Below are 72,089 nucleotides of genomic sequence, written 5' to 3'. Positions count from 1 at the left end.
AATTGGTCTGGGGATAGGCTCAGGAATTGACATTTTGTCAAAATTCCCCTCCTGGTTCTAATGCTCGGCCTGGACTGAGAACTACAGATCTGGTCAAAACCCCTCATTTCACAGATGAGGAAATGGAGGCTTAGAGAAACCTCATGGTTTTCCTGGGGACACACAGCTGGGGCAGAGCAGACTCTGCTCCGCAGCTTCTGACCCGGGCGGGGGGTGGAACCCCTGGGTCCTGGATGCTGCAGAGCCCACGTCGGTCTCAAAATCGGTGTCCTGTTGGCCAGTTTCCTTATCACAGCTGATGCTCGAGCAGAGCAGGACCACAGCCCTTCAGACAGCCATGGTGCTGCTGCCCCCAAGCCCTGCTCCTGGCACTCCCAAGAACAACGCCAAGCTTCTCCCACAGGCGCTCTACCGCATACCTAGGTTTTTGTTTTTGTTTTTTTTAAGATTTTATCTACTTATTTGAAAGAGAGAGAGAGAACAAGTGGGGAGGGGGAAGGGCAGAGGCAGAGGGAGAAGCAGGCTCCCCTCCAAGGAGGGAGCCCGACACGGGGCTCAATCCCAGGATCCTGAGATCATGACCTGAGCCAAAGGCAGACGCTTAATCGACTGAGCCCCCCAGGCGCCCCCACATAGCTGGCTTTTCATGCTCTTGCTACAGGTGTTACATTGTATTACTTGCTCGCCCTTGTGTCCCTTCATGGCACTAAAAACAATAGTAAAAAAGCAACAAACCACTGTCCCCAAGATACCTTTAAAAAGGTAGAGGAAGAGAATGGGAAGAAGGTTAAATTTGTGGAATGCCTCCCATGTGCCGAGTACTTTACATATTTATTTATCCTCTCAACACCAGGAAGGGAAATGTTATTATCCCATTTTACAGATGAGGAACGGAGGATCTGAGAGGTTAGGTCACTTGCCCAAGGTCACACAGCTCATGAATGGGAGTCAGGATTCAACCCAGTTCTCACTACTGCCCTCTGTAACCTCCTCATTACCGCGGCATGTCCTTGTGCCTTCGAAGGGTATACGGCCCCACAGATGGTGTATTAGTTGCCTGGAGAAAATGGTAAGGATGCAGTGGAGAAACCTGACCACGCAGTGACCGGCTGATCAAAACGAACATTAGCAGATGGACGTCAGCTAACATCACTTACGTTGTCTTCTGACCAGGGCTACGTCACCTGAACCCACTCGCAGGGAACCAAAGTGAGGAACAGTCTATAAAATAACTAGCCTCTGTTCTTCAAACATGGCCGTGTCCTAACAGGCAGCGAACGGCTGAGGAACGGTTCCAGAATAAAGAGAACAAACGGGACACGACATCTTAAGGTGGTCTGTAGTGCTGGATTTGATTCTGCTCCAGACTGGGGGAAATGCTCGGAGGCCCTCCTGGGCCAAGGGACAAACTTGGAATGTAGGGCGTACAACAGAAAAAAATATTGTAATGGTCTTAATTTCTTGAATCTGACAAGTGCTGTGGCCGTGTAAGAGATATCCTGTTCATCGGAAATACGCGCAGGTACTGAGAGAGAAGGGGGCGCCGGCGTCTGTGCCCCTCTCAAATGGCTCAGAGAGAATAAACATTGCCGTGGTATTCCCTCCGGCAGCCGGCAGAGCGCTGAGCCCCAGGCAGATAGGGAATGAAAAATCTTTGTTTTTATGTGATTAAATAATCCCAGTTTCCTGACATCAAGGAAAATGCTTTTCAAAGCAGCTTTCTTGGTTTCTACCACTTCTGCTCGATTTCAGAGAAGGCACAGACGAATTCTGATCCCTCTCCCACACTCCCCAAGTACCCTCAGCTCCTGGGAGGGGAAAGCCTAGCCAGAATCTGTCTTACTGGGGTATCCTTTGTATACACCTCCACGTTTCCTGCAAAGTTATGGAGGTTGGGCCTACTCGTCACCATATTCACGGGGTGAAGCAAACGAACTCAGAACACGGTGAGTACACCGTCGGCTCTTCGGTCCTGCCGCCCCGGGGACAATGTGCCGTCAGAGTCCCGCTCTACCAGATGGGGAGGACGGAGTCGGGCCTCTTACTTGAAAAAGAAAGCGGTCTTTAATCTGGCAAATACTGAGGCAGCCTCTGCAGTGTGGTGTACGGAGCACTTATCCCAGACATTTGAGAGATGAAACACATTCCGGGCTCCTGAGCTAAATGTTTGCAAACTCCGTCCGGGGTCCTGTGAGGCACCAGGTTCATTAAGACAGACTTGACCCTGGCCAGTCGGCAGGATAGCCTGTAGGAAGTAGTCAGGGTCTCAGCTGCACACGACGCAACCTGCCCTGGACGGTAGAAGCGGAAAAGAAGACTGACGACAAAGGGATCCTTGAGAGTTTGTAGAAGCCCTAGGAAGGCCAGAGTCCGGTTAAGGACCGTGCAGGAAGGAGCGGGACCCTCAGCGGGGCCTCCGCCACCTCCCCTCCCGGCAGAGCCTCTGTCGCCCACATCGGACAATGCATACTCGATTCCAGGTGCCCTGCCTGCCAGCGTCCCAAAGCCCCAGGCCCGTGCTGCCCCCTGGCCAGAGAGGATCCTCTGGAGATCTACTCTCCAAGGGGGCGCGAGCACCGATGGGCAGATCTCCGCTGCAAGCAAGGCTGGGACGGGGACAGCAACTTCTGCCTTGAGGCGGCCGCACTGACAATGTAGAAAAGTCCCTAAATGTGGGAAGAGAGTTCAAAAGATGCTTGGCGGCCTCAAGCATCACGGGCAGTGTCCACCAGGAGGGCATGAGCGCGGAGCAGTGAACCCAGGGGACACTCCCAGTTGCCAGGTTTGTCTGCTGTGCTTGGGTTTTCAGTATCTTCACCCTCCTCTTTGCCGCTGCTCGCCAGTCTAAGACTTATTCAAATATGAAAAAAAAAAAAAGGCAAAAGCTTCAAATCTTAGTTCTAAAGTGAACCTTTGAGAAAGAGACTTGAATAATAACTATTTCGGGCACCTTGAAATCTGTTGTTTTCAGAGGAGGAAAAGGACCGCAGCTCCTGTGTCGAAGCTACTGGCCGGGTCCAGCATCCCCCGGGATGGGCTCTGCAGGGTATGAATGTGAGGCGGCCGGAGAGAATAGGAGGCGAGGACGAAGAGGGAGACTTTGCACCGGATAAAGCCCACTCTGTCCTTCCCGCAGGACTTCCCCAAGGCTTTCATATGCTGCAAGGGAGATTTCTTTCCCTCACTCATTGGGACTTGGGTTACACAGAATACCCCTGGGGAAATGCTCCATTACCCCACGTTGCCTTATTTTTTTTTAAAGATTTTATTTATTTATTTATTTGACACAGAGAGAAAGAGAGAGAGCCAGCAAGAGAGGGAACACAGGCAGGGGGAGCGGGAGAGGAAGAAGCAGGCTCCCAGCGGAGGAGCCTGATGTGGGGCTCAATCCCGGGACTCCGGGATCATGCCCCGAAGGCAGACATTTAACGACTGAGCCACCCAGCCGCACCCCCCCATGTTGCCTTAGAACCCCACAGAACATTTCTTTAGATTCAAAACTCTTGGAGATTTCCTTGCAAATACAAGGGATCTTAAATGACACTGGTTTCAGACCGCTTTTGAAGGCTACTTTATAAAGGGAAGGGCGGAGGGGGGGGGGAGGTACACCTGGGTGGCTCAGTTGGTTAAGTGTCTGCCTTCCGCTCAGGTCATGATCCCGGGGTCCTGCACCAGGTTCCCTGCTCTGCGGGGAATCTGCTTCTCCTTCTCCCTCTGCCCCTCCCCCTGCCTGTGCTCTGTGCTTCCTCTCTCAAATAAATAAATAAACTCTTTTAAAAAGTGGGGGGAGGTGAGGGGTAAGGGAGCAGCACAGTCCATAATTGAATCTCTTTCAAATTCTCTTGACTGTCTCCACCACCATTGGATTTAGGAAACACAGCTTGTGATCTTTAAACAAGGGGACCCCTGACCTTACACTCAAGCTGATGGTTAAATAACTATAATTCACACAGAGCATAATAATGTTATCCAGTGCGGAAAAAAGGTATTTCCTGCAAAATGAATGTAATTTCAAACGTGCTTATTTTGCACCAGCTGAAACTAACATTGTCATGAGTTGATTTTTGTTTTGTTATTTTTGTTTTGTTTTTCCTGGTTCACTGTCAAGTTCAACTTCAAGTTAATTTTACACCTATACATGCGCAGAATTTGCAAAAACCCTGGCTCCCACGCAGGCTGGCCCTCTAGCCCCTCTCCAGAACAGCTGCACACGCTGACGACTTCCCACTGCATTGGGCTTAGAAACCCTGGGTGCACCTTACACGGAGAGAAAGTAGCAGCCTCTCAAAATGCCCACCGCTTCTAATTTTTAAAGTATTTGGTGCTGCCCAAAGAGTCATTAAGATGTCGAGAAACCCCATCTATGAGGTGTGACACACAGTATCAGTCCCAAGGAATCTAGTCTTTGAGATCATAGAAGCACTGAATTATGAAGGTTGCCAGGTGCCAACCCCGTTACCCTAAAATGTTATCTGGTGGCGATTTCTTCACTCGGAATGGGGTTTCAAGAGACCATTGCACACTTGTTACAGCATAGTCACTTCTTTTAAAGCCGTTTTTTAAAAAGTGATGAGTTATTTTCAACAAGTCCATAAAACCTATTTAATCCTATTATGAAAACCTAAGGCAAACGGACAATGTGAATGGCCTTATGGTGAAACTTGCTAGAGACAGTTAAAAAGGATTTATAGGCCTTGATAGTTCTAACCACCCAGAAACATAAGAGGAATGTTTCCAGGGCCTCTTCAGACCCAGCCAGGCACTCCGCACTCGGTATTCCGGTTCGTATGAAAGCATTTAATCCAGGTCCTAACCCTCACCCATCCCCTGAGTATGTGAATTACAGATTCCTGCACATCTGAAGTACTTTCTTGCGGCTTTTTTTGGTTTTGCTTTGTTTTGTTTATCCTACACAACTTCCTTCCTTCCTTCCTGCCCTTTGCTCCCCAGGGCTTTGAGAGAGAGAGGCTAACCACTAATCCTGTCCTCCTGCAGCAGCCAGCAGCGACAGGAGACCCGGATCCAGGCCCCTCCCTCCGCTCCTAGCCAAAGGCGGACAGGAGCAAACAATGGCCATTTCCAACAACACTTCCCAGTACGGAGATCCGGGGAACATCCTTGAATTCAGACATCGAACTCCGCTGCTGCTAAGTGCTCCCCCCCCTGCCCCGCTGCTGGGCATGGGAGCAGAGCTAATGCCCCTGGCCTGGTGCATTCTAGCCTCTCCAGCCGGCCTTCCAGTGGGCTGTCCCCCTTGACAATGTGCCCTCCGAAGAGCTTGCTCATGCTCTCGCCACTCTCCGAGCATTCCACACAGGCAAGTTCTTAGCAGACTTAGTGATTCAAAGGGTTCCTCTCCCCAAGTGTTCTTTTCAAGGGCCATTTGGATTCCAAGGGCCACTGCTAACCTTAATAACTGACATTCTTTCCATTTCTCGCCTTCCTGTCATGAGTAGAGATTTTGAGAACTCTCCTGACAAATTTGTCTGATTTAATTCAGAGCCTTGGACCAGAATGAACACACGCAAGGAAAATTTAAGCCTACTAGAAAAAACAAATTTAAGAAACCCCAAACTTGATAAATCCTCAAAGGGTGACAAGCTCCTCTGGACTTCAGGGCCTGCGCCCAGCCGACAGTTCCTTGGTTCACTCCCAAAGCTACCACTGGATTTTCTTCCTGGGAATGGTTTGCTAGAAACAGAAGAGCAAGCTCTCATGGGGCACTTCATATCAAAGCGCTTTTCTAATGGCACTTGGGACGTCAACCACTCCAGGCTGAGGGCACTCTACTCATCTGCCGGAGTTAAATTAAGGCACACAGAAGACAAGTGCTTTTCCCAAGGCCTCGAGTGAGGGCTGGGGGTGGGGAAAGTCAAGATGGGGTCCTCAGCTGATCAAGGCTTCGATGGAGAGGCAGACAGACAGGGATGGCCGTCATGCAGAACCGTGGTCAGGTGCTGAAGAGAAGGTGTAGACCCAGAGACGCGGGAGTCGGACTCTGCCTCCACCACTTCCCAGCTCCGCGTCCTCCATCTGCTTATTTTTCTTTTGCAGTCTGTTTTCTCACCTATGAAGAGCAGATAACAACTCCTAGCTGAACGACACGACGATGCTTGCCAAGTGCTTAAGGCAGAGCCCCGTACTCAGTGGGTGCCCACCACGAGGTGCCCATCACTGCCTTCTGCTGTGTCATAAGGGGACAGCTTCTAGGAGGCTCCCGTAATTAGTGGAGGGCCTGATGACCCCCGGTGGCTCAGCTCACAGAAAGCCAAGGAAACGTAAAAGTTTGATAAACACTGGTTCAAGATGCATTCTTGTTCTCTGAAAGGCAGTAAACCAAGGCAGGAAAAACTCTCCTTTTCCAAAAGGGGTTTGAAACAAAGGCTCTTTCAAATGGATGAGACTGGCAACAATTTTGAGAGTGATAAAGGAAGCCAATTTTCTCCAGGCACACAACAGGAAAGAGGGAGAGGAAGAGACAGAAAGAGGGAGAAACCAGGAGTCCAAGAGCCCCTGGTAGCTAAGTTCTAGGCAGAAAGCACCGGGCTTCACTCTCTTAGAAAACGATTAAGCAGAACCCTTGGGAAAATATACCCAGATTTCTATCATTTAGGCTGCAGCTTACTTCAGTACAAAATACCCTGGTTTCTGACTTAGGTTTTTCCAAGTGCAAAGGAGCTCCTCTTAGCGTGTCACCTCAATTCCTGGAAGCGGGGGCAGGTATCTAGGCTGCAACAGGCCCCCCGTGTTGAGAGCCACTGGCCTGAGCGAGGCCAGAAACACTGGAAGAGGAGGGCCCACGGCGGGGGCGGGAACACCTCAGAGACTCGGAATTCTCTTGGTCTAAATGAAAATAGTTTACACCGGTATTGTCACAAATCCAAGATATCTGGGGCCAATGGTTTCCTCATTTCTCCTCCGTAAATCGGCGTGGAGATTCTTGGCAAGCTCCGCTCCTTGCGGGGTGGGCAGCTGTGAGTCCGGCGGGGGCTCATCTCCTCTGCTGCTTCCTCCTCTCCTAACCTTGTCCTGCCTTTTGCAGAGGCCCTCCTTCCCCCATCTGCCCCACAGCTAACTATTTTAGCAGACAAGCTCGGAGCCTGAAGAAAACAGGACCTCTTCTTTAAAGTAGTAACTGTACTGAAATTTAGTGGGAAAAGTCCCTCCTTTGGTCCCAGCTGATGGCATTCGAGCGACCATTTGGTTTCGTTTGCTCAAAAGTTTTCCAGTCTCAGCGATTCGATGGCGGGGCTGGGGGCCCCATAAATCCAAACCTCTTTAGACTCTTAAACATGGGAATTTCATTCTATAAATCCTTCCCCCCACGTATTTGTTCAAAGGACCCACAAATGCAACAAGACAAACTTTCATTTAGAATGCTCCAGGAAGTCCTTTTTGTTAATTTGAAGGCACCTGAGAGAGGATTTTTTTGGCTAACACCACACATCTTAGCTTTTTTTGAATGGTAGGAACAGAAAAAGGTTTTAAGGTATAAAAGAGCGCTAATATATGAAATGGAAAAGAGAAAGAAAATTTTCAGCCCACTCTCTTCTGAGATTGGTAGAACTAACCAAAACCAAACTTGACATTGTCACGCCACTTTTAAAAGAATAGTAGCTTAAAGTGAGAAGATAGTGTCCCTAACATCACTTCCACCTGTGTGAGAAAAGGCCAATGGTAAACACGGATATCCCCCAAATTCACATTAGGAAACAGCATTGAGATTTTCAGTTTTTATGCGGTAAGAAATGTATGTATAGCCGTCATTAAAATGACTATTGATTATTATGAACATTTAAACACTTCCACTTTGGGACAACTTGCAGGTCGACATTTGGAACAAAGGAGGCTTAGAGACCCCGGATAGGCACTTTCAGCGAACTGCGCCGTCAGAGGTGGTGCGTGAAAGGGCTGGAGGATATCTGTTGTTGCTCTGGAGCGAAACGGAAAAGTTAAGAGAACTTCCGTGGGGAAAACGGCAGGAACGAGATACAGGCGAACACACGGCGAGAACGTGCACCCAGCACAACTACACCTTGTCCAGCTAGAACACTCTAAAGCTTACTCGCATGCGCCGTAGAAGACGGAGGGTCAGAAGGGAAAAGTAACTTTCCACTCACCCAGAGGCTCCATGCAGCTCCCTCGTAGGGGGGTTCCCGCACGGGCGGCCTGCGGCTCCTTGCCGCCGCGGGTTGTTTAATTGCGCCGCGCGTGCGCTCACCTGCGGCCGGCTACCCAACTTTCACCCCCGCAAGGCACGCCCCCTCCCGCCGCCGCCTCACTCACATCGCCCGCTAAGATTATCCTTGCCTGGAAAAGCAAATGCAGGCTAAGTTTCCGTGTTCCTCTGGCAGCTATCAACTACAATAATAAAATGCCGCAAACTTCCAAATTTTGGAGCTGGGTTTATGCTTTCAAAAAGTCCAAACTTAACCCTATATACGCGGGCTCCAAGCTGAATCCAAAAGTTTGCCCGTAGGTCAGCTGCATGGAACTTCAAACAGATTTCCTCTCCAGAAGTAAGGCTACATCTGGTAGGTGGGTTGCTTGGCCAGACGACAAATCATTTTAATCCGTCAAATGGCTGAATTGTAGCACTAGCTGTACTAGCTGGAGTTCAGGGAGCTGGGAAGCACGCAAGGCAGAGTGAGGAGAAAACATCGCTAAAAACAATTCTGAAATAAGCGGTTTGCTCTGGTTATCTCACGACTTCCAGCACCCAGCTCCCATGCGTACGGCCCCTAACAAGTATTAAATACACTAATAACTCCACATTGCCTTGGAGTCTGTTTTCTCCACGGCAGGCTACGGGCCACACTTACAGACCTTCCCTTGCCTTAAATCACAAAGAGCTGGTAATCTTCACTAGGTGTCGGCTTGAGTCCCTGGACTTCGTTTTGATTCACACAAACGTGTAAATGGCTAATGGTGCTTTCACCTTCCCAGAAGAATTTGCATTTTTGAGTAAAGGCTCTTACCACCCACCGGGATTGAGGACTGAGGATTTGTCGGGGAGGGGGTGGAAGCCAGCACAACCGCCACCCAGCACAGCCCCGAGGTGGTTTCCAGGACCTCTTACCATCTCACTTAGCAACCTACTTGCTAAAAGCTCCGTGAGGCCTCAGGAGAACCGGTCAAGGGCAGGCCGGTGTGCGCGCCGGGGGAGCGGCTCATTCCTTGGGGGAGCCTGTCCTGCTAAGATCCTACAGCAGCGGGGTGAGAGCTTTGAGGGGATGCAGGACCGCCGGCACAGCTGGAAAACAGGCTGACCCCTCAGCCCCAAACTCGGTGGGTCCAGAAGGAGGTCAGGAACCTGCATTTTAAACACTCCATGTGACTCTGATTTCCTATCAAGAGAGACACGGAGGAGGCAAGGAACTGGACTGTTTTTGAAATTTAGGTAATCTTACTCCACCTACATAATTTCCTATAGGATGCTCGATATATTAAAGTCCACCTAAAGTTCTAAATGAAAACAAAACAAGTCAAATGGCCTTTTTAACTGATCATCAAGGTCTTTTGAATTGTACCTAGTCATCATACTTTTAGTTTCCAAACCTACATTCCTTTCAACAGTTCTTAAAATTTAATGCCAGAAGCTTTAGATCTAAGAAAGAAAACACATATGTGGAGATAGACTGAAGGTTTTAAATCAAGGGGTCAAATGTATGTTATCAACTTATTTTTGACATTTGAGCCTCACTTAAGGCCCAAATTTGTTAATCTTCAAATATCAAGTTGCCATGAGATATGAAAATGTTTAAGAGCAGTTAATAGCAGTATTCCTCGCTCAGGAAATCCTTAGATTTGGTTAGCCAAGGTAAGACAGACATTTGATGGTACGCCTAGAGCAAAAGCGCCAACCCCTGCACATGTCAAGGCTGACCACAAAGCCCAGCTCAGTACTGCCGCAGGTCTTAACTTGTTTCCTTAACGAATTGCTTAAAATGTCAACCTTTATTTGAAATTAATAACTTTGCATTCAAATATTTACCATTACTTTTTTAGTGCATAGAACGCTTAATTCCTGAGAGTTGGGGCCCTCTTTTCCAAACCCATATTCAAGGAAGAGCAAAGCAGCTTGGTAGAGTCTCCTTTTTACCAACCTCTAAGAAAAAGCATTCATCAGGCAAAAGCTCACCATGATGCTAATGGCCAAAGGCAGTGCTCTAGGGAGTCTACCTTGGGCTTAAAAACCGTACTTTGTTGTTCTTGTGACTGCTTTCTGTACTTCTCAAACCCAAACCTTTCAACCGGTGCGCGCAAGCATAGTTAAAATACTAAGTCTTGGGGCGCCTGGGCGGCTGTTGTTAAGCGTCTGCCTTCGGCTCAGGGCGTGATCCCAGGGTCCTGGGATGGAGCCCCGCATCGGGCTCCCTGCTCTGCTGGGAGCCTGCTTCTCCCTCTCCCACTCCCCCTGCTTGTGTTCCCTCTCTTGCTGTGTCTCTCTGTCAAATAAATAAATAAAATCTTTAAAAAAAATAAAATAAATACTAAGTCTTCTCTTTCAAGGAATATTTGCAAAGTCCTTCCCAGTCTTCTTCCTCTTCCAGGCAGGGACAAATTGAGGGTAGAGAGGAGGGAGGACAGGAACTGTTCTGCCAAAGAAAGTAATCACTTCGATTCCCCCTGCCCAGTTAGGTTACCTTACATCTGCACACAACACAGAATGAGGTACTTAGAACAGGTACAAAGCATTGTGTTTGTCACTGCCATAGTGCAGATGATTTAAACAAAAGTATCTGTAGTGTAACAGCTTCTTTCTCCCTAACTTCAGATGTCCACAATGCAGAGCAAGATGCTTTAGGAGGCTTTTACAGTGTTAAGTTTAATGCGAAAAACTGGTGTGAATTTATACAACAGCTGCCTTATTGACAACCCCAACACAAGTGTTTCTATTCTACGGCTAAGGTTACTTGCAATAGAGCGGTTAACGTCAGTAATTTGGCCTTTACAAAGTATTCAAGCTTTTAACAGGTCAAGGAATTTGAGCGGGCGGAAAAAAGGGACCCTACAGATACCCCAGGTACTGTGGATACTGATCAATTAGATCAAGATTAGATTATGTGTTAAATAACTGAGCAAAAATCAATCCTTAAGCTTCTGGTTCACTTTCGTTGGGTATCCCTTTGGATGGTTCTAAAATTAGCACAGTTCCACACTCAACTGTCAGTGGTCAAAGTTTATGGGTGAAGAAAACCAATGGAGACCACTGAAACATTCTTTCCATCAACGAGGAGTGCCCAGTATCTTCCATCTCTGTAACACATGGAGACGGTTGTCACATTATTCTGGCAACTAAGAAGAGGTTGGAGAAGACACCGGAGGCAAACCTCAGGACATCCTTGGGGGAACGTGGCTATGAAGGGAGCAATGAGATTCAAGCATACAAGCTCATGAAGAAGGATACATGAGAATCCCACCGTCTACTCCTCAGCCCCTATCCTCAAAGGCAAGTACGAAAGCAAGGAAAGGTCATTTTAGTACAGAGGCACCTTACATATACGTCTGTCTAGCATTCTTAATCCGGCAAAGCCGCCCTAAGTCTTCCAGAAAACAAACTGTTCACTTTAGGGGAAAAAACCCTCTAATAAGGCTGTAGCGGTAATTTACTCTGGTTTCTAGTTTTTGTTTTCCTTACATATTTAAAATCATACTAGAAAAAAAAGAGGTTTTTGCTCAAATAATAGAACAACACTGAAACGAACCTCGCGGAACACCACTGAAATGAACCTTGCCTAACAACTAGCAGTGAAGTTGTCAATCCATATTGCATCAGCAAAAATGAAAATATGAACAAAAATAAGAAAATGAAGCTGGAGAGAAAAATAAAGGTAAAACCAAGACAAAATTCAAATTTACTTTCAAAAATCTGATTTTATTTTCTGAATCAAAAAGAAGTGTATTCACGTTAAATGTAGAATGTTTACCTTTCTACTGATCTCTCAAAACACTTTCCAGATATTGTTAACAGTGCTTAGAACTGTGTAAAAAGTCAACATCCAATACCACGTTTTAAAGAAAAAAAGTTTAGATGTAGGACTTATTTTTAAGAAACCTTCTCAAAGGTCAAGGCATTGGTAATTCTAATTTAAAAAGAATTTTAATCATTATTGGAAATTTAAGTGACAATGGTTTTCAAGAGCTAAAAATCAGATCTCTTTTAAAACAGAAAACTAAAATTTTAATTTCTGAGGGACTCCTAACCGGCAACTCCAATTAAACATATTTCCACTACCCCGCAAATTACTTAATGTATTATTTTACCTTGGAATAGGAAAATTAGAAAATGGAATTTTAAAATTATATATATATATAATATATAATATATATATATATATAAATACACCATTTTAACTGTGTTTGTTAGCAGAATGAAATTAAAACCAAATTCTATAGTCAAGGGACAAATGATAAATGCTCTTTTATTGTTCTAGGAGTCCATCCTATTCCTTGTTGTTTTCTGCCCCAATAGATTAAAATAATGACCAAAGGCCAAGAGTTAATCCATTTACCTGAAATGAACAGCTGGTAGGCACTCGTCCTACATGTGTGTCCTTTAACTAGTCCAGGACTCAAAGGCTAGGGGGATTTATAAGAACATGATTTCGGAACACTTTAGAATTCCAAAATGACTGACATGCAAGTCCCTCAAATCTCGCACGTGTTACTCACAGGCTGTTCGTGTGCACGGAAGCATGTCCAGCATGCAGGCAAACTTCTTTTACTTGTTTCAAATTGAGGTAAAACAGACAAAAAATACTTAACATTAACAGAAGCTGCATAATCATATAAATTGATTTTTAAGTTTGCTCACAGAAAAGAGACTCTTTCTAAAGCCAGTAATATGTCCAATTTCAGTTACCTAAAAGTTAAGCTTCTTTGTTTAAAGCCATTATTAGTAAAGAATATTTTGAAATGAAGGAAAACATTTTTTCCCAGAATCTGCATTTTATACTTAGCGTGATACAATTTATTACTTTATTTTTCAAATTTAGAAAGAATTCAAGTCTGAGTACTATTTGATATTTTTTCAGACACACAGCAATACCGATGGGAATCATAAATATGATTTTCTGACAGACGGGAAAGTCTGCTAACATTTACAAAATATCAACAACTCTTCTTTCAAGCATAAAATGACTGAGGCTTACTAGTTATGATTACTTTTTCAGTACAAATACAAATTTAAATCTTGATTTTTTTTTTTTGCCAACATTTTAAGTAGCCAAATTTTATTCCACTTCAGGTTTCAAATTAAAATAATAAAAAAGAAACTAATGAAAATTAACCAACTGGCAACAAGTCCCATATTTCAATGTTATTTTTAACCCAACAATATAACCTACTGCCAGTAATTATTCATCTGTATCTACCTATTTTTATTAAAGAAGCCCTGGTCAGTTATATAAAAGAGAAACTGCAAGAATGGTACTTGGCACTGGATTACCTTAATGCTTCTGGTATAAAAAGAAGCACTCTTAAGCACTTTTTTCATCTGTAATCTGAATTTCCAAAAGCATTTTAAAATTAATAATTTTCCACTGATAGATTCTAGGGAGTCTACTCCCACCTATCATGGTTGATTTAAAAACAAAACAAAACAAATAAATCCCTAAGCCACATGGTAATGGAATATTACACTTGCTTTTTATATCATGGAAGCAGTTCCAGGCAGATTGAAAGTAGAAGAAAACCTGCCAAATCAAAGTACTGTAAATAAATTTCATCTTACATACCTCAGAGCAGAAGAGCTCAAAAATCAAAAAGTTAAAATCAAAAGACCACTCCCTGCCCCCACGCAAAAACCCACCCAAAACACTTTAATTCTGAGCCTAACGTTCCCCTAAAATGTTAATTCCAGAAGCTTTAAGGTACTTCAACTGTGCAGTAACTGTTGAAAGCACCACACCAGAGGAAATGCTGTCAAGGGGTCAGCAGCTGCCCGCCCGTCCCTTACCACCCCCACCCCAGTAATATGTAAAAGCTCCGGTAAAGGTTTTTCATATGCTAATAAAGGCGTACCCCGAGTGTGCCAAGGACTAAAACTAGCAGCGTTAGAGCAGTAAAGTGAAACTAGGAAGCCGACAGGAATGATCTAAATGCCTACTTAGAAGAAACAAAGCAGCAGACGGACCCTTTGCCCTCTCATCGTGTTTGCAGGGAAGTGGTTGAATTAAACAGATTTACCCACATTAACAAAAATTTAACAAAGCTTCCCCGAGACACCAGAATAAAACCTGACCTTTCCAGTCAAAGGGCACAGAGAGGACTCTTCCACGTCCCGGAGTTGAATGAGTTCAGGGATTGGCAATAAAGGAGAAAAGAAAGCACTAGGGGTGTGATGCGGACAAGCTCTGGAGTTAGTTTATCGAACAGTCACGCCAAGTTTCTCCAGCACACGAACACCCTTCTCTTGGTATTCTTGTCGGGTCATCCAGAAGTTGTCTTTGTCTTTCATGATGTCTGCAAGAACGGCGCCACCCAGGAACACCATATGCTTTCTGCGCGGTGGGTCTTCGATGCGGATCTTAAATTTCTAAAAGAGAAAGACAAGATCGTAAGCTGTCACAAGCGCATCACCAGGCTTCTGCTTTATGAAAATGACTTCTTCATATATTCTCCTGTTGAATTCTCGCAACTCCTGTGACGTAAGTAGGATATCATGATTTGGTATCTGAAGTAGAGACATTTTTTTAATTTGCCAAAGCTCACAGAGAGATCATACATCCATCCCCGTGTGCTTAGAACCGTCCTGATTTACACCTGTTGCTCCATCATTATGAACACCCCTTCTCACTCTCAAAATTGTCTTGATCTGAACAATAAATTCCACGATCAGCCTACTGAGAGCCCAAGTACCAGAGTCCTGATTGTGGCAGATTTTCCCATGACTGGGGATGACCACATGAGCAAATCACTTAGCCAGATGTCAAGTCAAGAGTTTGGGTAAGAGGACTTCTTTGGTTTCTTCAGGGTCTAACGCCTCTATGATTGCAGTCCCATGTAAGAGTAAGACTGAAATTCTTTTCTTATAACATGGTCAAATAAACCATGGGGATGCTGGAAAAAATGAACACAGTAACCAAAATTAAAGACAAGTGGGATAAGTTTATACTCTGTAGCCACTATTGTCTAATAAAAGACACACACCTCAATCTGTGTCATCAGTCCACACCTGAAAGAAAAACCTTAAAATGTCATAGTTCAATTTACTGTGTCACAAATCATACAAGACTCAAAGTAACTATTCATTTTAGATTGTCTTCACGTCACATAACTGAACTGCAGGATCAGATATAAACACCAGTTTACTTATATAAAAAAAAATGGGCCTGGCTTTGTTCCAATAAAACTTTATTTACCAAGACAGCCGATAAGATACAGGCCCAGAGTCTGGCTGCCCTGGCTTGGAGCAACCTTAGGGAAACCTGGCCAGCCCCTGAAGAACCGCTGCCCCTGCAGCTCTCAGCTGGCTGCTGTTCCTCTCACGCCACCTGGTTTGCTAACTACCAACTCTTGCTCTCCAGTGCTGCTTCTCCCTCCCGCCTCCCTACAACTCCCAATTGAAACTCATTCTATCAGACCCTTCCATCCACTGCTCCTCTTTGCCAAGTCACCTACAGGAACCCCAGATTATTCCTTCCCGTCCCGGCTCTTACTCTGCACGTGTGTGATCTCCCCAACACTTCCTGGTGTCATCTGTAGTGATGTCGTCCTTCTCTCCCTCTCACACTCATGTGGCACAACACCGACTTGGGGAACCAACTCTCTACTTGGCAGCTGCCCTCAAGCAACTGAACACGACAGGTCTTGGTTTAACTGCATCACTTTCTTCCCTTGAGCCCCTCAGTGTAGCTCGGCAAGCCCATGGCACGTGTCTTCTCTCTTCTACTCTTCAAAACCACCATTTCATACCTCTTCCATCTCATAAACCTTCACCATCTCCTCACTCCCTCCGAGCCTGCTACCGCATCCTTCTACAACCTTCTTTCTTCCTCCCTCCCCCAACAATTCTATTCACCACCCCAGACTTAGGGATCTCTTAAACACAAGTCAGATCCTATCACTTCTCTGCTCAAAACCCTCCCAAGGCTTTCGATTTCACTAGGAATAAAGCTAAACCCTTTGCTGTGGCAAGACCTGCATCCAACCACCTTCCTGACCTCACCACCGAGGCCTCCCCTTTACTCACTCTGCTCCAGCCACACCTGCACACTCCCAACAACCCAGGGCTGCCTTTTTTTTTTTTTTAAGGATTTTATTTATTTATTTGACAAAGGGGGGGGGGAGTGTGCACAGGAGCAGAGGGAGAGGGAGAAGGAGACTCCCCACTGAGTGGGGAGCCCAGCGAGGGGCTCAATCCCAGGACCCCAGGACCATGACCTGAGCCGAAGGCAGAAGGGCAGAAACTTAACTGACTGAGCCACCCAGGTGCCCCAACCCAGGGCTTTTGTACTTGCGTTTCCTGCCTGGAAGATTCTTCCCACAGATGGCTACGTGGCCCACCCGCTCACTCTGCTCAGGCGTCTACTGAGAAGTGATCTCCTCAGAGCCCTTCCGTGACTACATGAAGGAGCAGGCCATGTCCCCAGTCACTGCCACTTCTAGCCCCTCACCTTCACTCTTCTTCATAGCACTTAACTACTGACATATTCATAGAATAAAAGTGGGGACTTGGTTTTTATTTACTACTATTTTGTTTGTTCTAGCACCTAGACAAGGGTTTGGCACCCAGAAGCAGGTCAAGAAATATTTGCTGAATAAGGAAATACGGAGACTAATTTTAAATTATATGTATAACTCAAAAAAATCAAATAAGCAAAGTACTTAGACAACATGGCTCCTTTTGAGTCTTTTAATTTATTTAATGTATGTGAGTCCATACTCAATTTAATTTTCACAATTTATTCACAGATGAAAGATGTGACGTTAGTATCTCTGATATATATAGTCCTCTGTAATCTCATTATCTACAACAGCCAATCAAAGTTGTTGGGACAAAGCTCAGAGAGTAACTCAAATTAAATGACTCCTGGCTGACTGCATAGTATATATAGTGTACTTCGCACACTCCAGTGTTGGTAAAAAAAAAAAAAAAAAAAAAAAAAAAATCAATGCTGAATAACCATGAACTATTACATACTAGTTTATAAATTACTTTCTATTCTACACATAGACAACCACCAATTAAAGTCTGTTTCAAGAGCTAGGATAGCTGATGGGGATGCAAAATATTTGATAATGTTTTACAATTTGATTACGGAAATAAGACATACGCAAGAAACAGCCAGAAAAATAACCTAGAATCAGAAATATGAGACAGTCCAAGAGTAGCAATGAAGGCTGGTTACATATCCAAAATGTAAGTTAAAAAGAACCCAAAAACCCCAAAGAGGCATTTCTTGTTCCATAGCACAGCAGTCCCCCCTTTTATCCGTGGTTTTGCTTTCTGTGGTTTCAGTTACCATGGTCTGGGAGCAGACGATCCTCCTCCTGACAATCCCTACATCACACGGCCTGCATAACTCACGTCACTTCATCTCATCACGTAGGCATTCTAGCCTCACATCATCACCAGAGTACAGTACAATAAGATATTTTAAGAGAGACCACATTCGTAGAACTTTTATTCCAGTACATTGTTATAACTGTCCTATTTTATTGTTGCTGTTAATCTCTTACTGTGCCTAGTTTATAAATTAAACTTTATCATACGTGTTCTTGTATAGGAAAAACATAGTATACATAGGATTCAGCATTATCTGCAGTTTTAAGCATCCACTGGAGGCCTGCAAACGTATGCCCCACAGAAAAGGGTGGTGGGGAGGGAATACTGGATGGCAGGTCCTTCCCGTGCCCTTAGAAGCACCTCTACTCCAGGCTGTCTGTTACAGAAGAACTAGAACATTTGGCCCTGGACCTCATTGCTTCCAGCCACTGAATACAGAGGTGACCAGGCAGCACAACCTTTCTGAAACAGAGCCATTTACTTCTTCATACCTCGAACCATTGACTTCTCCCTAGCTCTTCAAGGCTGCATGTGACTTCATGTTTAGGAAGACTTCTTGCTCCCTCTGGTGGTTGTCAAGATTCACAACCTCCTTTGCAGGGTTTTAAAAGCATGTTAAGAGTTAGATTATTGATTGATACTTACAGAAAGTTTTTCCACATCTCCCTTTAAAACTCGTTCTAAGTAAAGCTGCTTAAGTTCTCGTTCCAGTCGTGATGGCAGCCCAGGGTACATAGTAGATCCTCCAGAAAGCACGATGTGCTTATAGAATTCAGATCTAGAAGGACACAAAAGGTATTCATTTGGGGTTTCAGATGAGAAAGACAGTCTTTCAGAGTTCCTTTTATATCTGTCAGCCTCAAAGGATTGCTGCGAGAATTAAATAAAATTCAACATGGAAATTGTAGGGCTGAATGTTGTTATTAATGCTCTCATTAGATACAAACCCTCTCTACGTGTAAAATACTTATTATAATTTTAATGAGAATACTTCTAAAGCACATGACATGCTCTCTTGCAAATATAATTGAGCCTTTTTAAAAAAAGATTTTATTTTTTTATTGAGAGAGAGAGAGCGGGGGGCGGGGGCGAGGGCAGAAGGAAAGAGACAAGCAGACTCTGCACTGAGCTCGGAGCCGGACAAGGGGCTCAGTCTCATGACCCTGAGATCACGACTTGAGCCGAAATCAGGAGTCAGATGCCCAACTGACTGAGCCACCAAGGAGACCCTGTAATTGAGCATTTTAATAATGACATTTACATTACAAACTCCCACCATTTGGACTGTATCATTACAGTGCTTCCCTGGAGTTTACTATAATTTAACCATTTTCTACTATGATTTCAGTTCTTGCTTTTCAATTTTTCCATTTGCCTTTTGTAGTTTTCCCTTTTGCTCCTTTGCCTTGGGACTAGCTGCTGTTATTTTGGGTGAGACTGACGTGTTTCCTCATTATAGCAGTCCTTTCTTTCTTCCTTAAATACGCTACCGGTTATGATACCAGATAATCAAATCTACAATAACTGCATATGTAGTGAAAGTAATATAACTACGCGAGGGGTCTGAGGAACTCTCCTAGTAAAGCCCAGGAGCTGAGTCACATCTATTTTGGCCTCATTCAAACTGGCTTCCAACGGCTCTGGCTATAATCCCAGCTTATAAAAGAGCGGAGTTTTTATATCTACCTGCAGAAGTATGCACCTGAGTGTAGCATATGCAGGTGAGACATGGCTACACGTGGTACGTACCCACTAGCATTTACATGCACACTTTCAACATGCAGCACACACCGAGTAGAGTTGTGCTACTTCCCAATGCTAGCTCTGTCGTAAGGGCACTGAACTGGCCTCCAATGCTTCGGGAATGCCAAAACTTGAATCACCACCAACAGGCATACACTTTTAAATGCAATTTTACTATTAATGATCATTAAATCAAGGGAGGAAAGCATCTACCTAATCCCTACTATGAGAATTTACTCCCTACTATGAGACGTTTAGATTTTGATCATCTCACATTAAGTTTATAGCTTGTTATAAGCCAACTGCTATTTTTATTACTTTCCATTATTATCCTGCTCCTCAGCCATCCCACAAAAATTAGTTTGGTGGTTATTTAATTCAGGGTTAAACAGACAAGTAAGCCAACACTTGCTTTTTACAAAATGCTTCTGAGTGAATTCCTCAATAACCTGGGTGTACAGGAGGGCTTTTCAACTATGACTCAAACTCCAGATGCAATAAAAGGTTATAAACTTACTTATTAACTACATAAATACAAATTTTTATATAGCCAAAGAACACCATAAGCAAGACACAAATGGAAAATCAGGAGAAGTATCTGCAACAGATATCACAGAGCTATAATACAAAAAGAACTTTTAAAAAACTGAGGGGGAAAATCACAAAAATTTACAGAACAAGCAAAAGCCATGAGCAAATAATTCACTAGAAAAAGATAAAATAGCCCTAAATATAGAAAAATATGTTCAACTTCACTTTTTTAAGATTTTATTTATTTGAGAGAAAGACAGCCAGTGAGAGAGGGAACACAAGCAGGGGGAGTGGGAGAGGAAGAAGCAGGCTCCCCACGGAGGAGCCCAATGTGGGGCTCGATCCCAGAACGCTGGGATCATGCCCTGAGCCGAAGGCAGACGCTTAACAACTGAGCCACCCAGGCGCCCCACTCTTAAGTAAAATACAAATTAAAACTACATTGATTAGCGTTTCACTCACCAGGCTGGCATAAAAGTTAAAAATGGCCAAACTGTGACCAAGCTGTGGGGACACAGGTGCCCTCAACTATTACTGGTGGGAAGAAGGTCCCAACCTCCACAGAGGGGAACTGAGCAGTAACAAAACTACATGCATTTATTTACCCTTTGACCCAACAATTCCCTCTACAAATTTTTTTCAAAATATACATGCCCAACAGTACAAAAATATGGCGTGCACAAGGTTATTAATTGCAGCATTATTTGTCTGAAAAAATATTGGCATCTACCTAAATAACCAAGATTCACTGAATAAACCACGATATGTATACCCTGGAAAAAAGGAGGACAATCCCTAGGAAATGGTACAGGATTGTTTAGGATATATTAAGTGAAAGAAGTGCAAAAAGCATTTATACTGAGCTACCTTTTGTGTAAGAACAAGTAAGAAACACAGAGGATAAACCTGAAACTAATGAGATCATTTACCTACAAGAGGGAGGAGGACCAGGGTGGAGAACAAGGGGCTGGGAGACTAATACTCCAAAGTATGCTTTGTATATGGTAATGTTTTGACTAAATGGTAATGTTTTACCTACCAAATTAAAGATAAGCCAGGACTATCCTATGCCACAAAACAGAATGTGCTCAAAGAGGTAATAGCATGTCAAGGGACACAGAGGTGTGTTTGAAGGGGCTCTCACTGGCCAAATCAGGAACAATCTGAGCATCAAAATAAGTAAAGACAGTAATAAATTATAATCACTAGACAAAATCAAGAGTCCACACTGAAAACAAACAAAAACAAGGAAAAGCACTTCCGTATGATGGAATGCCAATTAATAAATATAGAAGGAGTGACAGAATTAGAAAATCACCTTTTTGTAGCCACAGTAAAAATGGATTTAGGCAAGAATTATCAATAGATACTAAAAGGGGTGGGGGCAGAGTTTAATGAGGAACAGGAGAGCAACACAGTCTCAAAGTACTTTCCCACAAATTGCTTATAAACTAAGAAAGGAAAAATACAAAAACTAAACAGGAAACTTCATTAAGAGCTTAATCCTAACATCACCAACAAGGAACAAACAGATCTCATCTCTGGACGGGACACCCTCAGAGGGATAATCACTAAGTAGTATTCCAGCCCCAAATGCGTAACCTGAATCTAATCATGAGAAAACATTCAAACTCAAGTTGAGAAAAATTCCCTAAAATAACTGGCTTATACTCGAAAAAGATGTCACTGTCACAAAAGACTAAAGAATTGTAACAGATAAAAGCCAACTGAGACATGACAACTGCATAGACTGTGTGATCCTGGACTTCATCATCTCCTGGGGAAAAGAAAAACTGTATAAAGGACATGACTGGGACAGCACATGAAATCGAAAAATGGATGGCAGGTAACAGAAGACCAGTAATCTATCTCCTGAGCTCAATAACGGCACTGCGGCGCTGTTCTCAGGAAATACAAAGCAAATTTTAAGGAGTAAAGAGGACTTCTGACCCTCCAATGGCTCAAGAAAAAAAAAAAGGGAGGATGACAGAATAAACATGCAGAACGTTAAACTGAGTCGAATGTGAAACAGGTTAAAGAACATACATGAGTTCTCTGTATTTTATTCATGAAAATTCTCCTTACGTTTTGAATTATTAAAGAAGCTGAAGGTGGTTTCTGAGACACAACGATATATATTCAACAGCCAGTGCCACCCTCAACAAATTCTTTTGACTTATCTGTTCACAAACGTGAGTGCGGTAATAGACAACTTGGTCGTTTTAACTATCCATATGCCACCTATTGATAAATAACTTCGAAACCATCATTTATGATGTACCTGGTATCAATGTCAGCTGCCTGGATTGTGTTAAAAAGCAATTCAGCAACACCTACTCCCTCAACATTGATCAAGTGAGGCTGAAATAAAGCTTCTGGTGCTTCAAATCTCTCTCCCCCAACTTTGATAATGCGGCCATCTGGGAGCTAGAAACCAAGAATAACCAGGTATTAGTCAGCAAAACATTAAAAAATTTCCCAGTGTTCTCTAGAACACTAGTACTTTAAACACATCTGTTCAATAACCAAAATCATTATCAGCAACACGCTTCTCCTAAAATAAATTTTTGAAAAAGAAAAAAGGTAAAATAAAACACGTTTAGACAGTTGTTACTATCATGCAGTTTTGTTTTTAAATGCAGAACATGCCATCATGCCCCGCTCCAACACATCAGGAATTTCTCGGAAAAGTCACCAACGCGTGAGTGCGTTACGTTCCACTGCTGCGCGCAGCTAAGCATTAACGAACCAGCGCATCTGGATTCCTGCTGCTGTCAAGGCTGCTCCTCTGCTTAACACAGCTGTGATCTAGTTCACGGATATTTTTACCGTGCGGCACAGGCACATTCAGTTAAAATTTTTAAATAACTTCTTTTACCAAGTAATTACACTGTGAAACTTTACTATTTTGCCATCAAAATACTTTATACCACGTGTAAAACTTCTGTCAAATAATTTAATCTGAAAAATGTTTTATGATCAAAAAGTTTAGGAAAACTTGATCTAGACTACTTTTTTTAAGACTACTTTTTATTAAGCAGTTCTACTGTATCCTACTTACTAGACCCTATTAAAGTTTTTTTTTTTTTAAAGATTTTAAGTAATCTCTACACCCAAAATGGGGCTCAAACTCACAACCCCAAGAGCAAGAATCACATACTCTACCGACTGAGCCAGCCAGACTTCCCTCTAGACCCTATTAAATTTTAAATAATGGATAAATACAATTTTAACTTAAGCAAATAAGATTTGTTTTAAGAGAGAGAAAGAACACGTGCGCACATGCACGCATGGGTAGGGGGGCAGGCAGAGGGAGAGGGAGAGAATCTTGACCAGGCTCCACGCCCAGCACACAACCCAACACAGGGCTTCAGGCACAGCTCAATCTCACAGGCATGAGACCTGAGCTGAAGTCAAGAGAGGGTCACTTAACCTACTGAGCCACTCAGGCGCCCCTGAAGCAGATTAAGATTTAAACAACAGGTCAGATATCATTACAACATGACCATGGTACAGAAAACTCTTAAGTCACATCATGTTTATACTTAATTAAATGAGAAACGTTAAGTAAAATCCCTATTTATTTATTTAATCTTTATTTTTTTGAACTAGGCTCTATGCTTAATGTGGGGTTTGAACTCCTGACCCTGAGATTAAGAGTCAGATGCTCCACTGACTAAGCCAGCTAGGCACCCCCCAAAAAACTTTTTTTTTTTTTTAAAGATTTTATTTATTTGAGAGAGAGAGAGAGTGTGAGTGCACAAGCAGGGGGAGGGGCAGAGGGAGAGGGAGAAGTAGACTCCCCAGTGAGTGGGGAGCCCAATGTGGAGCTTGATTCCATGACCGAGATCATGAGCTGAGCTGAAGGCAGACACTTAACCGACTGAGCCACCCAGGCGCCCCTCCCTTTCTTAAAACCACCTCACAACTCATTGGATTGACCTAAATTATAAGCATGACTATGTATGCTGGCATTTGACCCATTTCCATAGGAGATACCAGAATTAGTTGTACATTAACATTTCTAACAGTATATCTGTAACAATATGATTACTGTAATTGTATTTGGATTCTAAAAATGACTTTCCAGTATCACAAAGTACCACAAAGCAAGTTTTTTTTAAAAAACATTTTCTCCATGTTTACAGATCCATGCAAAGCAATCACATCCTTCAAAACCTCCACAACTGTCTTTTAATAAATTGTATCAAGTTAAAAACAAAAAACAAAAAACACCCAAAAAACAAAAAAAACCCCAAGGATGCTGATTCAAACATTTACCCTTAAAAAAATAAAAACCCATCAGGTGAGTTTAGAAACCACATGAAATCACCCAAGATATCTGGAAAAACTTTACACAGTACAGTTATTGGCAAAACCTCTGTAGCTCATACTTAGCCTCTCTGATGGTGTGGTTTTCTTTCCATACTCTGGCTGCTGGTCAGCATGGGGCCACCCGGCCTAGAAGCTACCCACCTCTAGACCCTATCTGTTAAGACTGTAGGATTCTCTTTTTTTTTTTGCGCCAAATCTTATCCTATCCCTTGTCAGCCCTTATCCCTCTTCATTTACTCATCAGTTTCATCAGCCTGCTGTTTTTTATTTGTTGTGCAGCTGACGCTGTAACAATGTGGGTTTGAACTGCACGGGTCCACTGACACATGGATTTTTTTTGACAAATACAGTAGAGTACTGTAAATGTATTTTCTCTTTCTTATGATTTTCTTAGTAACATTTTCTTTTCTTCCTACCCTACTTTATTGTAAGAACATGGTATAAAATACATATAACATACAAAATATGTGTTAGTTAACTGTTTATGTTATTGGCAAGGCAATAAAGGTAGGCTATTAGTAGTTAAGTTTTGAGGGAGTCAAAAGTTATACACTGTATAGGGGGTCAGCGCCCCAAGGGTCAACTATATATATTTTTGTAAGCCACCTCAAATTCTTTGAGAAAGGAGAGGAGGAATTAAATAAAACATTTCTTACGTTTCTTAGTTCCCTCATCTTTTGTCTCATGCCATTTTCTTACAAATAAGTCAAGTGGATGAAAAATTATAAATCTAGAAGGAACTGTGAAAAAAGCTTCAGAAAAGAATCCCCTGGGCAAATCCGGAGACTATTTGGATCAGTACTGCTTAAAAATAAAACAATATAATCTATAAAAATTAACAGTTAATTTTTAAATGACTATTTCATACATATTTGTGATATGTAGAGCTTACATGAATCAAATGGTTTAAGAATACTTGCTTTTATTGCCTATTACTTGATTTCATTTTAGTAATGACTAGATCAAAGATGAGATATGGAAGTACTTTATACCCAGATGAATATAACAGACTTAAGATAACAATACGTTAAAAATTCAAGTAGAATCAACTCTCCTGGTGTAACCTATAACTGGGTTCTCAGCCTTACTAGTTACACTTTCAAGTTAACGTTTGTTTTGAACGTCTCATTAAGGAAATACAAAGTCAGGAAAAGACTGCCACCTATTGAATTATTGGAGGAATACCACAGGAGGAGCACTGCCAAAGTGTGCTCCGTAGAACATGAGTCTCATGAAATGCTGGACACCTGCAGTCTAATGAGGTTGAGAAACAGGCAGTTTACCATATTCTCACAGGCATATACATATTAGCACATCAAAGGTTCTGAGAAGTTCTGAAAGTAAAGTGAAACTGACTCCCAAACTTACTGGATGGTGTAAACTCCACTTTAATTTTTGTGAAATTACTTAATAACATCTCAGGGAAATAACATTCTGTAAAACACATGTTGAAAATGCTATTTCAGATATCAGAATCTCAAAATAACATCTCTTATCTAATTATATCCTAAGGTAGAAGAGCAATTTATGATTCTTGCCTTATTTCACATTATGTGGGGTCCTAAAATAACTAAATCAAAGAATCTTATTGTAGAAAGACATTAAAGGTCACACATACACAAACTCTAACAACTCAAAACAAAAATACTGATTCTAAGAAAAACTACTGAAGCACACACCAATAATCATGGCGCTCCACTTGAAAGCCACGTTATATTAAATACTGGAAATACTTACTGTGTAAGATTCAACTAATACTGTGGTTTCTAAGGCCAGCTTCTGCTCTTGCTCAATATTATACCCCACATAGCACAATTTTTCTTTAATCATGCGAACTGTTTCAAAGTCAGCAGAATGGTTGAAGGCATATCCTCGCAAAAGCAGCAGCTGGTACAAAAAAACAGCAGTAAATTCACAATTAATCTGAATGAGTTCAACTCTGGCAAACTATCATTGTTCACTAAATAGCTCACGTCGATAACAAACGAAATGGACAGTGGATCCTTAGGTCTTACTGGATATTTCAGATATGGGAATAGTACTTTGCATAATTATGGATTTATATTTCAGTTTCATAGAGAGTGAACGAATTAAGAGTTTATGAATAATAAATGGGCAAAACAAGCTTAAAAAACCAAGCTAGTTTTAAAAAATTAGTTCGCTAATGTTTAGGCAGTTTTGATAAATAATCAAAATAAATATTTTGATAAATAATATTTTAGTACTGGACTCCTACAATCTGCCATTTGCTCAGTCAATGCCATATTCATGAAATATCCCCAGGTCTTACAAAGTTTTATCCCTAACTTCTTCTTTTTTTTTTTTTTTAAAGATTTTATTTATTTATTTATTTATTTGACACAGAGAGAGAGAGACAGCCAGTGAAAGAGGGAACACAGGCAGGGGAAGTGGGAGAGGAAGAAGCAGGCTCCCAGCAGAGGAGTCTGATGTGGGGCTCGATCCCAGGACTCCAGGATCACGCCCTGAGCCGAAGGCAGACGCTTAACGACTGAGCCACCCAGGCACCCCTTATCCCTAACTTCTAGTATTATGTCTGACACATAGTAGATGGGCAAGAGCAACTGTCAGTCAAATAAATGATGAGAACTCAAGTTAACAGAAAAAAATTCAAATGAAGAGAATTCAAGTTAACAGGAAAAAAAAACCCCATAATATGCATCATGAACAAACTGGACTTTTTACATAAAAACCTTAAAAATTAATCCCCTAATCTTTGTGAGAAAACCCTCGGACATTCCTCAGAGAGAATTCTGGCCTGGAATGAGAGTATTATAGTTCTCATTAGCTTGATCTCATTATTACTCTAAATGAGACGAAAGGAAGCCGATGTCAAGATAGACTTATACAACCCATTTTGCTGCACAGACATCACCCTAGAATAGTTTCTCAACAGTAGCACCAATGATATTGTGGGCCTTAACAATTCTTTGTCATGGGGGCTGCCCCGTTCATTGTAGGATGTTTAGTAGCATTCCTGCACAGCTGCAACAACCAGAACATGTCTCCAGACATTGCAGAATGTCCCGGGGGGGAGGAGGGCAGCATCACCCCTGGTTGAGAGCCACTGACCTGGAGAGAATAGATTAACTACACATTTTTTTTCAACATTAAAACAGATTCTAAGACCTCTAAATAACAGCCTTATATACTTTCTCCAGCAACATTTTAAAGAAAATTATAACTAATGATAGTCAGAAGTAAACCTTAATATATAGTAAACACTTAAAACTGGATATATTCCATGGACACTACTAAATATTGAAGTCTGGTACAACTGGGTCCTGTTTGTTTTTTTAAAAGATTTATTTGAGAGACAGAGAGAGAGAGAGAGGGCACGCATGCACGAGTTGAGGGGGGTAGGGGGTGGGGAGTGGGGGCAGAGGAAGAAGCAGACTTCCTGCTGAGGGGGGAGCCTAACGGAGGGCTTGATCCCAGAACCCTGAGATCTTGACCAGAGCCCAAGGCAGATGCTTAATCGACTGAGCCACCCAGGCGCCCCGCAAAGAAAGGTTTTATGGCAGAAAAGGCTGCCTCTATTATTCAAGAAGTTTTAAGGTCTCTTCTCACTGCCAAGTGCTCAGGAATAGCAAACATAATTCTATAATGACGTTTTCTATTCTCATTACTCTATAGAGAGCATGTGCATAAATCTTACCCGGATTTTGACATGAATAATGGGGTAAATGGGCCATTGCCCTAGTGGTACAGAAGATCTGCTATGATCCTGAGAGGATATATTCAAATATGTTAAGTTAGTAAATATAAACTACAAAAGCTAATTTCTATGATACCTTCTTTTGCTTACCTTGATAAGATATCTGGTAATATCCCTTCCAGCAATATCCAGTCTCCTGGTAAGGTGAGGGAGAGAAAAGCCTTCATACACTGGACAAATGTGAGTTACACCATCTCCAGAGTCCACCACTACTCCAGTCAATAAACCTGTGTGAGAACCATGAGGTTTTAAATAAAAGGCCAAATCAGAAAAATCAGAGCCAGCAAATTTCAAAACTTAGTACAGAAGCCAAACTAGAAACTTCACCAACCAGAACAGTCTAGAAGCCAGTATTTCTTTATTATTTGTTACTTTGCAGTTTACTTCTAACATCTAGACACTAAAGTGAGTGTTCTCACACATGTCTCTTGTGAGACTTTTAGTCTAACTGTGTGCTATATCCCAGGATGTGAGAAGAAACAGATTCTAAGACCTAGGACTAAAAAACGCAACATGTTCTTAAGGCTTAGTACAATTCTTTATTTTTCTTTCCAATTTAATCTTGATCCCTAAATTCCCTTGAAGTGAATTTCTTTTTTTTCTTCCTTTTTTTTTTTTTTTTTAAAGATTTATTTATTCGACAGAGATAGAGACAGCCAGCGAGAGAGGGAACACAAGCAGGGGGAGTGGGAGAGGAAGAAGCAGGCTCACAGTGGAGGAGCCTGATGTGGGGCTCGATCCCAGAACGCTGGGATCACACCCTGAGCCGAAGGCAGACGCTTAACGACTGAGCCACCCAGGAGCCCCTGAAGTGAATTTTTCTAAAGCATGAATGGTAACTTTTAGGAAAACCACTGTGAGAGATAAATACTATACTAGTTGACAGTGAACCTGTTGAAATAATGTACTTATTATTTTTGTCATACAATATATTCAAAACTGTGTTTTGGAAAAATTCCTATTGATACTAGATAGCTGGAAATTTGAGAACAATTAATCTTGGCTAGCAAAGGATCACTTCAATTATTCACCAGAAACCAGAAAGACAATGTCAGTTAAACGTTATAATAAAAGAACAGCAAAGAAGCTGGCTTCTTTCCCATAGATACTATTTAAAGTACAAATGACTGCAAAAGTTGCCTTCTGCACTAAGGTTAATTCAGGAAAAACGAAAAACTTTTTCTAACTCGAATTTTCTAATAGTTAATAATCTAATAATGTTTTAACCAAAAAATTTTTTTAACCTTATATAATATGCAATGTCTGAACTTTCTTAGCCGTTAATCATTTTCACATCCCTGAATAGGCTCTCTCCCTTTCTTAATACAAACTTGAATGCACTACTAATATTTAATCATAATGATTTATCTTTGATACATTTATTCAATCTACCTCCTTTTGAAGCTGATATGTCTTTCCTTGATTGATGGTGTATATAAATCTTCATAAAAAGCTTCATAAAAATCATCTACTGCCTTTTAATGCTATATTCCTTTCAACAAGAAACACTTTATTGCAAAAAAAGAGGAATCCACATCATTAATTCAAAAACACTCCCAGTAATATCAATGAAAGCAGGGATTTACATTTTATTTTCCAAACAGACCTTCCCATCCAACTGCAGCTTATTTTCTCCCACTCCCACCAGGTTACAGACTAGCCTTTCCCTGTACACATTTGACTCATTTCCAGCACCGTACCATTTTGTCACTGGAGTATCCGTTCTTTTCACTTCGATTCCTGTGGATTCTTTAAGGTTCAATAGAGTTCATATCTTTTCATTTACACCTTTCCTGACAACTCTAACCTCCAGATTCCCTAACTCCTGTTATTTCCTTCAATCCTGTTCGTAGCATGCAGTCAAACATAGCTTCCTAACTCCCCGCGTCACTTCTCTTATTCACAACCCTTCCACGGCTCCAAATGCTTCCTCCTACCTTTGTTTAACTGGTAGCACTAACCACCTTGTTTAGAAGGAGAATGTTACTGTGGCTCACAGTTCTTTTGATCATTACTGGACTATCATTTCTCAAAATCAAGGATTCAACAGTTAACAAATGACTAAATATCAGGAATTAAAAGAGGGTATCTTCCACTGGATGGAAATAAATGTATGAATACTGCTAGAAAAATCCATTGTCAGTTTTATTCAAATATGATTTAATCAAAAATTCACTTCAACAGAACTGCCTATCCTCACCACCTAAACGAAACTATTATCACTAGTTTCAAAGCTTAGATTCAAAATTTTAGTATCTATTTTTTCCAAAATATTTTCTAAAATAATTTCTAAAATTTATTTTTCTAAAAATGAAATAAAATTATATCGGTGCAGGCAAACACTCCTTGTAAAGTAACGAGTGATTTTAAATTCCTTCTTCAAAGGAAAATTGTTCACAGCTAGAATGCAATCACCTTAAGGTGGAGAAGACCACGTCCAGCTTACTCACCGCCACATCCTCTGCACTAAACAGTGCAAGGTACATTCTACCTGGTGAATGAACAAAAGCTTCTTTGGCAATTTCATTCCCCCAAGTATTTTCTAAGTATCTGTATGTAGTACTGAAGACAGTTTAATGAGCCAATGTGTATTCTTACAAGGTGATTTTTACTAATCTGTGTTTAGAATTAGATGGGTCACACAGTATTAAAGTGAGTTTTCTAAGTACTATGTCATACTCATAGCTAACTACTAAGGCTGAAGACTTAGCTCAAGTGTCACCTCCTTCAGAAACCTTCTCTGCCATGCCGAGTCAAAATTATCAGTTTCTATATCTTTTTCCCTATTAGACTCTAAGTTCTTTGAGGGCCCCTTCATATTTCAAGTGCCTAACAGGCTGTGTGGCACATATCTGACAGCCCCATAAATTCTCTTAATAAGAACATCAGAATATAAAGAACTCTCCCCACATGGCCAATTTTTATTCTCAATAGAAAGGGAGGCCCTTATTAATGGCAACACAAGAAAACATAAAAGTTAGGAAGGCACTTCCAAATGTCTACCTTCTCCCCTCCTATGTATACAACAAGCATGATTTTATACTAACTTTTTTGGATCTCTATGTTTTGTTTTGTTTTTTAACTGCCAATTCTTTTTTTTTTTTTCCAAGATTTTATTTATTTGAGAGAGAGTGAGCGAGAGAGAGAGAGCACAAGCAGGGGGAGCGGTAGGCAGAGGGAGAAGCGGACTCCCCGCTGAGCAGGGAGCCCGATGCAGGACTCAATCCCAGGACCTTGGGATCATGACCAAAGACAGATGCTTAACCGACTGAGCCACCCAGGTGCCCCAAATCTGACAATTCTAAGACAAATTTCATGTTCATTCTTCACTGCATAAGAAACTTTTACTTTAAAATAGCCTAAAAGAGGAAACCTCCTACTCTTTATAAAATTGAGTTCTCTTTTACCTTAAGTCCTTCATTGCTTAATGAAGGAAAAAAAACATATGTGATATTTTATTTGACAAATTTTAGAAATTATGAAGATATTTGAATATTTGAAGATATTTAAATAAATATTGAATATTTGAAGATATTTAAATAAATATAGAAATACTGTGCTTTTCTGGGATTTACAACTTATTGAAAAATCAAATTCCTCTGACATAAAATGCACTTAATGGCTGCTGAATTGATTATTCTAAAAGTTAAGTTTCACCTACCTTGAGCATACAAAGTCAGAACTGCCTGGATAGCAACATACACGCCAGAAAACTGGTAAGTTTCAAACATTACCTGAAAATGCAAAAGGAAAGAAAGAAATGCTGGTATTTAGAAGTTACATAGTAAATATTTTTATGCTTTCCTGATGGTCACAGAGTAGATTAGTTGCCAAAATAGAATCAAAGGGGACCTAAAAGGGTCCTCCATTCTCCTCAGCTGTCACAGAGCTCTAATGTGGGGAACAGATTTTTGGATACATACTGAATCCTTGAGTATTTCCTAAGTGCAACAAAGCAAAGATTTTTGAGTGTTTTAGTTAATGGCTAATTAGAGTGGAAGAAAGATTTCTGCATTTGAACAAGCCTTTCTTAATGATGTCCCCTAATGAAAGTATCTTTTAATTCCAGAACAAACTACAGAAATTGCTTAACTGCTGACCCCTCTCCCCCATCCCTCTGCCGCCCTAACTTGGGCCAAGACTGGAGTTCTACCTCCAACAGTTAAAAAAAAGAAAAGAGAAGAGAAGAGAAGAGAAGAGAAGAGAAGAGAAGAAAGTAGTAAAACACAGGGCAGGAAGACAAAAATACATGCAGTAATTCCTGAATGCTGGCAGATATAGAAACTGCCTAGCTGTTAAGCCCACCCTTCCAGCTTGAGCCCTTGCTTCGGTGCCACTCTCAGCTGAGCTACACTAAAGGGAGGAATCTCCTTGTGCCCTCTCAGGTCACAGCCATGCTCATTCTCTGTAGTCCAGGTGGGCTGGGAACATCCTGTAGGACTTTTTCTGTCATCTACAGTGAGCACTCCTTGATTGGCAGGGCTGACTACCACTCTGTAAATCTAGATACCTAGAAATTTTATAACTGACCACAATGAGAATTACATAGAATTTAAATGTTATTACTCTGAAACACATATTCATCAATTAAGCAACTAGATCCTCTAACCAGATATTCTAATCTAGCCAGTACTCATCAATTAAGCAACTAGATATCCTTTTTTTTTTTAAATGATTTTTTATTATATTATGTTAGTCACCATACAGTACATCCCCGGTTTCCGATGTAAGGCTCGATGATTCATTAAGCAACTAGCTATTCTAACCAGTATTCTATTCCATCATCCTTTATTCCCCCTCCACAGGGGAGAAAACGGAAGAGTGAAGCTGTATTTGCATTTGTCATCTTGAAAGTCCATTAGAATTTGTTTTTATTTGTAAGATAATTAGAAAGTATTTGTAGTCCTAAATCAACTTTCTGGATTATCAGTCACAGCCAAATTTGCACCCAGAAGAAAAAAAGAGCATTAAAAGAAGGTGAGACTTTATAGCACAGTAAAACCAATTCTTGTCACTCTAGCAGATTAAAAAAAAAAAAAATGTCCTAGTCAAACAGCTAGCTAGTGGAAGAGGCATCCAGGTATAACGTCAGCTCCCTGACTTTTCACCTGAGGGGAAACTTGGTTTTCATTCTGACATTGTGCTGCTTTCCTAAAGAGGTTTCCATGTGTAGGAGGAACCTTTTGGTTTAATGCAAAAGTACCTCTTACTCTGATTTTACAAGGCACTGTTAAAAATAAATACCAATTACAAATGACTACTTATCTATCACAAAGTATTAGTAGTTCTAAATCATTTAGAAAGAATAAATTGCAACTAAAATATGAACTAATATAATAACGGCCATCTTTCACAGTTCTAGGGGTGCTCAGGAGGGGGGAAATGATATAAGCCATAAGGAATTACATGGATTTTGTAACTAAAACCAGGATCTTAAATTTTTAGAACACTTAATATAAAACTTAAGTTTTAATCCAGAGTTTAAAAATATTGTCTAGCAACAATCTCTTCTAAAATCCTTCCAAAATTTCCATCAACACCTAAATATGGTCATAGAGTAAAACAGAATATTTACATTAAGTAATATCTGCAAAGCTACTAAGACAGAAACAATTATTTTTTTACCTCAAATATAACAAAAGACAAAGACATGCAGTTCCTATCTCATATAAAACAAAATATAATGAAAGACAACCTTGAAAAGTGACTTATCTAAACTATGAAGAATGCAGACTGCTTGCTCTCCGTACCTGCTTCCCCCAGAGCCCTTCAGTCTCCTCCTGGTAACTCCCACCTCCCTCATCTTTAGCCTTCTCACCACCGTCTGCTCCCACTTCCTTGGTGAACCGATTATCTATATCCTGATGACTCCCAAGTTTCTATCTCCAGCCTTAGACTTTTCTCCTGAACTCGATCTTTTTACAGGTTTCCCGGCTATCCGAAAGTATAGAGCATTCCTATAAAACCCTAGGTAAAGCTGAAACGTAAATCAGAGAAGCAATTACCATTAGTTTATATGGAAAACTGAGTGTTCCCAATTCCCAAAAATAACCTCTCTTAGGCTTTTCTGATACCTTAGGACACATCTTGTTAAGGGATGCACAAAGTAAAACGAGATAAAGCACAGATGCTCACAGACACACAGTTCAAAGCTACGGCCCCTTGATGCCGAGTGTAGTTCCAGGGTATGAGTCTGGCGGGGCCACTCTCGCTGCTCTGGGTGCGCACTGCCTCTAACAGCTCTCTGCAAAACAAATGCTGAATGCAATTTTCGCTTTTCCCCCTTTTTCATGTAAGTGGAAATCCTCTTCGGACTTCTTTCAGTTAGTGAAAACAGGTACTAACATAGGTCTTTGGTAAAAGTCAAGTGGCATAACATGAACTTTCGAAAAGTGGGAGATACCTCTATCACTGTGACATTTTTGACTGAGGTCTAATGAGGGCCTACCATGTCCAAAACTGAACTGATCCATTCCCCTCAAATCCTGCTCTACTGATCTCAGTCTATTCCCATCTCAGTTGATGGTAATGTCACCCTTCAGGTACCCAAGCCCAAACCTTTGGAGTCATCCCTGACTCTCCCCTCTATTACCCATATTTAATGCATCAGAAAATGCTTTGGCCCTACCTTCAAAACAGATTCACGGTCTCGCCACTTCTCTTTATTTGTGCTGCTATTACCCCTAATCCTAACCATCATTATCTTCTGCCTAAATAACTGAAAGTCTTCGAACTGGCCTCTCTTCCACCCTTGCCTCCTCATGGTCTACTCACAACACAGCAGCCACAGACACTGAAACCGGAGCGCGCTCCTTCTGCGTGCCGGCCCTTCATTTCACTCAGAGTAGAGTAACGCTCTTTAAGGGCCTGCGAGGCCCGAGATGATCTGGCCCTGTTATTTCTCTGACCTCATCCCTTGCTGCTCTCCCATACTGGCTTCCTTGCTGACTCTGTAGCACACCAGGCTTGTTCCCATTTTAAGATTTTCACACTGGCTAGCTACTTCCTTTGTCTGGAATGCTTTTCCCCCACATAGCCTGGCCGATTCCCTTCTTCTTTGTTTAAACATCACCTTCTCTGGGAAGCCTACACTCACACCCTATGAAAAATGTAACCTCCCCACCCCCCTTAACCTGCTCTTTCCCCCTTCTTTAGTATCTATTATCTTCTAACAAACCATTCAATTAACTCACTTTTTGGGTGGTGGGGGTGGGGTAGGGTGGAGGGGTGGGTGTCACCTGCCAGAACATAAGTTCCCTGGCAGCAGGACTTGATTTTGTTTACTGATATTTCCTACTTAGAAATAATGACTAGTTAGGTGCTCAATAAATAGGATCTGGGGGGAAACAATGCTTTTCATTCCCTTTATCCTCAACAACGATGAAAGAAAGAACATTTGCTATACCGTCACATCACAGAAACACATTCATACACATCGCATTTAAAAACTTACCTCTACAATCTTCTCTCTGTTTTTGGTTGGGTTCATGGGAGGTTCTGTGAGTAAGATTTTACAGTTTCTGGTATCTATGTTAAGTTTCTCTGGTCCAAATGTATAATCCCACAGGTGTTTCATGTCATCCCAATTTCGTACTATGCCATTTTCCATAGGGTAGTTAACTTCTAACATTGAGCGTAATTCACTTGCCTCATCACCGACCATAAGATCCTAGAAAATTATAATATCAAGGCTTTAGAACAAATTCTTGCATAAAATATCTTCAGAAAATTACATTCCCATATTTTGGAAAACTTGGGAATAATTTAATTTTAATTTTTCTGGCACTTTCAGATAAAGTTGCTCATTCCACAAGTTTAAAAAATCTTTTCTGTCAAGAACAATGCCTTGGAAAGTTTAATCATGGATAATAAATTTTTACGTACAACGTGGTTTAAGTCAATAAATGGACCTTACCTTTAATACATATGTTTCCAAAAGAAGAGCATTAGCACAAATAAACCCCACATTTTCATATTTTGGAGGGTTTTGTATGAGGTTTCATCTGTTTCTTTTGCTCAAATGTTCAAAAAATAAGGCCTGTGATATGTGAAATAGCACATCAGGGAAAAAAAACTTGTAGAAAAATGCTCAATGCATGCAGCACAGTTCTTTGTACTAAATATCGAAATGGTAAGTGTAAATGATACATTTTAATGTACTACAAAGCAAATGAAAGAAGTTAAAAATTAAATGATTCTTTATTATATTGTAATAATGCAGATATGCACCACATAACTTGCAAATTTCACAAATTTCTACCTGTACATGCCTCAGAATTGAAATTAAGTTGATCAATGGAAATTTGTAGAGATACCAAAAATTAAGACACAGGGAAACAATTTTTAAAAATCAGCTCATGAGCAACATTTCCAACCTTAAAGTGTAATACTGGAAAGCTATGCTAGCGCACAAGAAGCAGAGTACTCACAAGTCTTGTCTCCAAGGAGGGCATACTTAAAATGACCCACATTTGAAAAGTCAAATTGTGTATGTATAATAAAGGCTAATGATGTCACAGAATTTAAACTTCTTTTAAAAATCAGCTAGTCAAGTTATTAAATAATCCTGATTTCTACATATAAATTCAACTTAAAAAAGCTATCAGAAATAGCTGTTTGCTACAATACCATAAGTTTAAAACATGAGGAAATGAAAAGAAACATTAAAATTAACATAAAATGTCTCAAAATAAGGCTTAAATATCCATGAGTTTAGAACTTTTAAAAATAACAATTTAAAAAAAGATCAGAGGTAAACCAGGGTGAGGGCTCAAAAAAAGATTTCTGGAAAATCCACTGAGAGCAACAACAAAAAGGAAAAACAAAGTTAAAGCAGATGCTAGAAATGTTCACTAAAACTTCTCTGTTGCAACTAATTTCTTATAAAGTTAATATACCATAACTTAAACACTCAAATTTCTTAAATATTAACTGTTTAAAATCACCTGATAGGAAAATGGAAAATTAAAAATCTGCATCTGTGAATTCTAGTCAATGACATGCATATGTTGAATTACTTTAGGAGAAGTACATTGATACTCTGAAATACATCAAAAAAGAGATAGACTAATGGGGGGATGAATAAATAAATATGAGATATGTCCATAGAGTAAATATTAATGTCAGAATCTACGTGATGGGTATAAAGGTTTCACTGTAAAATTCGTTCAACTTTGCTATACGTTCTAAACATTTAAAAAATGTTGGGGGAATCTACACCTACAAGAACACACATTACTTTTAACCATTAACAAATATAATACACAATTTTGTTACTTACTTTCCTCTAGAATGTATCATTCTATGTGTTGTACAAAGTTAATAAATTAGATAATTAGATGGCTTACATAATGAATATACATTCACATCTATAGTTCATCAAATTTAGTCTGATCTGATTTCATCAGAATATTTACTTTTATTTCCATGCAAGAACAGGGATTTACATGTCTGACCCAATACCAATTCAAAATAAAAGCCTCATCTATCCTACTTCTAGAGCATACACACTGTAAAGGATAAACTGAAATAAACATCTGGCATTGAATATTTTATCCCTCTGAACAAAGAAGAGGGACAGTTAAAATGGAAAAAAGGTATTAACCTATGAAATTAGTGCAAATATTCTCAAGTAGCTCAAGCACCTAATCCAAAAATTTATCTGTATCTAAAATTTTAATTTAAAAAATCATAAAACATATAATCTCCCCTAGAACATTTCAACTTCCAAAAACTACAAATGCCAAGAGCTTTATGTAACTCGTCCTCATACCTGAGAACCTTAGATTCTGACCACCCACCTCATCCCTGGACTTTAAGCCTAAACTACCACCTGTTACCTGAAAGAATGAGAAATCACAGTAACTGTCTGAGATGTTGTTTCAAAGGCATTATCTTTTATGAAAAGCAGGCAGTGTAGATTATATTTGCCAAGAATTACTCTGAACAATGTCACCTCAAATTGGAAAAGAGAGTGAACACACTTTAAAACCATAATTAAATCCCTAAGAAGGAAATTCCATAAAAAAAGTTTGTTAATAAAGCCTACACTGTTCTCTACAAGTATACACTTAATCTCCTTAAGATTTTAAGACTAATGCATGATCTTTTATTTAGTATAAATATAGGAATTTCCACATTTAAATGTTTTCATTTACCCAAAAGAAAACCCCACAAAGATACTGTTACTAGTTAAAATATAAATAGAAATGCCTGATCTTTGTCAAAACTGCTTACAAATAATATCAAAAACACACAAACCTGAAAATACCTACTAATGAAGCACTTAAGGACTATCACAGAAAAATATAAAGAAGAGTGAATTGTTTGGATGTGCCCAGCTTCTAGTTCAAAAGAAAAAGGGGCCACACAATGGTATTTATTTAGGGGGAAGATCTGTTGTTTATGGAAAAGTCTTGTAAGACTTTCACATTTTTCTTATTTATCCTCGGATAATGTAAAAATCTGCTCATCAATAAAAATGGTATAGGAAACAAGTCAATCTCTTTTCTTCCCTTTTTACTATCTACAGGCATTGGCATATTAAAGTTTTACTCAGTTTATTACACATTTGCTACCCAACTGGATGCAAATACATACAGACTATGATAGGTAATGTTCAATTTAACATTGATCAATAAAATAGATTTATCCAAAGGTAACGACTTCACCCCAATTCTCTGGATCACACATATTCTAAATAAAGCTACTTGGTTTCTAATATTACGCACACCACATTCCATTTTAATTATAACATTCATCTATAAGAAACACAAGGAAAACAATTCAAAACTATGTTAGTAATTAGTTCTGGTTTGGTCCATTGTATGCAATCAGGAAAGTAGAGGAATTCATTAGTTGCTACCAAATTGAAGCAATGAAAAAGGTTAAAATCAAAGTACTTAAAATTAAAATATGGAATTACCCCCCTCCCCAATACTACAGGGACACAAAACAACAACTACTGTCCCATCAAGCAAAAGTGGAAAACAAACAGAGAGCATGTGTGTAACCTCACTTACCATCTTTTTGTTATTCTACTTCAACAGGTCAAGAAAGGTGAAGAGAGAGAAGGTAGAAGTAAGAGTCAGAAAAGGCCTAAATAAAATCCTCACTGAAATTTTTAAACATACAAGCAATAGAGACAAATTAGGTAGAGGTCAGATGCAGTACTATATCTTATGGAGTTAATAATTAGGGCCAAATTAACATGGACAGTTATTACTCCTGAATGAAAATTAACTCATTAAACAATTCAAATTTCCAGTTCTTAGTCTATCACCACATTTCAGCTAACAAAACACAAAAGTATAAGTCAATCCACTGGGCACAGGAATTCCAAAAAGTCAAGTTTCTTTAATTCATTACTGAATTTAAGAACTTTAATTAAGGAAAATAAACAACAGAAAAGGTCTAGCTGAGTTGGTAGAGGGTGAGTTTAGAGTGGTTTTTTTCTAAGCTCTAGTAGTCAAGTTAAATTTGACACAGATTTCTTTTACTATTTTCTACTGGAAGAACAAATTAACTTGAGAGACTTAAAAGATTGAGCAGATTGAACAGAACTGAGCCAACAGAACACAGAATGACAAACCATACAAGAAATGCTACTGGGGAATTCCTTAGCAAAAATGTCTTAGAATATAGACTAGTTTCATTTCTATCACTTGGCCTTAAAAAAGCAAGAAAGTGGGAACGAAAAGATATGTAATCATTTGTGCCATGTTAGAGATTAAAATGGTTACACGTGATGTATCTGTACACCTCAAAAATGTTATTATCCATAAAGTGTATTTAAAAAGACATTCTTTAAAAGCTTGATACTGAATAAAAAGTATGACTTCCAACTTCACTAAAAAAGTTTGTCCTTATCACTAGTACTGGCTAAATTTTAAGTTGTTCATTTAAGATTAAATTCAATCAGCATGAAAGGCATTCACAAAAAGAGAATAAGGTATCCCCTAAATTTCCCAAAAGACCTTGAAAAAAAAAATTATCATACTGAATGTCCCATTTGATTGTAAAATAACAAAACAGAGGCCAGAATCATTCACTACTTTAAGTCTTTAAAAATTCAACCCAGAACCTCAGTTTCAAGTTGACATTTGTACTCACTGTGTAACTCAATTCTCTAGTACCAAGAGCAGAGAGCTACCAAGTAGCAAATCTCTCCTAATTATTACTACCTTCCTAGATATCTCAAACGAATGTCCCAAAGAGGTACACTTAACTTGTATTTCAAATGACTCATAATCTAACCGAAGTTCTGCCAAAGACTGACCAGATAGGACCCACAATGCTAGCTTGTTCCCAAATTATTCAGTAAAAGGGCTCCTAAATTCGACTGCATTTTTCATAATCTGATCCCTAGGCCACCTGCAGAATTTAAGTCAATTGGTGACCACTGTTCTTTTGATTGTTCTATTTTTTTCTTTTAAAATATTGTAATTCCCACTTGATTTACCATCCCTTTAATACAGAGAAAAATCTATCATCCTTAATGTCCAGTCTCTCATGTTAAGTACAACCTTCCTCTTTTTTCCTTACAGTAAGATAAATAATGCAAGGCCAACTCAAGATTTGCACAGCTTCTTCCTGTACATTATGGAAATCAGTTAATATATTAGTGAAAAAAGGAACCAATAAAATTTATATCCTGTTTTCCTGACTAGTTATATTAAAAAGTAGGAGGATCAGGCCATGAGAAGGAAGCAAAAGTCTTAGGTCCCAAATAGACACTAATGTATAAAGAAAAATATATGGAACTGAAAGACATAAAAATATCAGGCTGATTTCTTTTAAACATTATATGTAATATGGGCTTTAAGTCCCTAATACAGTAGTCACATCATTACAAAAATCTTAAGAGTTTTACTCCATTCAGAGAGTAATGGCATTTCAGTTTTGAGTCTTTCTTCAAGTGCTGATATAAATTAAAAATATAAGAAATTCTGCCTCTTCGCTTTTCATGGTATCATACCTTAAAACTACTTAATTCAAAGAACACCCCACAAGTTTTGATCCTCATTTATCAATAAATAAAATATTACCTTGATTTCAATGTTTCCCACTTTGGTGGTTGATCTGATAATAGGTCTTCCAACCAAAGCTGGGAAGATGTGTTCTGGAAAGTTAGAGCCTGCATATCCACACTTCACAAACTGGAAAAGAACAGTAAAAGTGGGTTAGTGTCAAGGTATTTACCATGTCCATTTAAAAACAGCATCTGGAAAATACTACTTTGCATTTATACAATATTTTAAACTTTTGGTGCCTTCAAATTATCCAAAGTAGTCACCCAATCTATCCTATTCTCCTTTTATTTCCTTTATGGCATTGACTACTTCCGAGTTCACGTTTATTTACCAGTTAACTGCTTATTTAGTGTGCAAGTCTCCCCACTACAGGGAAGTCTCAGGAAAGCAGGGAGCTTAAGTGGAGCAGTTCATGGTGGAGCCCAACACCTCAAAGAGATCTCAGCACGCAATAGTCACACAAGGGAGAAACGGAACATTCACTCAACAAATGCTAAGAATCTTTAAAAAGAGAAATGTTAGAAACTGAACAGAACTAATGCTTCAATTCTAAAGCAGGCTTTCGTTTATCTCTAGCAATTCACTTAAGCAACATTTACCAAAATGGGGGAGAAAATGGCATCTGGACTCGCATCATGTTAGAAAAAACCATTTGGGGCACTTTTGACTGTTTACACTTTTATATTTAGATAAATGTATTTAGTAATACTAGGTAACCAGTATTTTATGTTCAGATAGTGTAGTTCTCCAGTGAGGGCCTAACACTGACTCTGATAATACTCTGTAAGAAACTGATACACTAAGAGATTTAACAACTACAGTAAAACTGAAAATAGAACCAAGGGTTTTTAATTCTTGTACCAATAATACAGTCTGTTCAGTCTCATTTTTAAGAGCAGACATTGCAACGAAAACGCAATTAAAAACTTCAGGGTAGGAGGAGGGAGCTATAGACCAGGAAATGTAATCATAGTCTCAACCCTCTTCCTTAACAAGTCTTCATTCATGTAAGTTATATGATGTAAGGATTTTTGTGTCTACTGATGAATCCCAGGTGCCTAGAACAGTGTCTGGCACATAGCAAGTGCATACTATATAACTCATCAATAAAAATGAAAAGTTTTGCTGTTGATTTGGGAGTATGATACTATGATTATTTTAATACAGAGAGTATGTTTCATACTGAGAAAAAGTACATTGTTTCATGGCTCCAGGCACCATACAATCTCTGAAAAGAATTAAGGAGAAAAACAGTATCTGAGTGTGACACATGACAGTAATCAGCATGAAAGGCATTTTTGTACACATGACATGGCAAATACAAAAAGGTTGACAGAAACTATTAACCTACCCCTTGACAGAAAGCTACTGTGTACAAGAAACTGTTTTATTTGACGGTGGTAAAACTAAGCAACAATCTTAAACTTACTGACTTCTGACTAACACCCCAAAATATAAAATTTTCATATATCAAAGATCTCTATACCGACCTTGTTGAAAATGTTGATGAACCACATTTAATTATAAATAGCCTAGAACATTCTGCCACCCAGAATTTCAAGTGAATTTCAAGTCTTTTATAAATAGAATTTTTTAAATATGTTAAAGTCATGACTTATGCAGATTAAAGCTATGAAAAATCTGTCTGAAATACCACCTGAATTCCTATCCTCTCAATTCACATTTACATATTAGAATCTACATAAAACATACTATTCATATACATTTTCTTCCAAACCCACAAAACCTAGTCCTGGTCAGTTAACCTCTGAGCCACCAAGGCTAGGGTATTTTTCAATTATAGCTACCCATTTCTAAAACTACGATACAATTCTTACTGGATTATCTTTCAAGGCAATAGTAGGATATGATAGCATAAGGAATAATCTTTTTTTTTAAGATTTTTTTTATTTTATTTATTTAATTAATTAATTAATTAATTTGACAGAGAGAGAGTACAAGCAGGGATTGCTGCAGGCGGAGGGAGAGGGAGAAGCAGGGAGCCCGATGTGGGGCTGGGTCCCAGGACCCTGGGATCATGACCTGAGCCAAAGTCAGATGCTTAACTAACTGAGCCACCCGCACGCCCCAACAATACCCACATTTCTATATGAATAAAATTTGTCATGATCATCAGCCTAATATCAGCATTAGAAATAATTTACCTTATAGTCCAAATATAGAAAGTAAATATTATGCAGGTATTAAATTCTTACGTTTACCTCAAAGTAATGAACAGATAAGGACACTGGGTGGGTCAAAAGTGTCTATTCCAGGCTGAAAATGCTCACTTATATAGTTATAGACGTTTTTAAAGAAAATTACAGAACGAATGACTGAAAAAAGAATCAACAAGTTTGTAAGGGCCATCTTCAGCATATTAAATGTAAACAAATGAGTTACGAGAGAAATCATATTAAAAACTGAAGGTAGGGGCGCCTGGGTGGCACAGTCGTTAAGCGTCTGCCTTCGGCTCAGGGCGTGATCCCAGCGTTCTGGGATCGAGCCCCACATCAGGCTCCTCCGCTAGGAGCCTGCTTCTTCCTCTCCCACTCCCCCTGCTTGTGTTCCCTCTCTCGCTGGCTGTCTCTGTCAAATAAATAAATAAAATCTTAAAAAAAAAAATTGAAGGTAGGAGGACCAGGCTGGCATGGGAAATAAATCAAATCCTGGTGCAGAGAGAAGACTGTGAAGGCTGACATGCTTCCCCTCTCATTCCAAGCTACACACACTCAGAAACACACAACATGGCAAATACATAAATAATCACATTTGTCAATGTTTACTGATTATAAATGTTCAGATGGGAGGTTTATATCTTAAAATTCTTGTTTGAGCATATTTTAAGGGATGAAATATTTGCCAAGTGACTAAGGTAAAAAGACCTCCCTGAAATATGAGACCCCCTGAAACTATAAAAACAATTGTAAACCCACTTACTCCTGTGCTTTACAAAATAAGGAAAGTTGGCATTTAATCCAAATTAAACATATCAATCACTTATTAATGAAATGACTTATTCAGCTTAAGCAGTAGCTTACTGGAAGCAGGTGCTGCCTTAGTAACCCAGCACCAGCACTCCTACAGGGATACTCAGTCAAAATGGCAATAGCTGTACTATTTCACATTATTTCAAATGTGAAAGTATTAACAGCTATAATAAGAATTTAATTAAAATAATCTATCTTTAATAACATAAAATGAAGACACAATTTGGCATTTCCTTTCTTGCAAAAAGTCAGTACTTTTTAAAAAAATCTAATTCATGTGATAAAATGCAAAGAAAATATTCTTTTCTAACTACTCATTTGGTATCATTTTAATCCTTGCAATACCTCCCCAGTCTAATCATTTTAAGACTTCGACTTAGTTCTCTCATTGTGTGCAAGAAGGCTATGTTTAAGAAATAGATTTTACCATATATAGTTTCCTCTTCATAGCACTGTGGTTTGAACTGGCTCCCTTACTTGCCACTGAGTCATCAAATGGTAAGAACATGAACAGTACAATGTTCTTTCAAGCAAAAATGAAGAAAAAAATCCAAGGACATTTGCTCTAAAAGTACCTTTCTTCCCTCAAAAAATGAACTGGGATTTATAAAGCCCCATTTGAGTTTATATAATGGTAATTTTCCTTTATTAATTTAATCTGATGGTACTGATACATTCATTAATTTAATTGCCCAGTGATTATTCTCATCTTAAGCCACAAAAATATTTATACTATTTCAAAGCATTTTGCAGAGTGAAACCAAATTTGTTTTTGGTTTGTTCCTACTTCAAGCACTCCTAAATTCAACAAATAAACAAGCACAAATCTGATAAAGCACACCATAAGCAACAAATGTGAGAATTATAAATGAAAGCCTAATTACCCTAGTATAAGCTACTTTGTATCATTAGACCCTAAAAATTGCACCAGTCACACAGTAAGCACAGGAGTCTTCCCTGCCGGTGAACTATCTTAATGCTGATGAAATCACCCAAGTTTGGTAATAATACACAACAGGGGCCCGGGCCCAACTCTTGAAAGACACCTAAATCTAAGCAGATGTCCAGATTTTCATCTGTCTGGCCATTTTCAGTGGCTCTATTTAGATGGAAGCTTTAGTTTAGGTTTGAATGGTTATAAAGATGAAATGCATAAATTATTGGAATCAGGTAAGTTTTCCTCCTCTAGGCCACCCTAATGAGAGAGACCCTGTTCTAGTTGGGAGCTAGTGAGGAAGAGAGGCAGGACCAACATCTGGCATGTGATCCTAAGACTCACCCACTCTTAGAGCATTCCAATTAGGGCCTGCCAGCGGGGTTAAAAAAAAAAAAATCATCAATTTCTCAAACAGCCTATAAATCTAAAACCTAAAATGTGCAAGAGGCCAGTTGCTTTAGGGTAACAACTATTTACAGAAGTTTTTAGAAATTAAATTTGCAAACACCTTCTGTAATATTTAGTTGTAGATAACTCAGTATAGCTTCAGGTACCTAAACAAAATCAAGAGGACCATGAAGTATAAACAGGAAGAAATAGAGAATTTCTGTATTTAGAATCCTCTAAATTTTCAGAAATACCACAGCATTCCTAGCACATACTACATCAGAATTGTTTCTTCATTTGAAGCCAATCTTGTCTACAGAAAATCTGGATAAAATTTTAAAGTAACTAGAAATGTAACACCAAATACATACATTTTGTTCAAATTAACTACATTTTTACTTTAGTGATCTCTTAAGGTATAAGATTCTTAAATTACGGATTAACCACAAGCCTAATCAATAACATAGTGTCAGCCTTCTAGCTCAGGTAAACTAATGAAATAGTAACAAAAATGAACTCATGGCTAACATTCCTATCTCACTGAATATTGAAAAACTCATACACTACAAATACAAAGCTGGTTACCCTTTGAGAGGAGGAATCCATTGAAATATAACTGGCTCTGATTTCTAAAGTGAGTATCAGGCATTTTTTAAAAAAATATCATAAATTCTATTTTTAAAGCTTTATATTTATTTAGAGGTCAATTTGAGACTACAGGGAGAATCAGGCTACTATTTTTTTTTTAAGCACCCTTAACTGAGTTTTAGCTGTAAAAGTAATAAATTTTTTATAGTTAATTTTATTTAAAGATAGTCTCACATGTTTTGTTAAAAAACAAAACACAACACTTCCCAATAATTCAGAAGAGTCATGAAGTCTTTCCCATCTTCCCTCACTCTTATCCCTCAGGCTCATAGGTAACCACTATGAATATACCTCTCCCCCTAAAACTTTTGTGTACAAGTTCGTGGACACATAAACATATTTAATAAAAATAAAGAACACTCACATAAATGGGATCATTCTAAAACTTTAACTTAACAATAAATCTTAGACATGTTTCCACAGTGGTGGATCTTTTTTTTAAGTATATCATTTTGTATGGATGTCTCATTATTTGGTAACTCTTCCTACTCTTGTGTTTTTAACTTAGTTTATATAAAACTAGTATAATTATTGCTTGTAAAAGTCTGTAGCACAGTAAGGGCAGTATTATGCAGTATATATCAGCTCCTTTTTTCCCCTCAACAATCCAGTTTCCAAAACATTTTAAAGTTCAAGTAAAATCTTTTTTTTCAGGCATACCACATAGTGATTTGACAACTATATGTTATGCTATGCTCACCATGGGTGTAGCTACCATATAATGTTATTCAGTATAACTGACTATATTTCCTATGCTGTACCTGTCATCTGTGTGTTTTATTCACTCCATAACTGGAAGCCTATTTTAATTCACATGTCACATTTATGGAAAAAGAAGAGAAAAGTCACAAAATATTGCAATTCCAAAATGGTTAGAAATCATTGTAATGTAGGGGGAAATGATCACTATAGAACTCATCCCAAATAAGTAACATTTCTGTCTTCTAATGTGCTACTTCAAATAAGTTTTTTTAAATGGGGGGGGGGGATTGAAAGCAACAACTTTCAAATGATTTCTACATCAGTGTTTTAGCCAGATTTTTACAATCATTTGCCTTTTTGAATCTTAAAGACTAACATGATCTGTGTTTTGCATCTAAGGAAGAAAATTGGGGAGGGGGATACCAAGATTTGTTAACTTCCCCCAAGGTCCACAATTAACACGTGGGCCTTAAAAGGGTCCTAGATCTCCCGAGATCAATAGAACATACTGTCTCTGCGGGGCTGCACCGAGGCCAAATTCCCAGCATGCAGAACAAAAAGTAAATGATGCCTTGCTCAACTGCCCCCCCCCTCCAAAACTGCGAAAGGGCTGCGGCTCGTTGCATGACAGCACTTCCCTTTTTTTTCTTTAAACCCGTTTCCTGCCTCCCGTTCGGTATCTTCAATTATACAGGAAGAGGAAGGCCTCTGGGTCTTTCTCCTTTCTACAGAACCAGTGACCCTGGGGAATGGAGCCCTTATTGAACAAACCTACCCAGTCTTTTACCCCTCCAGCCCTTTAGCCAAATTATACCCATTGGGGCGCGGAGCCGGCCCCCGGCAGCAGACTGGATCCCCCTCGAGCGTCGGCCCTGCCCGCCGCCCTCACCCGGAGCTGCGGAGGTGGCAGGCTTGGGGAGACCAGGACCGGGCTCGGTCCGCTCACTCCCCACGCCCGCGAATGCCGGAAGCGCTGCCCCGCGCCCCTAGGTCCCGGCGGCCCGAGGGCCCTGGGGTACAACCCCGAGCGCCGAGGGCCCGCGCGCCACTCGCACATCCCCGCCCTGGCCTGTGGCCACGGCTTTCCCGCCGGGCGCTTACCCCCGTGCCGTTGTCGCACACCACCACCTTCCTGCCCTGGCTGTCCATCGTCTGCCCGGAAGAGAGCCGCCGCCACCACCGAACGACCTACAGCCCCTGCTGCCCGGCCCTTTCCTCTTCCTCCTCCTTCCTCGCGGCCCCTCCTTCGGCCCAACTTTCTTCCCCCAACCGGAAGTCACCGCCCGGCCCCACCCGCCATTTAAGATACTGCCTGCGCGGAAGGGGTGGGGATGGGTGGGAGGAGGCCGAGACCGACAGTAGTGAGATCCAATAAGAGACGGAGAAGTGTCGAGGCCCCGCCTACAACTCCGGTTTCTGCTTCAGCTCCCCCTCAGCCGTCGCAGTCACCGCCCACCCGGTTTCTTACCCACTGTTTCTAGTTCCTGGAGCTTCGCGGGCCTTAATGGCTGCAGATACGTTGCAGCCCAAGGCGTTGCAGGAGTTGAGGGGCACGCTTCCTCGTCTGCAAAAGGGGCAGGCAGATGAAGGACAGTGGGTCTTTGTGAGATGGCGGTGGAATGTGGCGAGAAGAGCCAGCCTTGAGGGCCGAAGGCGGGAGAAACAAACCTGGACATCACTGCTGACTTCACCGTTGAACAAGGCTTGGTGTGTCATTGCTTCTAGACCTCTTCAGGGAACAGAGCAGGGATGGATACACACATATGCAGTCATGCGTTTATACTGATACCTCCATTTCCAGCCCAACCCTTTTTTGCCCAATTCGCCCTTAGTCAAGTGAGTGGGAGTGGGCACCTACCTTTTCAGCCCCCTCGCTCACCACTTCCCTTCCAAAAGCACCATGTTGCTTCACACCTCTTCACTGTATGTACGTGTTTGAACCCAGAGTCTCGGCTTTAAAATCAGATAACCCCAGTTTCAAATACGGCCCTGCCACTCAAGAGTTCTGTGATTTGGATTTATCCTTGTCTATGCATATGAAAACTAACCTCTACTTCCATGGGTGGTTGTGAGGATAAAATTCTGTGCATTGAGTAAGTATCTATTCAGTGGTAACTATTGATTATTATTTACATACTTTTAAATATATAGTGCTTTCTACCTATAATGCCTCTCTTTTTATTTTTTAATCGATCAGATTTCTGCTCATGTTCTAAGACCCAGTTGTCACATCTATGAAGACTTTGCTGATTAACCCTCAAGATGCTCTTTACTCTTTTTTCTCGAATTAGTTTACCATGGATATATGAATAATACTACTGTGCTTATTACATTCAACAAATTATTGGATGAGTGTTATTAAAATTTATGTTGAAAAAATGCTAGCATCTTTGAGAGGTGAGAACCAGAATTGTGCTTTCACATGGCTGTACATGTGCAGTGACTAGGATAAAACTTGGATCATGAACCCCTCAGTCTAGTATTATAATACTAGGCTGCCTCTCAGTTTTCACTTTGTTCTTTTGTTAGACCAGTGGTTTTCAAACCTTTATAAAGGCATAGGTGGCTTTATTCAAATTTAAACTTTTTTTTTTTTAAAGACTTTATTTACTTGACAGAGATAGAGACAGCCAGCGAGAGAGGGAACACAAGCAGGGGGAGTGGGAGAGGAAGAAGCAGGCTCATAGCAGAGGAGCCTGATGTGGGGCTCAATCCCTTAACGCCAGGATCACGCCCTGAGCCGAAGGCAGATGCTTAACCGCTGTGCCACCCAGGCGCCCTCAAATTTAAACTTTAAAAAAAAAAGATTATTTATTTTAGAGAGATTGCAGGAGCACGGGGAGGGGGGAGGGGGAGGGGAGAGAGAGAGAATCCTCAAGAGCGTGCAGCCTGATGCAGGCAGGGCTCAATCCCAGGACCCTAATATCATGACCAGAGTGGAAATCAAGAGTCCACCACTTAACTGACTGAGCCACCCAGGTGTACCACTCAAATTTAATCTTACATGGAACCTCAACATATAAAACAGATTAAAGCTGCCATAGTAGTTGAAAGTTTGAGAAATTAGGATGTTTAGGAGGCCTCAGGGAAATAGGTCTTCTCTGCACCTGCTTCAGTAGTTGCTAAGGTACCTCAGCCTGCTGAACAGTGCATTAGTTCACAAATTACACATCCTCCTCTTGTGGCCAGGCACTGTCCAATTTTCCTTGAAGTACATTTATTTGGTCTCAGCAAATTAAACTCAAGCATTGCTGTGTCCTTTTATTTTTCCTCTCTATGAAATTTTCATACTTTTTTTTTTTACTTTTTAAGAAATTACATTTTTCATTTTTTTCCAATTATAAAAACAGTACATGGAGATGATAGAAAATATCAAACATCTATTCACTGTACTAACGAAAATGCAGCAAATCCTTGATTATGCAAATTCAGATGCAGTACTATTGGTGACTGGCTCCTGCCTTCTATACCAGGCAAAACCTGGTCATTTCACTGTCCTCAAAATAATCTGATCACACATTTTAGGCAACTATTTTGGGGGAGGAGGGTTGGGAGACTTCAATTCTGTCCTTCTGTCATGGTTTTCTGTATATTATTCCACGTAAAAATCTTGCAGGTAGATATCCCCATTTTACACATGAGAAATGAGGGCTTTAAAAAAATTAAGTGTAGTAAGGTCATAGGACATGAGGTCTACATAACAGAAATCAATATATTGTTATATGTCATTGGCGAACAATCTGAAAGTGAAAGAACATCAGAAAAATCCAAATAAATTTAATGCAAGACCTATACACTGAAAACTATAAACATCACTGAGAGAAATCAAAGAGGATCTAGATAAGTAAACATACCATGTTCATGGATTGAACACTCATTGTTAAATGACAGTTCTCTTCAGATTGATCTATAAATTCAAATGTAATTTCTATCAAAACCCCAGCAGCCTTTTTTCTTTTCAGAAATTGACAAGTTTGAACCTGAAAGTTATATGGAAATGCAGAAGAGCCAGAATAGCCAAAACAATTTTGAAAAAGAAAAACAAAATTGGCAGACTTCCACTGATTTCAAAACTTATTATAAAGCTATAGTAATGAAGACAGTGTGATATTGTCACAAGGATGGACGTATAGATCAATGGTACAGAATAGACAGCCCAGAAATAAACTTACATTTATGGCCAACTGATTTTCAACAAATCTGCTAAAACAACAATTCAATGGGGAAAGGGCAATCTTTTTTTAAACAAATAGTACTTGGACAATTGGATATTCTTATATGTGGAGAAAAAAAAAAGACTTTGATCCTTACCTCATGCTAAACAAAAAATTAATTCAAATGGATCATAGATTTAAATTTAGAAGAGCTGGGGAGCCTGGCTAGCTCAGTTGGAGGAGCATGGGACTCTTGATCTTGGGGTTGTGAGTCTGAACCCAAATTGGGTGCAGAGATTACTTTAAAAAATCTTTTAAAAACTAAAAAATAAAGATAAATTTATAAGAGCTAAAACCATAAATTCTAGGAAAAAAGACAAGAAAAATCTTTTGGTGTTAAGAATGATTCATAAAAGAAAAAAATGATAAATTGGACTTAACAGAAATTTAAAACTTTTAACTCATGTATTAAGAAAACCAAAGACAAGCTGCAGACTAAAAGATTTTTGCAAATTACGTATCCAATGAAGAACTTGTATCCAGAATAAATTAAGAACACATAACAATAAGAAGACAAATTACCTAATATTAAAGTGGGTGAAAGATTTGAATGGACATTTTACCCAAGAAGTTTTATGGATGGCTAATAAGCACATGGAAAGATACTCAACATCATTAGTCATTAGAGAAATACAAATTAAAACCTTAATGAGAGTGGTGGCCTGTATGCAGCAAGGCCACGGGTGGACTGGGGCTTGTGCCCCTCTGTCAGGCTGGCAATGCAGGGCCCCACTGGGCACTCCCGCACAGTTTCAGCATCTTCTTGCAGGGGCTGCTCCGTGCAGTGGCCTTCAGCATGTTGATGCTCAAACCAAAGAACCAAAGCATGAAAGACATCCCTAGAGGATATGGTTTTCAGACATTTCCAAACAAGTCATAGGAATGTTGTTCATCCACTCTGCAAATGTGTACCTAACAGATCTCCTCGAATAGGACCCTCGTTTACTTCAGCTTCCTCCCGGGACACAACTGTTGGCAAGTTGCTCATCTATGTGGGCATGCAAGCCATGAGCCTCTTGGTCAAGTAGTAGCAGTGGAAGTCCCTGCATTTGGACGAATGTGGAGCCCCTCTGCAGTGTGGAGCCCAGGTGCAGCAGTATGTTTTTACATCTTGATCATGATTTTTGAGAAGTCTGTCACCTTCATCGTCCTCCTCATACTTCAGTGGAAAAAGGTGGCCCTTTGAGTCCCATTGAAAACCCAGAGCTGAAACTGGCCATCGTCATGCTGATTGCCCTTTTCTTTGTCAATGCTTTAATGTTTTGGATAGTGGACTACACACCTAAATTCTTCGGCATGCTCACTTGAAGAAAAAATGCAATCTTTTACAAAACCATGGTATCATTATACCTAGGAAAAATTAGTAATAATTCCACATCATCTAACATTCCATCCATATTTGTATTTCCCCAGTTGTCCCTACCATGTTTATAGCTGTTTTTCTTCCTAAACCAAGATCCAACCAGGGTTCAGATATTGTGTTTGTTGTTATGGCTCTCTCTTTTAAAAAAAAAATTATTTATTTAGTTGAGAGAGAGAGAGAGAGAGCACAAGTGGGAGGGGCAGAAGGAGAGGGAGAGAGAAACTCAAGCAGACTCCACGCTGAGCACAGAGCCCCAGGTGGGCTCCCATGACATCATGATCTAAGCAGAAACTGAGTTGATGCTCAACTGACTGAGTCACCCCGGCAGCCCTTGTTAATCTCTTTAATCTCTTAATCTAGAATAGTCATCCCACTTTTTTTTTTCATTGCATTAACTTTTTGAAGAGTTCAGATCATTTGGCTATAGAAATGTTCCATGTTCTGGATTTGTATAATTGCTTTCTTGTGTTTGGTTAAAATTTTAAGTAACATTTATACATAATGTTGTTATGGCATTTGATGATACTATAGACAGGCTGTGTTACATGGATATTCTTTGTTTTTGATAATACAAAATTAACATTGAATTGATATCAGAACCAAGCAAAAATCTTGCAATACTGTAAAAAATGCTATTGTCTTGGCTTAGATCTAGCCTAGAAAGAGTACAATTGTTATACATACATAGGCACGCACACAAAAGTAGGAATTTGTGGTTTGTGATTCCATAACTCTGTTGGGGAAGGGAATAAATGTTATGGAAGTTCTTAAACTAAATGCTTTACTATCCAAGTTCCTGACTTTATTTATTTATTAATTTTAAGTAGGTTCCTGTCCAATGTGGGGCTTGAACTCATGACCCTGAGATCAAGAGTTACATGTTCTACAGACTGAAACAGTCAAGTGCCCTTTTCCTGAATTCATTTAGCCTCTTACTTGTTTTTGGATTCTCTGTATAACATAAGTACATCTCAGGGTTAGAGGAAAATAATTCTGAAGAATTTATGTGTTTCATGATTTAATAGGTTTAAGTGGTTTTTTTTTATAAAAAGGATTTTATTTATTTATTTTAGAGGGAGCATGAGGGGGGAGGGGGCAAAGGGAGAGGCAGAGAGAAAATCTCAAGCAGACTCTGTCTTAAGTGTGGAGCCCAACAAGGGGCTTGAACTCACAACCCTGAGATACAACCTGAGCTAAAATCAAAAGTTGGATGCTCAACTCACTGAGCCACCCAGGCACCTTATTTTTTAATAATTTATCTGATTGCTCTTTTGGGCTTTTATTGTGGAAAATTTCAAACTCATATAAAAGTATAGTAAAATGAACCCTACAAGCCCATCAGCTAACTTCTACAGCGATAGGCTTTCTGCTGTTCTTGTTACATCAATTTCCCTCCACGTATAGTTTTCTTGTTCTTGCTTGCTGGAGTATTTGAAAGCAAACCTCAGGGATCATACATTACCTCCTTTACATACTTCGGTTTGTGTTTCTAACAATGACTTTAAAAACATGATCACAATAACATTATTATAGCCAACAAAATTAACAAATTCTTATTCCCCTAATAATCCATATTTAGCTTTTCCCAGTTATCTCCAAAATGTCCTCTTCCTCCTCTTTCATTTGGTTTTTTTCAATCAAGATCTAAATAAGGCCTGAACATTGCATTCAGTTGATATGTCTCTTAAGACTATTTTAGTCTATGACACTACCCTCTCTCTTTTCTTACACCATATTTTGGGTGAAGAAACTGGATCATTTGTCCTCTGGAGTTTCCCAATTCTATATTTGGCTGATTGTATCTATGAAATGTTGTTTGTCTTGTTCCTCTAGCCTCCATATTTTCTAGAAATTGGTGGTTAGATCTAGAAGTTTGATTAGATGTAGTTTCAACTATTTTGGTAAAAGTATTTCATAGGCAGTGAGTTGTACTTTCTATTGCATCACGTTTGAAGAAACACAGTTAGTGAAGATTATTCAGAGGATTTTGGTTTTATCAAATGATGTATTACAGAGTTCCCCATGAGTTTGCCACTTGATAATTTAAGCAGTCATCAATGATTGTTGCCTGATTGAACCAGAAAATAATCAAGTAATTTGCCTGACCCATAATTTCTCATTTCCAAAGCTAATAGGTTTTGACCTAATTAGCCACTGCAGTTGCTTTCCAATAGAATTATAGTTTTAAAACTAGGTTAATTAAATTATTTTTTAAAATCAAAACACAAATCTCATAGGCAATCAGTGTGTATAAGCTATAGTTTTAGTTGGCATTTTCGTTGTGATATTCCTCATTCAAAAGGTTCATATTTCCCCCCTCATCTCACCATTTACAAAAATTAACTTGAAATAGATCAAAGACGTAAATTTAAGGGGTAAAACTATGAAACTCTTTTACAGACATAGGGGGTAGAGATGCCTGGGTGACACAGTCCACTAAGTGTCTGCCTCTTGGTTTCAGCTCAGGTCGTGATCCCATGGTCATGAGATCAAGCCCCATGTTGGCTCTGTGGGGAGTCTGCTTGAGATCTCTCCCTCTGCCCCTCCCGCTCCTGCTCTCTCTCTCTCTCTCAAATAAATAAATAAATCTTTTTTTAAAAACTGTAGGGGATAAATCTTTATAAACTTGAATTAGGCAATGATTTCTTGGATGTGATACAAAAGCACAAGCAATAAAAGAAGAAATAGATAAACTGGACTCAATCAAAATTAAAAACATTTGTGCTACAAAAGATACCATCAAATGAGTGAAAAGACAACTCACAAAACGGGAGAAAATACCTGCAAATTGTATACCTGATAAGGGACTTGTACCTAGCACATATAAAGAAATTTTAAAATTCAATAATAAAAAAGAACTAAACCAATTTGAAAATAGGAAAAGGATTTGAATAGACATTTATTCAAAGAAGATATACAAAATGGCCAATAAGCTCATGAACAGAAACTTAGCATGATTACCATCAAAGAAACCATCAGGTAAATGCAAATCAAAACCACAATGAGGTTTCACTTCACACCCACTAGGATGGTTGTAACCAAAACAACAGATAATAATAAGTGTTGACACGGATGTGGAGAAATTAGAACCCTTATCTATTGCTGGTGGGAATGTAAAATGGTGCTGGTGGGAATGTAAAATGGTACTGCTGCTTTACAAAGCAGTCTGGAAGTTCCTCCAAAGGATAAACACAGTTAACATATGACCTAGCAATTCTACTCCTAGATATACACCAGAGAAATGAAAACATATGTGCACACAAAAACTTGTACATAAATGTTCATAGCAACATTCATAATAGCCAAAAAGTGGATACAACCCAAATGTCCATCAACCAATGAATGGATAAACAAAATGTAGTGTGTTCAATTACACATAATGGAATATTATTCAGCTGCAAAGAGGAGTATAGTACTGTAGTGCTACATGTTATTACATGGATGAACCTTGAAAACATTATGCTAAGTGAAGGAAGCCAATTCCATCTATAATTTATGATTCCATTTATGTGAAATATCCAGGATGGGCAAATTTATAGAAACAGAAGGTAAATTATGGTTTTTATGACTAGGTTGGTGGGTTGTGGGGGAGGAACAGAGAAATGAGGAATGACTGCTAATGGGTATATGTTTCTTTTTGGGATAATGAAATGTTCTAAAATTGCTTGTGGTGATGGTTGCACAACTCTATTGTAGTATTTATTTTTTCTAGTTTTACTGAGATGTAATTGACAGATAGTGTTGTATATATTTTAAATAAGTGAATTGTACAGTATGTGTATTATATCTCAATAAAGCCTTTTTTTTTAACCTTTCAGGATAAAAGCTAAAGCAGTTCGCTTTACAGGTGAAGAGAACTGCAAGTACAAAGACTCCCTGAGGCCAAAAAAAGGAATGAACAAATGAACAAAAGAAAGAGAGAAAGAAATGAGGTTGTTAGGTTGATCGACAAATATTTGTAAACTGGAGAGCAGATGGAGGAATGGCAGTCATTAAACAAACATTAGAAAGCTTAAACTTAATGCCTGAGGTTAGGATGGGGAAAAAGCAAGCTTCTTCTTGAGGCAGAAATCTGAATAGGAATTGACTAAAAATGGCTTAAAAATTAGTTGGACTCCTAAATATCCTCCTTTGGCCCTTCAGTCAGATGACACCTCATCCTGCCGCCCATGCCATCCCTCCTGTTGTGGAATGGAGTGACTTTTCTCTAGAGTGGGTTAAAGACAAAGGGACTCTGTTCTCAGGGACAGGCACAGTTGGGGACTACAGGGAGATTAATGGGAAATCTACATCCAAACAATGAGACACCCAGCCTCCTTCCTACTGAACTGCTAATAAACTGGTAATCAGTTTTCCTATAGATACTGACAGCTGGGGATCCCCCTAAAAAAATAGTCAAAGCTCTGCTAGGTCATACTACTGTAAAACCCACTCATCAACAGGACTCAGTGCCCAACACACATCTTCCATTCAGTTTTTCAGTCTTTCTCTCCTAAATATCATTGGACAGCCTAAGATCGTCAAACACTTGAGGAGAATCTCTAGCACCTAAGACAAAAACCAAAACAGTGACAATGTAGGAAGCAGAAGAGAACTTTTAAAAATCATCATAATTAATATCTTTGTGTCCTCAGAGGGATAAGAAAATTTTAATATGATAGGAGAAAAAATTCAACAGAAAGGTTGGAACATAAAGGTTAAGACGCTTTCCAGAAAGTAGAGTGAAAAGACAATAAAATGGGAAAAAAAGGGAAAAAAATTAAATTAGAGGATCAGGCCAGGACATTTTAAAAAATATTTTATTTATTTATTTGAGAGAGAAAGAGAGATCGTGCATGAGTTGGGGGGGCAGAAGGAGAGGGAGAAGCAGACTCCTCACTGAACATGGAGTCGAATGTGGGGCTTGATCCCAGGACCTAGAGATCATGACCTGAGCCAGAGTCAGACACTTAACCAACTGAGCCACATTTAATATCACATTTAATATCACAATAATAGAATTTACAGAAAGAAAGAACAGAAAATAGGAGGAAAGAAAGAATTTGAGATAATACAAGATTATTTCCAAGAACTGAGAAACAATTTTCTAGACAATGCTCCATTTCTCAGAAAGTTATTGAAGGATGTATTCCTGGAAAATGAGGCAGTTATTCAAGAAATATGAAATCATGAGAAGTAGAAGACCAGGAATTCACCAAAACAGAAGAGAAATAAGAATTCTATGACTGACAGTAGAACAAAAATCCCAAGGAATCTGCTGTGAATCACTTTAGGGTCTGAATCAGGACAGAGTACTTCAGGAGGGAAATCAATCTCTCCCTCCCCACATATACATACACATACGCACTAGATTATCTGATATATTTTAAGACTTTGAGGGGTGCCTGGGTGACTCAGTTGGTTAAGCAGCTGCCTTCGGCTCAGGTCATGATCCTGGGGACCTGGGATCGAGTCCAGCATCAGGCTCCCTGCTCAGCAGGGAGTCTTCTTCTCCCTCCCCCTCTCCCTTTACCCCTCCCTACCCCATTTGTGTGCTCTCTCTCTCTCTCTCTCAAATAAAAAAATAAAAATAAAAGACTTCACAAGCTGTGTATAGGTACTTCTAGTGGAGGGTTTGGTGATAAACTAGTGATCACTTCTTAAACAGAGAAAAAATAAGACAATGATTAAATCCAGGGAAAAATTTTAAATTGTAATACAAAAGAAATGTTATTATATATACTATATGGCTCAGTATGAGTATAAATACCAAATAATGGTCTAATCAAATATTATGATATTTGGATGCTAGGAGGATGAGGGGAAGGGAAGTGTATGTGTGTTGGGGAGGAGTTGTAATGGAGTTAAATGATCTTTCATAGTAGATGGTTAAGGGATGGTGTTTAAACTGAAAAAGATTGAGCACCTGGGTGGCTTAGTCAGTTAAGGGCCTGTCTTCAGCTCTGGTCATGATCCCAGGGTCTTAAGATCAAGTCCCACATTGGGATCCCTGCTCTATGGGAAGTCTGTGTTTCCCTCTGCCCCTCACCCATTCATTCTCTCAATCTCTCTTGCTCTCTCTTAAATAAATTAAATCTTAAAAAATTAGACTGGAAAAGATGAAGAAATAGCTGCAGAAGCATGTTCATAAATAAAGAGTTAAGTATCAGAAGAAACTACTAAGAGTTGAAGGTAGTTGCCTTGGGGAAGAAGAAATTGAGAATAGAGAGGGTAAGCCTGACGCTGGATGTTCAACCTTACAAGCCTTGTAAAACCACTTGACCTTTTTTTTGAGTTTCATTTATTTATTTGAGAGAGAGCACATGCATGTGAGCCAGGGAAGGGGCAGAGAAAGAGGGAGAGAGAATCTCAAGCAGACTCCCCTCTGAGCGCAGAGCCCATCAGGGGGCTTGATCTATCCACCCTGAGATCGTGACCTGAGCCGAAATCAAAAGTCGGCCACTCAACCAACTGAGCCACCCAGGCACCCCCGGACTTTTTTCCTAAACTTTTCCAGGCTATTTTCTCACGTTACTTACAATGTACACATTCCTGAAAACACACCATGGTAGCAATACCGTTTATTTCCAAATTTCTCTGCATTCAACTTAAGAGGTGTTTCTTCCCAAGAAACTGAAATTTTCTGCCAAATGGGCTTGATCAAATAGGAGAATTGGGTTCATAAAATGGATTCATTGCAAACTTTATGTATAAATCATAGACATCAGTAAAGAAGTTCTTTATTCATCTTCTTGCCTTATGTCACGAACCATAATAAATCTCACATGACCTGTGGCAACAAATGCCAAAAGAAACCACTCCTTGAACTTGCCCGCGGTTTTCAAGTCCATGTTGGTGGACAGTCACATGTCATCATCTACGAGATTGAGAGCAGCATGAGCTATGAACTGCTTCAGATGGTGACGGTCATCGTTGGATTCTGCTTCTCCAGCTAGCGAAAACTCCATTTCATAAAAACTGGATTATCATGGTGGCCAACACTTGTAAAGCAGAAGCTCTCAGACATTGTCGTCAGCAGATAGCCCTTGCAGGGAACGGCCAGTTACTCCCCACTGCAGACCTGCGCTGGGCAGCCTCTGCTGGAACTCCCCGAAAACCATGTGACTTTTCAACGTGTGTGTGTGTGTGTGTGTGTGTGTGTGTGTGTGTGTGTGTAGGTGGAATAGCCAGTACTAAATAAACAATGGCTGATTTTTTGCTTTTTGGCTTTCTTTTCATCAAGGCTTCATTACCCTATGCAACATAAATTGTAAGATCATCATGTATCTTGCTTAAATTACATTTTAACCCTTGATTTGGGAGCTTCCTTAGGCTTCTACACACAGTGTGGACAACACCCTAGCATAATCTCATTAGCAGCACTTTCATAAACTTTTACAATGTGATTATATATGTTGCTACCTCAACTCAGCTACTTACTGTTGATTCTTATAGGCTTCTGTTTCCAAGTTCAATTTTCTGTCCTCGAGGTTTGCTGACTGACAGGTACACAAGGGACTCTTTTTTTGCATAAATTTTATTACAAGTTGTATGAAAGTCTGTACTATAATAAAAGGTATATTGCATAAATAACATATAAAAAACTAAACATATATCCAATATAATATGCATGATAAAACTTGTGTCTATGGGGCATATTACAAAATGATATTTAAGGTTAGTGAAGATTATTAGAGGTTTTTTAGTGAAAGGTAGTGTGGATAACCTGCATTATTGAAAGAAACAATGCAAAGTCTATTAATCCAGATAGTTTAACAAAAGAACACAGATTTTAAAATACACACACAATGTTATATATTTTCTATGCCCTTAGGTCTGTAAATATATGTTAAAAGGATAAACGGATATCCTCTTGGGAGAGTACAAAATTTGAAAGGGATCAAAAAGAACTTACCTTAACTTAAAATATTCCAGTTTTTTTTTTAAACAGAGGGGATGTTTTCATGTATTTCCCATGAAATTAAAAATTAATGTCTAAAAACTGGATATAATTTAAAATGAATTTTATTAAGGTGTAATATACATGCAAAAAAGTGCATTTGTGCACTTTTTACACTCAAGACATTTTCACTAAGTGAACACAGCTATGTTACCACACCGCGGTCAAGAAGTATGATATTACAAGCCCCCCAGAAGATGTCCCCACCCCTCCTCTCAATAACTGTCCCACCTCTCCATCCCAAAGCAAAACATTACCCAGCTTCTAACAACGAAGATTACTGTTGCCCATTTTTTACTTTATACAAATGGAATCATTATGATATATATTCTTTTGTCTCATTTGTTTGCTCAACATAATGTTGTAAGATTCACTCATTCTTGTTGTTTCCTGAAGCTGTCATTGCCCTCAGAATTTGACTATTAACAGATGACTTTTTAATAAGGGTTCAGTGCCCCTAAACAGTTTTTTAAAAATAACTAAGTAAGTTTGAGTTTCACTTTTCACATGATTAAGGGGGGACAATTATGCCTGACAACGGTATCCAACATCAGCATGTAAGCTCCTGACCTCCAAGCGATCTGCCATCACCAAAAGAAATGATGAGAATAGCAGTTTTAATTTAAGAATCATTTGAATCATCTGGATAAAATGCATAAAATTTGATTAAATTCAGAATTTATGTATATTTAACCTAAGCAAGATATTCAGTTATTTTAAAAACGTGATTAAAATCTGATGGGATAGCTTGCTACTGAAAAGAAACACGAAGCTTGCGGGGGCAGTGATAAATTTAAATCTCTAATGAAAGATTAAAAAGGGATCAGTTCCATGGCCAAATCCCCCAACAGCAGCGTGAGGAACAGCATGGAGCTTTTGTCACAAGCTGTTTCAGGCCTTGAAGCTTAACAAACAAGTCTTAAAATAAAAATATGTGAGTTTATAGACATGAAAATAGAACCTAGTAAGACTAAGCCTGGGCTCTGCCTCTTCCATTGGCCTGGAGGCTTAAGATCCCTTTCTTCTTCTTTTTGGGATTACTTCTGACCTGTGTTATGGTCTTCATGAGTCTAGCTGAGATCTTCACCTACAACTCCCAGATGAAGCCGTAAACCCGCTTCCAACTCCGACTCCTCTGCTGACCTGGCTTTCACATAAGGTGTGGACAGGAAGAGGACTGAGCGGGGAGTTAACTGTCTTTCTGCTACTGCTAAAGCAGCATAGCAATCGAGTCCAGTGGTTTCCAACCTTTCCAGAAGGAGATCCCACTGAATGCACTTTGCTGCTTAATTCTGGCTGTTGCTCTGAACTGTTGCCAGGAAGAGAAAATACTCTCTGCGCGCAGCATGCACGGTCACTGTCTGCCATGTGTCCCAGTAAGTGTTGTGGCACACCCTGGAATCATCAGTATCGCTGTTTCGAAACAACAGTATCACTGTTCTCTTGCAGAATATTGAAAACAGCCCTCAGATACCCGTGACTACCTTCAGATCTGTTACCGCCCCCGTTACTGTAAAGATGAGTGGCCTGAGGTGCACAGAGTTAAGTGATGGAATAATGAATATAATTATAGCATGAGATACAGATGCTAGTGGGAAGCGTACTGAACCATGAATTAGAAGGCATGGGTTCCAGCCTTCACTTTAAAAGACTTAGCTTTGGCCGGACTTTCTAAACTTTTCTCACTTTATACATTTCTGTTTGTTTTTTACCCCAAATACATTACTCTTCCAATTTATAAAAAGTAGTATCATTTTACAACATGCAGTTATAACATTGAAATTCATGTTCCCTTATATTTTTTCATGGCTGACAGTCTAAGTAGGGTGAGCATTATATGTTCCTCGTATACTTGTTCCTCATATACTTGTTCCTTCCTTATTCTCCTTCCCTTGCCTTTTTCTCCTCAATTAGCAGAGTAAGAACCTCCATGTTCACCCCTATGACCTGTATCAACATTTCTAGAAGTGTGATCACTTCTTCATATTTGTTCAGGTAAATGTACATAATTGACACATCACACTTGAATTGGATTCCCTGTAAATTACAAATGCAGTGCACTGCTGCCTGAAAGAACACAGCCATCAGTGACACACTGGTCATCTCTGGGGGCAAAGAAACCTAAACACGCTGAAGTAGACTAACTCATATTGCAGACCTAGCACAGACCTAGCACATAATTCTGGTAACATGGCACTTCACTTAACGCCTAGTGCAGAGAACTTGAGTTTCCTTTTGAATATCTGGATGAGATTTTATCTTGGAATGTGAAGTTGCCAGAGAAACTGACCTGTTCAAACCTGTTTGGGCATTCTTAAGAATGATTGCTCTTTACTCTGGTTAAGATTATAGACTTTCCATTGTGGCTTTGGTCTGACAATCACAATCATGTAGAAAAAGTCTTTGTTAAGCATTACAGATAGTTTTGTAAAATCTGAGGACCTCAAGGAAAAGAGTTTACTAGGGATTTGCTAGTATTAACTCTGTACAACTTATGGGTGCAATCTCTTACTCATTTAGGAAGCATGGAATGAGATCATCAAGCATGTTATAGCATAACACCATTCCTGAAAATGAACACTAGTCCACTTATGGGAGGTTAAGAGGAGTCGAAGGTCTAAATAAATTAATCTCTAAAGAAAACAATAGAGTCTCCATCTTAGTAGGAACAGTGGCTATTTACTGGGCAACTCGTTTCTGCCACACACTATCTAAGCCCTCTTAATATATTATCTAATTTAACTAAATTCTCACAACAATCTTATGAGGTGAGTACTGTACCACTATTTTACAGGTAAGAGAAGTGAGACTGAGAGAGGTTAACATCAGTTACTAAAGCCTCACACCTGGTAGGGACATCAGACTTCAGAGCCAAGTCTGTCTGATTTGAAGTCTTAGTTCTTTCCATGATAAAATACTGCTGCTGTTTTTCATTCTGTGCTTTTTCTTTGTTTTGTTTTAGCTAATGGTTAATCATATAAATACTACATGAATTCGTTCTTCTTTTAATATATGGTGCATTACAGATACATTGAAGTCCCTCTTTACGCTCATCCTTAATCCCAGTTCCCTCTCACCTTCCTCAGAAGTGACACTGCTTTAAGTTTTGGAAGATCCTAAGAGATCATTCTTAGAATATCCATTAGATACACAAGAAAAGATATTCAACATCATTAGCCATAATGGAAAAGCAAATTAAAATCACAATTAGGTACCACTACACACCTATTAGACTATTAAGTGACTAAAATAAAAAAAAAAAGTGGTAACATCAATTGCTGGTAAAAAGACAGAAACTGGATCTCTGAGACATTGCAGATCGGAATATATATGAAACACTCAGTCTAGAAAATATGTCTGTCAATTCTTTATGAAACTAAACATCACTTACCCACAACCCAGCAATTGTATGCTTAAACTTTTACCCCAGAGAAATGAAAACAAACTTTCACAAAGAAACCTATACGGGAATGTTCATAGCAGTCTTACTTGCAATGGCCAAAAACTGGAAACAACCCAAATGTCCTTTAATGAGCAAATGGTTAAGCAACGTATGGTTCATCCTTACCATGGAATTCTGCATAGCAATAAAAAGAAACAAACTGTCAGAGAGCCCAAGATGTTGAAGGAATAGGAGACTTTAGTTTCTTCTGGTCCCAGGAATTCAGCTAGATAGCTCTCAAGTCCTTCTGAACACCCGCAAACTCAACTGGAGATCTAAGAAAAGAATTGCTGCAACTCTACATACAGAAAAATGACCACTTTCTCTGAGATAGGAGATGCAGAGAAGTGAATCCAAGTGGATAGATGGGAAGATAAACCGTGGGGGGAAGGGAGCCTCCGTAAGCCGGCCACCGGAAAGTGATACAGCAGTGGAATGCAAAATTGGAACTTTTATTTTTTTATATTTTAAGATTTTATTTATTTATTCATGAGAGATAGAGAGAGAGGGAGGCAGAGGTAGTGGAAGAAGCAGTCTCCCGGAGGAGCAGGGGACTCAATCCCAGGACCCTGGGATCAGGACGCGAGCCAAAGATGGATGCTTAACCGACTGAACCACCCAGGCACCCCAAAATTGGAACTTTCAGAAGTCTGCTCTGGATGAAGAACGTCCCTGCCAGAAAGGTGCTCAGGTGGCTAAGGGGGGTGGAATCCTAGGCGGGACCGTGTGGTCTCAGGATCCCCGGGATCACAGAAAGAGCAGGAGTGTCTGAGTGCAGCATCAGAGCAGGGAAGCCAGTTGCAATCAGCAAGCCCAGATCAGGGCTCTCAGCTCCGTGTTGCCATAAAACCACGAACCCCAACAGTCGGGCAACTGCTCTCTGAGTAGGGGCCCAGCAAGCAGCAGAACTGCCTCGACACCCCTTTCCCTCCCCCAGGAGGAGGAGTTTGCAGGGTTTGGAGACTCCAAACGGGATTGCATGCCTGAGATAGAAAGGCTCGGTCACAGGCTGGGCAAGGACGGAGTGCGGCCTCCGGAGAGCAGGGAGACAGAGTGATGCAGTGCTTTTCCGTGAGGGTGCACTGAGGAGTCAGGGGCCCGAGCATTCTGCTCTGGAGCTGGAGATTCAGCACCATTTTCATTCTCATCCTCTAAAGTGGCTCAGAAAGCCTTTAGGGAACAAAAGCCACATAGAGCAACTCTGAGCCAATTACTTAGCCTGGCCCCTGGCAAGGGCGGTGCAATTCCGCCTGGGGGAAAGACACCTGACAATCAGCGCAACAGGCCCCTCCCCCAGATCAGCAAGAATATCAGGCTATGATCACGCTCACCCGCTGTAAAACTCCCGTGCTAGGGGAAAACAGTATATAGAATTCATGTTTTTTTCCCCCATGATTCTTTAGTTTTTCAATTTTAATTTTTCTCTTTCCTTTTTCAACCAATTTCTTGTTTTATCAACTCTTTTTAACTGTCATTTTTACACTTACGTTCTATCCTTTTGTTGTGTTTAATTTTATTTATATATATATATAAGTTTTTTTCTCTTTACAATTTTGGGATGCAGTATCTTCTAAAAAACAGACCAAAATACACCCAGAATCTAGTGTATTGCTGTATTCTCTTCACCTATCTAATCATATTCTCTCTCTTTTCTTCTTTTTTTTGTTTTAAGTCCTTTTTAATTTTCATCTTCACAGTTACGTTCTATCCTTTCAATGCATTTAATTTAATTTTTGTATATATATAAGTTTTTCTTTCTTTACAATTTTGGGATCTCATTTTCTAACAAACAGACCAAAATACACACAGGATCTCTGTTCTGTTCACCTGTCTGATTATATATATATATATATTTTTTTGGTTTTGGGACTCTTCTGCTTTGTTTAGTATATATTTCTCGGGGGTTGTTGCCATTTTAGTATTTTGTTCTCTTGTTCATCTGTTCTTCTCTGGACAAAATGACAAGATGGGAAAAACTCACCTCAAAAAAGAGAACAAGAGGCAGTACTGACTGCCAGGGACCTAGTCAGTATGGATATAAGTAAGATGTCAAAACTAGAGTTCAGATACTGGGCTTGACAAAAGCATGGAAGACACTAGGTAACCCCTTTCTGGAGGAATAAAAGAACTAAAATCTAATAGAGTCAAAATTAAAAAGACTATTAATGAGATGCAATAAAAAATGGAGGGTCTAACTGCTAGGATAAATGAAGCAGGAGAGAGAATTAGTGATATAGAAGACAAAATGATGGAGAATAAAGAATTTGAGAAAAAGAGAGATAAACAACTACTGGATTATCAGGGGAGAATTAGAAAGATAAGTGATAACGTAAAGTGAAACAATATTTGAATAATTGGGATCCCAGAAGAAGAGGAAAGAGAGAGAGGGGCAGAAGGTATATTAGAGCAAATTATAGCAGAGAACTTCCCTAATCTGGGGAAGGAAACAGACATTCTAGTCCAGGAGGCACAGAGAGCCCTCCTCAAAATCAATAAAAATAGGTCAACACCTCGACATATAATAGTAAAACTTGTAAATCTCAGAGACAAAGAGAAAATCCTGAAAACAGCTCAGGACAAGAGGTCCATTACCTACAAGGGTAGAAACATTAGACTAGCAGAAGATCTATCCACAGAGACCTGGCAGGCCAGAAAGGACTGGCATGATATATTCAGGGTGCTAAATGAGAAAAATATGTAGACAAGAATACTTTATCCAGCAAGGATGTCATTCAAAATAGGAGGAGAGGTAAAAAGCTTCCAGGACAAACAAAAACTAAAAGAATTTGTGATCACTAGATCAGCCCTGTAAGAAATATTAAAGGGGATCTTTTAAGCGAAGAGAGAGCCCAAAAGTAACATAGACCAGAAAGGAACAGAGGCAATACACAGAAACTGACTTTACGGGTATTACAATGGCACTAAATTTGTATCTTTCAATAGTTATTCTGAATGTAAATGGGCTAAATGCCCCAATAAAAAGACACAGGGTATCAGATTGGATAAAAAAGCAAGACTCATTGATATGCTTTTGCAGGAGACTCATTTCAGACCCAAAGACACCTCCAGATTGAAAGTGAGGGGGTGGACAGATGACTGGATTAAGAAGTTGTGGTCCATATATACAATGGAATATTACTCAGCTATCAGAAAGAACGAGTTCTTAACATTTGCTACAACATGGACAGCACTGGAGGAGATAATGCTAAGTGAAATAAGTCAAGCAGAGAAAGACAACTATCATATGATTTCTCTCATCTATGGAACATAAGAACTAGGATGATCGGTAGGGGAAGAAAGGGATAAAGAAAGGGGGGGTAATCAGAAGGGGGAATGAAACATGAGAGACTATGGACTATGAGAAACAAACTGAGGACTTCAGAGGGGAGGGGGGTGGGGGAATGGGATAGACCGGTGATGGGTAGTAAGGAGGGCACGTATTGCATGGTGCACTGGGTGTTATACACAACTAATGAATCATCGAGCCTTACATCGGAAACCGGGGATGTACTGTATGGTGACTAACATAATATAATAAAAAATCATTAAAAAAAAAAAAAAGAAAGTGAGGGGGTGGAAAACCATTTATCATGCTAATGAACATCAAAAGAAAGCTGGGGTAGCAATCCCTATATCAGACAAATTAGATTTTAAACTAAAGACTATAATAAAAGATGAGGAAGGACACTATATCAAAATTAAAGGGTCTATCCAACAAGAAGATCTAACAATTGTAAATATTTATGCCCTTAACATGGGAGCAGTCAATTATATAAACCAATTAATAAGAAAATTAAAGAAACACATTGATAATAATACAATAACAGTAGGGGACTTTAACACCCTACTCACTGTAATGGACAGATCACCTCCACAGAAGATCAACAAGGAAACAAGGGCTTTGAATGACACACTGGACCACATGGACTTCATAGACATATTCAGAGCATTTCAACCTAAAGCAACAGAATATACATTCTTCTGAGTGCACATGGAAATTCTCCAGGATAGATCACATACCGGGTCACAAATAGATCACATACTGGATCCCATACCAAAAGATTGAGATCATTCCCTGCATATTTTTAGATCATAATGCTTTGAAACTTGAATTCAACCACAAGAGGAAATTTGGAAAGAACTCAAATACATGGAGGCTAAAGAATGAATGGGTCAACCAGGAAATTAAAGAAGAATGAAAAAATTCATGGAAACAAATGAAAATGAAAACACAACTGTTCAGGGGTGCCTGGGTGGCTCAGTCGGTTAAGCGTCTGCCCTTGGCTCAGGTTGTGATCTCACGGTCCTGGAATCAAGCCCCACATCAGGCTCCCTGCTCAGCAGAGAGTTTCCTTCTTCCTCTCTCTCTGACCCTCCTCCCCACTTGTGCACACACACTCTCTCTCAAATAAATTTTTTAAAAAAGAAAACATAACTGTTCAAAACCATTCCAAAGGCAGTCTTAAGAGGGAAGTACATAGCAATACAAGCCTTTCTCAAGAAACAAGAAAGGTCTCAAATACACAACCTAACCTTATACTCAAGGAGCTGGAGAAAGAACAGCAAATAAAGCCTAAACCTAGCAGGAGAAGAGAATTCATAATGATTAGAGCAGAAATCAATGAAATAGAAACCAAAAGAACAGTAAAATAGATCAATGAAACTAGGAGCTGGTTCTTTGAAAGAATTAATAAGATTGATAAATCCCTCTCCAGACTTGTCAAAAAGAAAAGAGAAAGGACCCAAATAAATAAAATCATGAATGAAAGAGGAGTGATCACAACAAACACCAAAGAAATACAAACAATTATCAGAGCATATTATGAGCAACCATATGGCAACAAATTAGGCAATCTGGAAGAAATGGATGCATTCCTGGAAATATATAAACTTCCAATACTGAAACAGGAAGAAATAGAAAACCTGAACATACCCATAACCAGCAAGGAAATTGAAGCAGTAATCTAATATCTCCCACCAAACAAGAGTCCAGGGCTGGATGGCTTCCCAGGGGAATTCTACCCAACATTTAAAGAAGAATTAATATCTATTCTTCTGAAGCTGTTTCAAAAAATAGAAATGGAAGGAAAACTTCCAAGCTAGTTCCAGGAGGCCAGCATCACCTTGATCTCAAAACCAGACAAAGACCCCACCAAAAAAGAGAATTACAGACCAATATCCCTGATGAACATGGATGCAAAAATTCTCACCAAGATACTAGCCAGTAGGATCCAACAGTACATTAAAAGGATTATTGACCACGAGCAAGTGGGATTTAGTCACAGGCTGCAAGGGTAGTTCAACATCTGCAAATCAATCAATGTGATACACTACATTAATAAAAGAAAGGACAAGAACCATATGATCCTCTCAATAGATGCAGAAAAAGCATTTGACAAAGTACAGCATCCTTTCTTGATAAAAACTCTCTGCCTTGTAGGAATAGAGGGAACATACCTCAATATCATAAAAGCCATATACAAAAAGCCCACAGTGAATATTATTCTTAATGGGGAAAAATGAGAGTTTTCCCCCTATGGTCAGGAACACAGCAGGGATTTCCCCTCTCACCACTGTTATTCGACATAGTACTAGAAGTCCTAGCCTCAGTAATCAGACAACAAAAAGAAATGAAAGGCATCCAAATTGGGGCAAAGAAGTCAAATTCTCACTCTTCGTTGATGACATGATACTATATGTGGAAAACCCAAAAGACTCCACCCCAGAATTGCTAGAACTCATACAGGAATTCAAGAAAGTGGTAGGATATAAAATCAATGCACAGAAATCAGTTGTATTTCTATACAATAACAATGAGACAGAAGAAAGAGAAATTAAAGAGTTGATCCCATTTACAATTGTACCCAAAAGCATAAGATACCTAGGTACCCAAACCTAACCAAAGAGGTAAAGAATCTCTACTGAGAAAACTATAGAACACTCATGAAAGAAATTGAGGAAGACACAAAGAAATAGGGAAACATCCCATGCTCATGGATTGGGAGAACAAATATTGTTAAAATGTCTATGCTGCCTAGAGCAATCTATACACCTAATGCAATTCCTATCCAAATACCATCGACATTTTTCACAGAGCAGGAATAAATGACCCTAAAATTTGTATGGAAATGGAAAAGACCCCAACTAGCCAGAGGAATGTTGAAAAAGAAAACCAAATCTGGTAGCATCACAATCCTGGACTTCAAGCTCTATTACAAATCTGTAATCATCAAGGGAGTATGGTACTGGCACAAAAACAGACACACAGATCAATGAAACAGAATAGAGAACCCAAAAATGGACCCTCAACTCTATGGTCAACTAATCTTTGACAAAGCAGGAAAGAATATCCAATGGAAAAAAGACAGTCTCTTCAACAAATGGTGTTGGGAAAATTGGACAGCCACATGCAGAAGAATGAAACAACTGGGGCGCCTGAGTGGCTCAGTCGTTAAGCGTCTGCCTTCTGCTCAGGGCGTGATCCCAGTGCTATGGGATCGAGCCCCACATCAGGCTCCTCCGCTGGGAGTCTACTTCCTCCTCTCCCACTTCCCCTGCTTGTGTTCCCTCTCTCTCTGGCTGTCTCGCTCTGCCAAATAAATAAATAAATCTTATTAAAAAAAAAAAAGAAGAATGAAACAACCATTTCCTTACACCATACACAAAAATAGACTCAAAAAAGATGAAAGACCTAAATGTGAGAAAGGAGTCCACCAAAATCCTTGAGGAGAACACAGGCAGCAACCTCTGTGACCTCGGCCTCAGCAATTTCTTGCTAGACACATCTTCAAAGGCAAGGGAAACAAAGGCAAAAATGAACTATAGGGACTTCATCAAGATAAAAAGCTTTTGTACAGTGAAGGAAATAGTCAACAAAACCAAAAGACAACCGTGGGAATGGGAGAAGATAGTTGTAAATGTTTTATCAGATAAAGAGCTAGTATCCAAAACCTGTAAAGAACTTATCAAACTCAACATCCAAAGAACAAATAATCCAATCAAGAAATGGGCAGAAGACACGAAAAGACGTTTCTCCAAAGAAGACATCCAAATGGCCAAAAGACACATGAAAAAATGCTCAACATCACTGGGCATCAGGGAAATACATATCAAAACCACAATGAGATACCACCACACACTAGTCAGAATCTCAAAAATCCACCACTCAGGAAATGACAGATGTTGGTGAGGATGTGGAGAAAGGGGAATCCTCTAACACTGTTGGTGGGAATGCAAGCTGGTGCAGCCACTCTGGAAAACAGTATGGAGATTTCTCAAAAAGTTGAAAATAGAGCTACCCTACAGCCCAGCAATTGCACTACTAGGGATTTACCCCAAAGATACAAATGCTGTGATCCGAAGGAATAACTGCACCCCAGTGTTTATAGCAGCAATGTCCATAACAGCCAAACTATGGAAAGAGCCCAGATGTCCATCAATAGATGAATAGATAAAGATGATGTGGAATATGTATACAATGGAATATTACTTAGCCATCAAAAAATGAAATTTTGCCATTTGCAATGATATGGACGGAACTAGAGGGTATTATGCTAAGTGAACAAATCAATCAGAGAAAGATAATTATGATATCACTCATATGTGGAATTTAAGAAACAAAACAGAGGATCATAGGGGAAGAGAGGAAAAGATAAAGATGAAATCAGAGAGAGAGACAAACCATACCTTTAATCATAGGAAACAAACTGAGGGTTGCTGATGGGGAGATAGGGTAACTGGGTGATGGACATTAAGGAGGATACATGATGTAATGAGCACTGGGTATTATATAAGACTGATGAATCACTGCCCTCTACCTCTGAAATGAATAATACATTATTAATTGAATTGAATTTTTAAAAAGGAAAGAAATTATTGATACACAAAACAAGAACTTGAATTGATCTCAAGGAAATTACGCTGCATGGAAAAAAATATCTTAAAAGGGCTACATACTATTTAATGCCATTTATATAACATTCTAGAAATGACAAAATTATAGAGATGGAGAACAGATGAGTGGTTGCCAGGTGTTTGGGGTGGAGTCTGGGGAGCATATTGGGTATGACTTTAAAGGGGTAGCATGAGAGATCTTTGGGTGATGGAGCAAGTCTCTAACTTGATTGTGGTGGTGGTTACATGAATTTTCATACGTGATAAAATTGCACAGACGTGTACACACACAAACACACACACACACACACACGAGTGAGTATGTGGTGATATATGAATAAAGTTGTGGATTGTATCAATGTCAATTTCCTGTTTTGATACAATGAGTTATCATGGGCAGAAACTGGAGCACAAGTACATGGGACCTTTCTATATTATTTTTTTACAACTCCCTGTTGAATCGATAATTATTTAAAATTTAAAAAATCAAGTTCATTGCATACATATATGTTCCTGTATAAAATTTCTAGTATTGACTTTTGCATATATGTGGTTTTTTTCCATAAATACTATCATACTGAAGTGCCATTCTGCAAACTAGATTTCTCACTCAATATTCTAGGTTTTTTTTTTAAAGATTTTATTTATTTATTTACTTATTTAGAGTATGCACACGAGAGAGAGTG

At 39.6% G+C, this 72,089-nt stretch overlaps 1 protein-coding gene and 2 pseudogenes across 1 annotated transcript; 1 reads left to right on the top strand and 2 right to left on the bottom strand.

Moving 5' to 3' along the window:
* Positions 1–12,950: 12,950 nt before the first annotated feature.
* On the bottom strand, positions 12,951–47,866 carry ACTR2 (actin related protein 2). The gene is made up of 9 exons (XM_026484469.4): positions 47,654–47,866; positions 40,904–41,014; positions 35,311–35,526; positions 31,519–31,591; positions 27,948–28,084; positions 25,859–26,008; positions 22,068–22,213; positions 18,158–18,290; positions 12,951–14,539 (listed from the first exon to the last, which is right to left on the bottom strand). Exons 1-9 carry the CDS (start codon positions 47,699–47,701, stop codon positions 14,369–14,371), a joined length of 1,185 nt encoding a protein of 394 aa, XP_026340254.1. The 5' UTR covers positions 47,702–47,866; the 3' UTR covers positions 12,951–14,368.
* Positions 47,867–48,056: 190 nt separating this feature from the next.
* Positions 48,057–52,197, top strand: LOC113268328 (store-operated calcium entry regulator STIMATE-like; annotated as a pseudogene).
* A 6,477-nt stretch (positions 52,198–58,674) lies between these two features.
* Positions 58,675–59,678, bottom strand: LOC123000392 (trafficking protein particle complex subunit 2-like; annotated as a pseudogene).
* Positions 59,679–72,089: the final 12,411 nt, after the last annotated feature.

This window comes from Ursus arctos, unplaced genomic scaffold, assembly GCF_023065955.2.
Source record: "Ursus arctos isolate Adak ecotype North America unplaced genomic scaffold, UrsArc2.0 scaffold_8, whole genome shotgun sequence".
NCBI classification, from domain to species: Eukaryota; Metazoa; Chordata; class Mammalia; order Carnivora; family Ursidae; genus Ursus; species Ursus arctos.
Note: the sequence above shows the minus strand (reverse complement) of the source record. Positions and strands in the feature narration are given on the sequence as shown.

Bases quoted from the DNA above. Each gene is read 5' to 3' on its own strand.
- ACTR2 (XM_026484469.4), bottom strand. From the start codon at position 47,701: ATGGACAGCCAGGGCAGGAAGGTGGTGGTGTGCGACAACGGCACGGGG. The intron at 41,015-47,653 runs GTAAGCGCCCGG...GTTCTTTTCCAG, and splicing joins TGTGCGACAACGGCACGGGG to TTTGTGAAGTGTGGATATGC. The intron at 14,540-18,157 runs GTAAGTATCAAT...TTTCTCTTTTAG, and splicing joins GAGATGTGGAAAAACTTTCT to AAATTTAAGATCCGCATCGA.